This window comes from Eurosta solidaginis, chromosome 4 (assembly GCF_040869045.1).
Source record: "Eurosta solidaginis isolate ZX-2024a chromosome 4, ASM4086904v1, whole genome shotgun sequence".
In the NCBI taxonomy this organism is placed as follows: domain Eukaryota; kingdom Metazoa; phylum Arthropoda; class Insecta; order Diptera; family Tephritidae; genus Eurosta; species Eurosta solidaginis.
In genome coordinates, this window is record NC_090322.1 from 245,439,108 (window position 1) to 245,497,965 (window position 58,858).

The window sequence follows — 58,858 nt, forward strand, 5'->3', positions numbered from 1 at the left end:
TCTTATGTCACAAAAATTATCTCTAATGGAAAATTTCGAATTTACAGACTTAGATGAGACCATGGTTCAACTATATGGTTGGCTCATCTCTACAGCAACAACATATCTGGATAGTGTTATGAACAAAACTTCCATTACGTACGTATTCAGTTTCGTAGTTAAATGTATTCAATATGGCAACTACATACACCATTTGTTTTCCTTCTATTTCGGCCAATTTCGGTGGTAATTTCGGAAAATTTCTTGCTGCGGCCGCATGTATTTTTAATAAAAATTGTCCAGTTGCATGTAATAGGGACAAAAAATTCGGTAATTATAATTTCACTTTAATAAACGTAAAATGGAAAGTATAATAATGTATTTTAACGTTTTAATGTGATTTCTTCGCAGATGAAAAGTTTATCAAACCGGAATCTCGGCGGGAGGGTGGATATTACCTACATAAATATTGTGTATAATAAATACCAAAACCTTTTAATGATCTATTGAAAAGAAAAAAATATCCATGAAAAATAGTCAAGTCAGGTATGCTACTTTCACTGCCTTAATTTTATGAATATTTAAACAATAATCGTACACTATTTTTATAATTAAATTAATTTCTAAAGAGTATTGGCTGAGTATTTTGAGGTTTTATTCATAGTACAGCACAGCATATTTCTCGAATAAACACCATATATGTGAGTATATCGTGAGTACAACGCAGACCCCACCTTTAATTATTAATTTCCTGACAATTTTATCAGCTACTGAAATTGAATAGAATGTGCGTGTATTTTAGATAACTTTCATTTAGTAGAACGTTAAGCGTAAAAAACAAAAACTAAAAGCTAAAAGTATATCTAATCTTGATTATTTTCATAATGTATGTATATATTTTAGATGTCGAAAATGAATACTGCTCAATTAACGGCAGCACAGCGGAAACGTGGAGGCGGCAGAGCAACAGCGAAAACAGCAAATACAACCGAACAATCTTATAACCAAGTACCACCGTCTGTTAACTTACCAGAAGGTATAGTAAACAAAGCTAAAAACAGAATGGAAAATAAAAATATATTAGAAATTGACGGTGCTGCTATTGCCACATCCCCAACATCAGCTACTGCAGCAACTAAGCCAGCTGCACCATCGGCAGCGGCGGTAGTGAGTGCGGAATGCCGTCGAAGCTCGCGTAAAAAAATTATTAAATTTGACGTAAGAGACTTATTGAATAAACATCGAAAGCCACATAAAATTCAAATTGAAGCGCGTATAGATTCCAATGCGCCACAAACATTAAAACCCAACACTGCATCACCAGCATCTATGGGTGGTGGTGGGAACAATGCAGGAACTTCTAGCGGCACTGCAGTGATTTCCTATGATTTGAGTAGCAAACAAAAAGCATTTATGGAAAAATCAGCAATATTTCGTCGCATGTCAATATCTGAACAACAAAATAAAATAATAAGTACACCCCCACTACCGCCACCGTTGTCGACAATACCTAAAATCGGCGATATTTTGGCCAAACAACATACAATTACAAATCGAAAGAGTAATGTTAATATTTTGTCCGCTGCTGCAATAGATCCAGTAAAAATAGCGCAAGCACGTCGTCTGAGTCGCACACAGGAAATATTTAATGTTAGTCTTATGAAATCAAAACAAAATTCAAGCCTTATTGTCGCACAAATTGAAAATAATAACAACAGTAGTTCTGGTAGCAGTGGTTTATTACAATCATCGCAAACGATTGTAACAGCCAATTCGCCGACACAGCAAACAACAACAGCAAGTAAGTGGCATTTGATAAAATACTTAATGTTTTCAAAAATAAAATATAAATATAATTGATCGATTTTAATATTTCATGGTTATTAAGTTTACATTTAGGATACAAAATATTAGTTAGCTTTATATTTAATTTCCAAATTTCAGTAAAATTGGGGAGTATATTTTGAATATTTTAACAGGCATACTCAGGTCACTGCAGGCTAAAGAGCCACATCCATAAACTAGGTATATCGTCTAGTAGCCTTTGTCGATTTTGTGATCGCGAAGATGAGACTGCAGAACACATCCTGATGGAATGCGATGCAGTCGCGAGAGGAAAACTTAGGAACCTAGGATAACGAAAATTAGAAAGTAGTCACATACACTCTTTGTAGCGGAGAACCGTTCTGGATTTTCTCAGAGAACTCGGTTTGGACGAGGTAGTGTGAAGAGAATGAGGGCACAATAGACCAATAGATCGCAGTGCTTAATCTCACAACATATCTATCTATCCAGATATAGGAAATTAAGAGCCCAAACAAAAAACCCAAAAGTGTAATATATGGAGAGAATATCAGAAGGTGATGCAAAGATCGGTACATATACTCTGCTTCTAAATCGACATACAGTTTAGTAAAAAGTCTAAAAATTTGAAGTTAAAGATTCCCCGGGTTACCCAGCAATGTACCTACTTGTATCCAAAACCGATTAAATAATATATCTCCATCGCAGAAAGACGTTGGAATATTAATAAAATTTATTGGTGTAGTCATATTTTTTCTCGTTTTCTGAAAATTGTAATCTCTTGAGTTGAGTTTAGTTGAGTTGATTCTTTTCAGGAAAAAAATTTTACATACCCTCATCTTGCGCTCCTAGAAAAAAGTGGTTGTTGTTGTTATACTATAGCCGGTGAAAGTATGCAGAGCTGAATTTGCGTAATCTTCGTCTCTTGTAGCGCAGCTATGCGGATGTTTCGGAGTTTTTTTCTTATTATTGCATTGTCATCGGGTTCTGAACTATATTCCAAGTTTCAAGCTTGTTTTACTAATTACAAAATTTGTTCACAACGGCCGTGGGGCCGGCCGGTCTGTCAAGCTAAATAAAATAAAATAAATGTAAGGCGCGATAACCTCCGAAGAGATCTAAGGCCGAGCTTCTCTTCCAATTTGCGTCGTGCTCCTCTTGATTTTTCCCTACAAAATGGCCGGACGGGACCTACATGTTTTATGCCGACTCCGAACGGCATCTGCAAGGCAGATGAGTTTTCACTGAGAGCTTTTCATGGCAGAAATACAATCGGAGCGCTTGCCAGACACTGCCGAGGGGCGACCCCGCTTAGAAAAATTTTCTTCTAATTGAAAAATCTTATTTCTAAAATTTTGATGTTGCTTTGCCCGGGAGTTGAACCCAGGGCATACGGTGTGATAGGCGGAGCACGCTACCATCACACCACGGTGGTCGCCACGCTAAATAAAATCAAGCTAAATAAAACCGTTTAAAATATGCATGTAATTTGAAAGCATTCGAATGGCATTTCCTTTGAAATCGAACTACGGGATAAGCGAAGGTTTGGCGGTTGTATAACCCCCCAGCGGGTTAGGGGGTCAGAATATACCCGCGGTAGGTATGCCTGTCGTAAGAGACGACTAAAATACCAGATTCAAGGGGCTGTGTCGCGCAACCATTTCAGGTTGCCAGCGCAATATATAGCTTCTGCAAACCCAATTGTCAACCTCACCTATCCGTGGCGAATCCTGTTTCACTAAAGATGAGTATCTGGCGACCCCAAGCTCCTCATGGAACTTGGGGTGGGGAGGGAGGGATGGCCCGAAGATTTAATGTGGCCATATTAATCGTTCCCGAGATGGTCTGGCTAGCACCTTAATGGTGCTGTGTTACCGGAGCGTACCGGATCTGCATCCGGCAAACGACCATCACATCGATAACACTCCCCAAAGCCTTCGGTGGTATTTACTATTTTCAAGTTATTCAAATTTTTGGTGTATGACTTCAGGATCTGAGTGACCAAATAACAGCGAGTCCTGAGGCTCTGTTTGTGTAGTACTATTAGTATCAGCAATTTCGCTCTTTTTACGTTTGAATAACTTCTGCATTACCTTACCCATTAATGATTGTGGTGGTGCATCTTTTTGTTCTACGACTATACGTTTGGTAGCTACGCGCTTCTTCAACTATTTCTGTGATATTTTCAGTTAACCGTAACAGTTTAACCGCAGTGTTCTGAATTGTGACGAAGAATACACCGCCACTCTGGAGGTGAGAGACGGGTGAATGCGCTTTGGTGAAATAAGGCTAGGTCATGTGTGTTGTTGACAGGATGCCCCAGGAAAAATCTGTGGAATTTTGACAAAACAACTTATTTCAAATGTGACAACTTTTCAGTAGAGCTAAATATGTGATTTGAATAAAACTGAAAGATATTTAATGCAAAGTATACAGCGGATATAATAAAAGGAAATTTGCCCCACATTTTAAAATGTATTTCTTAATTTTTAATGCAGTACTTTTCTTTAAAATGCTTTTAAAATTATACATGTTGTTATGTCAAAATTTTTTTATGTAAAACTTAACTTATTTCAATTAAGTTGTTTTGTCAAAACTATTTTCTACATAAAATAGATAAAAATTTCCACCTATTTCAAAATAGGTTGTTTTGTAAGACTTAGCCAAGCAAACAAGTGTGAAATAAGGTGAAACGTAAAAAACACATAGTATATTTTTATGGAAATCCAATAACTTTTATGAATAGTTACATATGCATTTATTTAAAATATTAAATTTTATTATTATTATCAAAATCTCGTTATTCATTTTCTTCGATTTCATCAATATCTGAGTCTACTTCCACTTCGCAATCGCCTTCAACTTTTAAATTTTTGTAGTAACAGTGGAACTCTGTGTTTATAAAAGGTAACACATCCAACAAGTCTTTCTTCTTGCTGGAAGAAATAGCCAGGGATCCTGCGTAGCAATTATTTAACGAAAAATCCAAATTTTTTCGTCGTCTTTGATTAATATTTAACTCCTTGAATCTTTCATTACAGTCAACGGAATTCTTATAATGCAATCCGCCTTGTGTAGACTTTTTATACCGCAAACAGCGTATATTTTTCCATTCGAATTTCTCGCCTGTGGGAAAACATAATTTAAAAGTGAATAAATGAATTATATATTTATACATATCATCAAAAGATTAAAATGCTGCCTCCGGGTTTGAAAACTTCTCTTTATGACTATTTCCAAAAGAAATTTTTGCAGTGTGCTGCTTATTCCATTTTTTAAATCCATTTTTGACAACTTGTGAACCCGGGGAAAATATTTTCTACTATAACTTATGATAATATAATGAGATAGGGTCTTCTCGAAACGCCTGCAGACCTAAAATGATTTTTCACTCAGACTTTGATAAAATAATGTATGTGTGTACCTGAGCTATTTGTTGTTTTCCAATTAGAGTTATTTTTTAACAAGCCGGAAAAATCAAAGAAGTCGTTTTGTTTTAGTTCGTGAACGATATACTTTTTGTTCGCAGCTGCGATAAGGTTTGCTCAATCATGTGGATGTTGGATAAATCCTGAAGAATTTTTTTCTTTTTTTCGATTTGGGCATGTACTGTGTCACATTCCATATGGGTGTGATCAACTACAAGAAATTTGTGGTCAATAGTTTCAATAGTTGTGCTTTTTAAAACAATTTGGAACATTGCACAGATATTGGCATTGCGATTTTGCCCATGGCATAAGTCACTATATAAAATAATGTGTTTGACCATCGGAGGTACCGTTGAAAGGCATTTAAAAATACACGACCCAATATCATTTGATTCCCTCTTTGCGATTGTCTCATTCCAAATGAAACAATGGGCTTTCTTTGTAGATCCCTCATGCATTGTGAAAATATATGTCTATAACGGACGCTTGTAATAAAACACTGATGCATTTATACGTGGAGTCGGCAAACATTGTTGTAAATCCATTGAAAACATCATGACAGTTTTGTCGGCTACAGAAAGTTGTTTATCGGCTTTCTTACAGCTTTAGGCAAAGTCTGCTTGGTCGTGATGCTCTTTTTATAGTGACTTAAGACTAGATTTTTCTTCGGCGTCCAAAGAATTTTGTATTTGCAACATAAACTTCTCGCCAGTGTTGCACAAATCAAGCTGCGGCTTTTTGAGTTTGATATTCAAAGAACGAAAATTTTCACAATATTTCGATTTTGAAACTGGATCATCAAATTTTTCCGCATACAGATTGTATAACTTCGAAATATTGAGATCACTTTGGAAGTACAACATGTTGGTGTGTCTACGGCTATAATGACTTTGATATTTTGGTATGCTGCTTATGTGCTCCAAAACTTCATTATGATTTTCAATTGAGAGTTTGTGTGATGGAGCGTGTTTTCCGCGGCGATCTCCCTTAATAAGTCCACCACACTCCAGCTGAACTTTGTATTTGTTTACTCTTTTGATCACTTGTTCGGTTTCCCCAAATATTTTTAAGAAACACATTTTACATACCCGATGTCTTGCGGAACTGATCTCAAAGTGATACAAATAGTTATATTTGCGATCGCGAGGATTTGTTGATTTTCGAAAAGTTTCAGAATTTTTCGCCTCAACTTCAATTAAACTTGATACAAATTGTCGGCGTTTAGTGTAGTCCCCCAAACTCCAATAATTTTTAAAAAGGGTTTTCTGCTGGTCAAAGTTTAGTTTTAAGTGACAGTTCCTGCGGCATTTTTTTAACCTTTGAATTTGTTTAGCTGGCATTTTTTTATTTTTATTAGTATAGTACTCTTTACCCAAATTTTTGTTTTGCTTATTCAGTTTTTTGATTTCCTTCATTCTTGGGGGAGAATCATTTTCTTCGGGTAGATCCCAATTAGTACTATAACTTGCGACTACTGATCTGTCTTCGATATTCTCCGAAGTAGAACTCAAATTCGACAGAGTAGATGGTATATAATCCGAGTAAAGAAAATCTGTGTCATAAAAAATATCTTCATTACCACAAGATTCTGGACTTTCTGTATCACTTTCACTGTTTTTCGTATTTTTTTGTTGCACGTTATATGAATTTAGTATATCAATAACACCAGTATCAAAAGATGTCATTGCCTCATTAGGTGGTGGCTCTAACACTAATCCATCATCATGAAAATATGGCTTTGACACACTTTGTTTCTGATAAATTAACTAGATTTGTATTTTTAGACACTTTCCTAGCCATATCTGCAATCTGGCGTCCCCTTTGCATATTTAGTTTTAATGGTTTTATTGTAACCGAAATCACTTATTTTTGAAATTTTTTCAATACAGCATTTGGAAAAAGCACTTATTTATAGATAAAAAATATATTGAACACTCTTTTCACTTTTACAAAAGCACGTATTTCAAAATAAGATGTCTTGTTTTTTCAAAATTACACCGATACCAATTTCACAAAACAAACTATTTCAATATAAATTGCCAAAAAAATTAATTGTAATTTGACATAACAATTTATTTGGAAAAAGGGTGCTTTGTGAAATATGATTTTTATTTTCATGGCCGCCTTAAATCGAAATAAGTTGCTATAGAAAAACTACAATGATTACAATTATTTGAAGTTTTTCGAATTTTTCGACTTAACTGAGAAAAGTTGTTTTCACCGACGCAGTTTAGAAAAAAAATGAGTTAAGTTGATTTTTCGGATACTGTAACTTTCTAACTAAACATCATAGAAATAAACCAGTAAGACCAAAATATGCATACCAATTGACAAAATTACATGCAATTAATATCTAAAATATTTCCTATCTTGAGATAAGTTGTTTTGTCAAAACTCCACAGAAATGTTTTAGTGCGCGGTGTTGGGTAGCACATACAGCCAAAACATCTAGAAACGCGTCTTCGTCTGAGACGGGAGCTGCTTTAGGCAGATGGCGCAAACGTATATATTGGGGATGTTCCATTATCACGGGTGGACAATTGTATGTAATATATCATCTTTGTTTTATAATTGTGATAAAAGAAGCTGGGGATTTCTGGTTCAATAATATACATATGTAAGTTGAGAGACTGAACATTCAATTATTAATTTTATGGGAGAAGTGAAAATATCTTTGTATCGTTAAATTTAATACAAAAAAGCATTGAAAATTTTACGGAAGAATCTAAAAACTTTTTATTTGCACATTCACATTAAGCAGGTTTTAATTTGTAAAAGTTGAATAGTTCCGGTGTTATTGGTTCCAACCAGGGGGTCAATTCACGTTCTATGAAGTTGTGAATTGAAAGCATTTTTCACTACTTCATCTGATAGGCGATTCAGTTTGGAAAAAAACTGATATTTATTGTCAAATTTTTTTTTTCGTATATATTGGGGATGTTCCATTATCACGGGTGGACAATTGTATGTATTATATCATCTTTGTTGAATAATTGTGATAAAAGAAGCTGGGGATTTCTGGTTCAATAATATACATATGTAGGTTGAGAGACTGAACATTCAATTATTAATTTTATGGAAGAAGTGAAAATATCTTTGTATCGTTAAATTTAATACAAAAAGGCATTGAAAATTTTACGGAAGAATCTAAAAACTTTTTACTCATTAAAAACTTTTTATTTGCACATTCACATGAAGCAGGTTTTAATTTTTAAAAGTTGAATAGTTCCGGTGTTATTGGTTCCAACCAGGGGGTCAATTCACGGTTTATGGAGTTGTGAAGTGAAAGCATTTTTCACTACTTCATCTGATATGCGATTCAGTTTGAAAAAAAAGTGATATTTATTGTCAAATTCTTCAGGAATCATTTCTGGATAGTTTTCAGGATCGTCTGGGATCCCCTCAGGGCCATTTCTGAATCCTGGCATCTGGATGGTTTTCGGGATCCGTTCAGGGTCATTTCGGGACTATTTCGGCACCATTATGGGACTTTTCTGGCATAATTTTTTGATGATTTTCGGGATCCGGTCAGGGTCATTTCGGAACTTTTTCGGGACCATTTTGGGACCCTTCTGGGATCCCCTCGGAGTCATTTCGGGACCCTTCCGGGATCATTTCTGGATGGTTTTCGGTATCCGTTCAGGGTCATTTCGGGATCATTTTGGGAGTCTTCTGGCATAATTTTTTGATGATTTTCGGGATCCGGTCAGGGTCATTTCGGAACTTTTTCGGGACTATTTCGGGATAATTTTGGGATCCCATCGGGGTCATTTCGGGATCATTTTGGGACCCTTCCGGGATTGGTTCTGTCTATGGATCAGTATAGAATTGCGTCGTTGTCATTTCGGGACTTTTTTGGGACCATTTGGAGACCCTTCGGGGAGCATTTCTGGATGGTTTTCGGGATCCGTGCGCGATACCGTCAGGGTCATTTCGTGGATTTTTCTGGATAATTTCGATCATTTGGGGATCCTATCATGTTATCAGCTCATTTAGTTATTTTTTTACTCTATTACAAAAATGAAATATATTAGACAGACAATTTTTTTAAAACAAATAACTTGATAAGCAGGTTGCCGACGAGGCCACGGGTAAAGGCTAGTATAATATATATACAGTAGAGATATACGCCGCCGATAAACGCTGCCGCCGATTTTTGTCGTTTTTTGCACGCCGCCGCCGAATGTCAAAAATATCGGCGCGGCGGCGGCCGGCGCTTTACTATATTTTCTACTCGATTAAGACTGTTTAGGCAATTTATTGGTCATGTCGAAAATTGGTAGGATATTATCGAAAGTTGTATCAACGGATGCGCATCACTGCCAGTTATAAAAACTAATTGCAAAATTAAACTCTTTCTAACTTTTCAAAAGTTATTTAAAAAAACAGGCGTTTTCGATGTCTTCGCTTAACACGGACTTTGCATCACCCAATTCACCAGGTTATTAAAACAAAACACTAAAAGAAAATTTTGATAATAAATTTTTATGCTCACTTTGCATATTAATAAAATGACCAAAGGCGAATATGTTTTCAAATTGTCCTCAAGTTGTGAAAAAAGCAAATTACCCAAAAAAGGTGCCGATTCTTTAAAAAAATTGTATATTGCGATTGGCTGAAAGAATAAGCGAAATCAGTGATACAAAATCCTTTAGAAGGTTCTAGTGGCATAAACACTCCTTTGAAATGATTCTTACATCATACTTAAGTTGAGGATATATGTACGTATGAGAACGGTTTGAAATAAAATTAATGAAAAAAAACTTTTTTAAAAATAAGCTTTTATTATTGGTTAATAAAATTAACTAAAAAGTAAAAAATAAATTGACTGTAAATAAATATAACACTTTATAAGTTCATTGTAACCTTTAACGATATTTAGGCGGCGCCGCTTTATTACGACCGCTAAAGAGCGGCCGGTATACTCACCGTTTTCAAGGGTACCGTTTTGTTGGAAACTATGAATACTACGGCAGGCGACCCTGTAAATTTCAATTTTTCATTTTCGCTTGTTTTTTTAGTTTCTTTATTCATTTTTTAAATGCGTATGTGCGAAAAACACATACTCAGAAAAATTAAACTTCAAAAATGATGTTTATTTTTTAAATAATTTCAAATATTTGACAATATGTTCACCGCCATGATGAAATAATAAAGGTGATGTCAACAACATAACCTCACTTTTTCGGCAGGTTTATATGCCAGTATTTACTTGTACTACAAAAGTATTAAATTTTTATTGCAAAATTTTTCACACAAATTTCCTCAAAAAATTAAGCTTTCTGCAAAATTTTGTCTATAATCTTTTGGGGAATACAATGTTACGTTTATGTTTATGCCTAAACAGATTTTCGTAGCGGCTTACATAATTATTATATATCTAAACATATAGTAAAATCTACTCCGATTGTAGTAGAATTCAAAGGCAGTTATTTATGATAGACAACCCCCTAAATTATGCATGCCGAACTTGTCAGAATAAGGGAAAACGTCAACGGGATGAGAACACGTGAATATTCATTTCATCATGGTTCACCGCTTTGAGTATCAATGATGACATGATACGAAACATTCATTCTCTCTCAATTCGTTTCCAGGAATGGGTCTTAAAGTTCATTCAATTGTAAACATTGGTTCATTCGATTGTAAACAAACTTCATTCGTTTCCAAGAATGGGTCTTGAAGATCAGAGTTGCGTAAACCGCGCAAAAAAAATTCCAGAAAATCGGTGCGTTTTCATTATTTTTCATTTCAAGTGTATTCAACTACATAAGCGGATCAAAAATTTGTAAAAAAGGTACAAGAAATAACAAAATTAAATGAGCTGTTATATTAACGCACGAAAAGAGATAAGTACATTTTATCTTAGCTATCAAAAAATTAAATTTCACGTGTTGTCACGGAAAAATTTTTAACGGGTAAAATAAGCTTTTTTTTTGTATTTGTGATCCTGAAAAAATTCGAGTTTTTTGATATCCCATTTGACAATCTTGAGTAAGTTTTCGGTGAAAATCATAAATTAAACCTTTACCATGTAAAATACCCCAAAGTTATTCCGAAATGCCCAAATTTGATTTTGAGGATGATGGCATCTATGGTCAATGTTATAAAAAATGCACATTTTCACGCGCTCTCAGAGAGCGAGAAGTTTCATATCATGTCATCATTGTTGAGTATAGCGGTGGGAAAAAACTTTGATGAACGAGTTTGTGCCGTCATGACGGCCGTTATATTTATTGCCCCGCCGTTATTTTACATTACGGTGAACTTCACCGTCTTCTTACTTTCCACATAATTACTTTTACATTGAAACATTTTTGACAACGTACTCTACCGTTACATAACGGCGCTATATAGCGGCACCGCTTTCGAGGATACGAAGCCTTTACGCTTTTATTCCCTTGTGAACACAATTTTTTACCGATAACTCTGTTATCGATTAATCTATCGAATTCTCGCAAAGTAATATTGCATTGTCATCGGAGTTATACATGTGCGCAAAATTTCAGCTCAATCGGACACCGGGAAGTGTATCAAATTTAACTTGCAAGATTTCATTACAGACAACAGCCAAGTGAAAGTAAATAAAAGCTTATAAAATCACTTGGGCTTACATTCAAACATCTGTTGTTTATTTGCGAAACTATAAAATAGCGTCTGAAATGTTAATTTTGATTTACACACTTCATCCTTCAACACCAAAGCCTCCCGGTTTGGCATTTCCTAAAGTTGGCGACCCTATCCAAAACTATATAGACATATTTACCAGGTGAGGCTTTGTCCTTCGCAAGAACAATCAAAGTGGTGAAGCAAAAGCTTTCCCAAGACAGTCGAACTAATGACCGTGTGTGCTACTACCCTAACGTAGTGGACAGTCGAACTAGTCATCCATAATGAGCTTTTATATCATAAGGCCGGAAAACAGCAGTTAACATCTAAAATATCGTTTTGATTTAACGAAGACTATTGAAATCAATGCTGTGAACACAAACGTCTGCAAATTTTGGTCTACATTTTAAAATTTTATCCAGGGTTCATATAAAATTTTAATTATGTAGATGCGCCGAGGATTATACAATTTTCACCCATGAGTTAAGCAATGATATCCAATTAGACTGCTTATGATTTCGATGGTGGCATCCTTGGCCGAATAGTCACTCCCCAACGTTTCAAGGTGTTTCTCTGGTGTAGCTCGGCAGCATAGCGCGACAAAAACATCCGTTAGAAAGTCTTCGGAGCTACACCTAGAGCTTCTAGGGCAATGACGTCGACAGGTATGAGTTCGAAGTCGCAGTCCTATAGCTTCTGTGCTGGCATATGGTGTGAGGGTGAGGAGGCGTGGTATCGACTGGTTGTCGGGATTGCTACTGTTCGCACATCGGGAATTGTAGCTCTTAAAAACAGCCGAAAAAACTGGAGGCTACCTGTTCCACGAGAGTCATGAGTATTAAAAGACCATTAATAGCAACCGTATGTCGCCTTTGTGCGTGACCGCCAAGGAGCCACAAATGATTTAAAGAAATTTTGTTCGCGACGATTACCGAGACCGGGGTTAGGTTCGAAGCCTCTCTGGAGTAAGTGGACGAGGGAAAAATCCCTCCGCAAGGAGCTACTCCTGAAGATGCTTGAACGATCTGCGAGATTTTGAGGCAAAACCCCGGATCTTTCCAAAATGGCCAAAACGTTGATACATACATACAAAACCTTTCCTAAATATTAGTTTTTTAAATAATTCAAGGTTCGATTCGAGCTCAAGGCCAGAACAATAATTTTTTTCTAATGATAATTATTGCTATTTTTAAATTTTTCTAAATTTGAAAAATTGTATTTTGTTTTTGGAATAGTAAGTAGAAAATTTTTCAGACAACCTGCCATAGCTGCGCAGATAGATCCATTTCGAAGGGTGCTAAGCCTTCATCATCAGTACGCTTTAGGCACGCTGTGCTAACCATTTAGCTATACAGCGGCGGTTTGTTTGACTGGCAAATTTGCTACTTCTATTCCTTTTACCCAATATATTTATTCAGTGTTGCGCCATCTGGTGCAAATCACTGATAATGCTGGATTTTTGTTTATTGTCAATTCCTTTGTTTGACAATATAGTTGGTAAAAGGAATAGAAGTAGCAAATTTGCCAGTCAAACAAACCGCCGCTGTATAGCTAAATGGTTAGCGCAGCGTGCCTAAAGCGTACTGATGATGAAGGCTTAGCACCCTTCAAAATAGATCTATCTACGCAGCTATGGCAGGTTGTCTGAAAAATTTTCTACTTACTATTCCAAAAACAAAATACAATTTTTCAAATTTAGAAAAATTAAAAAATAACAATTATCATTAGAAAAAAATTATTGTTCTGGCCTTGAGCTCGAATCGAACCTTGAATCATTTATCAATAGGCCGATAAAAACAAAAACAATTTTTTTAAGTAGAAAAGTCAAGCTTTTTAAAGTAAGAACACCGGCGTACGCTGGCGCGCCGCCCACGCTACCGCCGCACAGTGTTTCGTGTAGAACAAGCTAGCTGGACAAAAACAAAGTTCTTATTCCAAGAAAAGTGTGATGAGAAATGAAAGAAAACAAACAAGATAACGGGATTTTTGCTTTTTTTTGATATTTTTGCTCATATATATTGAGTAATTGAAGTAAGAAGGCAGGAGTGGTCGTAAAATGCATTGATTAATTTGCAAAATTCTGGTTGAATATTAAGCTTCATATTTCTTTTAAGTGAACACTTTTATATAATTTTTTTTATGGATTCTAAGCTCCAAGGTAAGTAAAATTTTTTAATAGTAATTCTTTCGCAATTAGAGTATTTTCAATATATTTAGCATTCCGTTATTAAGAAGAAAAGGTATTTTTTCTCTATATTTTTAACTTTAGGGACAAAAAAGTTACATACATCCGCGGACATCCGGGCTAAATTTTACATATGTTATAGTCGCAAGTATTCTCTAATAGTCGAAAGAAAAAACCGTTGCGAATTCTTTGCACATCTATTTTAAATTTTTTTTTTGTAGATTTAGTTATCTCTACATATAAAATAGTTTGTATGTACATACATACCAGCTTCGACGAGATATTTGAAACTTTAAAGCTGATCTACAAACGGCAAAACCAATTCCCAGGTACAGTGAACAAACACGTAGCCATAAAATACACAAAAATAAATGCGCAAGGTCAACAAGAGCAAAAGCAAAAAGGCGAAGATCACTGACTTCAACCTGCCACAATCTACCACACCAGTCACCTAGGCATAAAAACAGCTACATACAAAGCAATCCTAATGCAGGTATAACCACACAGGAACGCTACACAAAACAACCCCATTTGGTAGCATCTACGCCAATACCTGAATGTAAAATAAATACTGCACAACTGATAACAAATCAGAACGATGAACGACACTTAAGATGCAGCACAACAATCATCAACTATTCACCCTGTCGGAAAATCAACAACACAAAGCAGTTTAGTTATAACCGTACCAAGAACGGAGTTTTTTTGACATTTGGGTTCAACATTCGAAGGAAACCAGATATAAAGAATTATTGAGTTTTGTTGTACTTAAGTACGATTTAAGCGAAGCAGCCGAGTATTCGATAAAAAGTTTAAGCTTGCAAATATCGGCATATTAGTTGAAGCTGGATCAAAAGTGGAACACTTCTGGAAGACATAAGGAGCGATTTTTGAATAAAAACTCGGAGTGGCTTTCGGGTCCATACTTCACATTTACAATAACGGTGGATTCAAAGTTGCCATCAGACCAACCAACAACTTCTTCAGGTAACCCCGGCCCTGGAAGACGAAAGAAGGACTTTGTTAGCTGCAGTGAAAAAACCAAACGGCGTCGAGTGGATGACCTCTTGCAATCTAGAAGTCCTGGTGAGTTACTTTATGCGGCTGAAGTATCAACGCGTATGTCCGGCAACAGAAATGTTGCTAAAATTATAAAAAAATCACAGGAAACCACTCAAATATCTGGCAGAAAGATGACATGTGAGCCAGATGCAAGATGCTTGAGCAATGTAGAAGCTTTAGCATACTACGTAGATAGCAAGTCGACGACTCATGGGTACAAAACGACTCGGAAGTGGAGCCTCAAGGCAGTCCATAAGGTTTATCCATCATTTTATAGTCTAAGAAAAGCTAAGGCAGAATGCTATCCAAATGAAATTGATGTGGGTGAAACACGTGCGGAATTAAAGTCCAGTCTTTATTAGATAAAACTGTTGAGCGTTTAGTTTTAGCAAATCAAGAAGTTTTTGTTAGTTTATTACCTACAAACTTGACGTATACTTTAATCAGCAAGTGGGGGTTGCAATGGAAGCTCTGGCCATAGCACATATAAGCAAAAGTTTACATGCAGTTCTGACACTGATAAGTTTTTGTTTATATTTTCTTTCGTTCCTCTTCAATTACAGTATGAAAAAGGTAACATTGTTTGGCAGAATCCTCGACCTTCTTCTACCATGTATTTTCGTCCAATTAAATTTCTTTTTTCTAAAGAAACAAAAGATTTTATTGTTTTTGAAACGAACAAAGTTTTAGAGGAGATAAATGCGTTGTTGCCAACAAAGTACATGCTCGAAGAATACGAAGTTTCCGTAAATCACAATATGCTTCTAACAATGATTGGGGGAAAAGTTTGCAATGCTTTGACTGAAACTTCTTCCGCACAAAAGTGTTATATTTGTGGTGCCACTCCAAAAGATATGAATAATGGGTTACGGGACTTTAGGCCTAACCGAGATAATCTTGGTTTTGGTTTGTCTACTCTCCATGCATGGATAAGATGTTTTGAATGCTTGCTTCACATAAGTTATCGCCTCGAAGTAAAAAAATGCCAGCTTGGGAATGAGGCAGATAAAGAGAGTGTAAAGCTACGTTCCAACGAAATCCAGAATAAATTTAAAAGTGTACTTGGATTGATAGTAGATAAACCAAAACCAGGTTTCGGCAATACCAATGACGGCAACACTGCTCGTAGGTTTTTCGAAAATTCTGAGGCTAGTGCTGAGATTACGGGATTGGATGTAACGCTCATCAAAAGTTTCGATACTCTCCTTCGCTCATTAGCATCTGGGTATAATATAAATATCCAAAGATTTGAAAAATTTGCGGTCGATACTAAAAAACTATACATAGATCTCTATCCATGGTTTAATATGCCTGTTACAGTTCATAAAATCTTAGTGCATAGTACTGATATTATAAAATCAACAATTTTAACTGTTGGTCAACTTTCTGAGGAAGCACAGGAAGCCCGTAACAAAGATTTTAGACGATTCAGGGATGATAACACACAAAAGCAGTCGCGTGAAGCCACAGATCTTATGAATATGTTGCTTATAACATCGGATCCTTTAGTTAACAGTTTTAGGGAGATACCTAAGAAAAAATTTAAAAGTCTGAATTCAGAAGTCTTAAATTTACTGTCCCCCGATAATTTAGAGGAGTCAATAAATACCCCAGTTGTTTCAAGCTTTCACAGTAGTGTTGCTGATGCTCATGACTATTCCTTAAGTGACTCATCGAATGAAAGTGATGATAGCGAATAATAACATAATTATAAAAGATAACCTACCCTATAACTTTTTGTTGGATTAGGTTTTATTTAATTTAAATCTATTGTCTTTTCTACTTTGTATGATACTTTACTTTTAAGTTTTTGTAATAAGTAATATTCACATAATTAATTTAATTATTTACATTGTTATTATTATTATTGTAATTCACTTTTACATTCCTGACTGGTACTATAAAATAATTTTGTAAAAATTGTAGTGCCAGGATAAATACTCAAATAAATACAAAATATGTATGTACATATGTACAGTCACTCACATAAATAAGTAGACACCCCTTTTTTGGACAATTCTTACAATTTTCGCTTTCGCAAATTTATTTTAACTAATTTCCCATAAGAAAATTTGTCACGATCTATAACAAAAACTAAATTATATTTAAAAAATGTTTGAAAAATTCGACAATTTTCATAAAAAATTTTAATTTTTTTTCCGAATTTTTAGAATTTTTTAGAGTATTACGAATTGTTGTCCATTCAATTTAAGTACAATGAAGTAATATTCTTAAGTCCTTTAAATTTTTTTGGATCTATGTCACTTATCTACTGTATATGAAATAAGCAGATGTATGCATATGACGTAAAATTTTGGAAAAAAAATAAAAAAAAGAACATATGGCTGAAAAAAATGACGTAGTTGTAATAAATGACTGCATATGAAACGGAAAATCTCATAAAATAATTTTGTCCAGCTAGCTTGTTCTACACGAAACACTGTGCGCCGGTATATAATAGAGCCTACGCAGCCGCCGCCGATAAAGTGATCGGGGGATTCAAGGGGTTGTGTAGCGCAATATATAGCTTCTCCAACCCAATTGTCAACCTCACCTTTGAGCGGCGAATCCCGTTTCAATAACAGACGAGGCTCTGGCGACCCCAAGCTCCTCATGGAACTTGGGGGTGGGGAGGGAGGGATGGCCTGAAGGTTCAATGTGGCCATATAAATCGTTCCCGAGATGGTCGGGCTAGCACCTTAATGGTGCTGTGTTACCGGAGCTTATCGGATCTGTATCCGACAAAGGACCATCACATCGATAACACTCCCCAAAGCCTGGGGAGTAACCTAATCGCTACAACAACAACATAAAGTGATCGGCGTAAACCTCTAATGGGCTCATTGTTCTTTTTTTTTTATTTAAAATAACTATGAAAGTAATTTAGTTGTATTCGTTAATTTGAAATCCATCAAAATTAGAAAAATTTGTAACATTTTTTTTATTATTTTTTATTATTTTATTTATTACGGCCATAAAAGCCTAATTCATTGTATAGTATAATTTATAAATTCATAATTGTTTCTTAAAACTATTTCATTAAAAAGAAATGAGTAAATTCATATTTAAATTTTTACAATATAGAAATAGTTTTTCTTTAAATTAACAACGTTTTCACAGTCTTTTATCTCTGCTGGTAGTTCATTATACATTTTATAGCCTACGTATTCTAAGGTCTTTTTTGCGAACTCGGTTCTTACTTTGGGCAGTCTTAAATTTCTGCTACTCCTAGTTCCATAGTTATGGATCTCATGATTGTACTGCATCCTATCACTCAGATAATTTGGTAACATTCCCTGTGTTATGTAATGTAAAAACTTCAAAGAGTAATAAGAGATTAATTGTTTAATACTAAGCCAATTTAACATAGGAAGCATAATACTTTTTGATGTTCTATAAGAGCATTTTAGTATCAAACGCATTTGTTTTGCTATATTTGGAGCTTATTATTTTAAGGTATCATTTGTTACTAATAGTATTGTTGGGCATAAAATGTGGTTCTACAATTGATCTATATACTAAAATTTTGTGATGTTGGCTAATATGCTTACATGTTCGATACATAAATCCTATTTTCTGTGTAATTTTCTTCTCTAAATGATTCATATGCTCTGTGAAACTTAGTTTCTCATCAATTATTACACCTAGGTACTTCATTTGATCTACTCTTTCAATTGCATTGGTTTTTATTTTCAGACTAGATTGGATTAAGTTATTATGGTTCTTGTGAAATATCATATACTTAGTTTTATCAATATTAAGTTTTAGCTTTCTGCTGCACAGCCACTTATATAAATTATTTAAGTCTTGTTATATTTTCATGACTTGTTGTATTTTTCACTAATGCTAACTAATGCATCATCCAGAAAAAGACTTATTTTACAATTTCTCAAACAAGTTTTTATATCATTGATGTAAATTATAAACAATATCGGAGCAAGTACTGAGCCTTGTGGCAGCCCAATGTTAACATCAACAACCGATGAAACTGCGTCTCCAATTACCGTCCTCTGCTTTCTGTTACTCATGTAACTACGAAACCATTCCAAAGCTTTTCCCTTAATCCCAATTTTATCCATTAACTTCAGCAATTAATTTTGATCGATTGTTTCAAACGCCCTCTTTAAGTCTAAGAAGCAAGATACTACTACCTTTTTATCAGCAACAGCCTCTTTCCACTTTGCAATTACCATGTTCAATGCTGTTTCGCAGGAGTGGCCTTTCCTGAAGCCTGATTACTCTGGTATGATTATATTATGATCGTCTAGGTATGTTACTAGTTGCTTTTTCACCACTTTTTCCATAATTTTTTCATCAATAGGTAGGGTATTAATCGGACGCAGCTCGTCAGGTTTCATTGTATTTTTTACTTTTGCCACTGGTATTATTGTGGATATCTTCCAGCAGCTGGGAACACTGCCACTATCAAACGATTCGTTTATAATGTCCTTATATAAGTGTGCAATGTACACCAAAGAGTCCTTGATAACACCCTCTGACAATAGATTTTTACCGCCATATTTGTTTTTAAAAGATTTTGTAATGTTCATTATATCTTCTAACTACATACTGGTGAGCTCAAATGTTGCTACCGAGTTGGTTGTTTCACTTTCATCAACAAGTTCAATTGTTTCAATACTATCATTGATTTGGATTATGCTCCGAACAAAATAACAATTCAAGACATTAGCTATATCGCCTATATACCCTAAATACTATTTTTTTAATATGCTCTTTATTGTCTACAAGTTCCACAGCATCTTTCAAACATTTCCACATGGATTTCATATTTCCTTTATTAATAATCACTTCATCTACCATGTCTTTCTTCTTTTTAAGTATTAAAGTTTTTTTTATATATTTTTTAACGGTATTATAATCATCCCAATGATCTGTGCTAATCGCAATTTTATATAATTCAAATTTTCTTTTATGTAGTACTGTTAGTTCACGGTCGTACCACTTATTTCGCAATTGTATATTGATTCTCTTCTCGTATGTCAACGTTTGCATGGCTTCAGAAAAGATATCATTCAAAGCCTGAACCCTATTTTCTATTACTATATTAGATATAGAACTTATATCACATATCCGCAGAAGATTTATCAGGTTCTCCGCGCTGTAGTTCTCCTAACAGACGGCATTAGCATATTTTTTCATTCTGCAATATTTTGAAGTAGGTATTTGAAAGCAGATTGTCTCATGATCTTTTATTTTATATTCGCTGGCACATTCAATTTTGATCTGGTCATTATTGGCAAATAGTAGGTCAATTTTTGTAGCTGAGTGCTTCGTTATTCTCGTATTAAAATGAATTCTTTGTATCATGGCCGTTTGGGCAAACACACTTGTAAGCTGGTTGAGTACGTGGATGGTATATTCATGTTTATATTAAAGTCCCCAATAATTAGATTATTATCCGAATCTTTAAGGGGATCTGTGACGATATCATTTAAATATTTAACAAAATCTGCATCGCTGCTACCAGGTGAGTGATAGATTACTCCAAATTGCCACATCAGAGCGCATTTTTTAATTTTTATAATAATGCACCATATGTTCATGTCGAAAGACTTATTGCATACAACGTTGAATTATACTTGTTCATGTATATAAAATAACAAACCACCCGTGTGCCTACTGTGTGAATCACAACGGATAAATATTTAACTCGGAGTCCATTATATTATCTGTTGTACAAGTTTTGGAGCACACTACTAAGGCTGGTTGTTGTAACTTCGATAAGACGTTCTAGTTCTACTTTATTTGATACAATAATATTAATATTAAGATATATGCACTGCAGGATACAGCCTTCCTTAGTACGTGTAGTACACGCTTTAGTTTTCCGTGATATAGTCACATTATATTTGGTTTGTTGCTAGTATCCCATATGTTTTTTCCTAACATTCAGCTTCTGCTGATATACAGGGCACAATCTGTCCATAGTATCGTGGTTTATATCTAGTCCCATATTCAGATCTTTGTTTGCTCTAATGCAGTTGACACATTTATTAATTGCTGTCTCATTGCATTCTTTGGAAATATGTGCGCCATGTCATTTAGTGCACACTTCCGTTTCTTTACAGTCTTTAGCTCTATGATTGAAGCCTGTGCACTTAAAACAACACAAAACCTGCACTGCATCGTAGACTTTGCATCGTTCCCATCCTACATTAAGCCTTTCTCAGCTAATATCTTCGCAAACTCTTTGACATCCAATTCTAGAACTGCATTGTAGTAAATATTTCCATTTTTATTTACTTGGTATAACTTTGTAATTTTTATGTCGGTTTGGCTTAAGCAATTATTTTGTCTTTTAATTCTTTGAGCCAGCTCCTCAATCTCATATTTGTAACTTATTCCGGTTGTAAGAACCGATGGGTTAATTTTTTAGGGATCCTCACCTCATAATTATTTTCAATTGCATTTCTTATTTTTTCTCTCTACATTATTTGCACTTTCTACGATTACCACTCCATCTTGTCCACCCACTATGTTCATAATTTGTAACTCATTGGGAACAACTTTTGAGTTAAGATCTTTTTTAGTTTTTTTTCAACTTCCTGTTTGGTACTAGGCTTACTTATTAGAGAAACTACATTTCTTAGCTCTGGCAATTCTTCTTTTTTTGATCTGGCACTTTTTGCTGCGTTTGCATATGAAAGTCTGGCATCCCCATTTGTATTTTTCTTTATTTCTGCCCACATTTTCTCATTTTCTTTAGTTATTGCTTCAACCATTTCATTGTTATCTTCTTTGTTGTTTTCAATTACCTTACGTACCTGCTCGCTATTTTGCTTTAGAACATCAGCTATATCACGGAGTTTATTTACTTCTTTAATAATTTTCTCACATGTCTCTTGAGCTTTTTTCATTGCCTTAATTCTTTCAGCAAATGCTGTTTCTACCGCCTTCAGTACTTGCTTAATTTCGTCTTCATTTTTCTTCAGAGAAATATCGAACTCGTTTCAATATTCAGCTAGCTTTTGGCCATTTTCTTTCACAACCATTTGCATATCTTTAAGGATGTCATCAACTTACTTATGTACTGCAAACAATCATCGCACATACACCTAAGCATCGGAACCTCACTCAATTTATCTATGCTGTATTGGTCCAAGCCAGCGCATTTGCTAGTTAAATGGAAATATTTCCCACACACGCCTTGACAATGGATTTTCGCCACTTCTGTCCGAATGGTGCCTTTGCACCTGTCACATCTTGCTTCCATCCTTCCTCACCAACTACATCAATTGCTTCCTTGTACCTGTGCTTATTTTCAATTAATGCACTAGTTGTTAAGGAAGATACGTTCTAGATAACAATTTATTTAATAATTTAACAAAATTTTCGCAAGACCATCCAAAATTTACGTCTTTCTCTTTTCAGAGTTGCCAACTTTTTCTCTCTGGTAGCTTGTTTTTGGTGAAATTGTCATTGTCCCCGCAAAAGTCAAGTGGCTAACGTCACACTAATGGAACTACCTCCATTTTTGTATCATGGAATTACGTTTATTACAAGGTGACTGACGTTGGCAGCTTCTCTTTCTAATCCGCCATGTTGAACTCCCACTCTGGAACTCAATTTGCATCTTTGCTAAACTACTTTTTCATTCAGAAGATAAATTCTATTAAGATCGCGGGTTCGAATCGAGCAAAAACAAAAATTGATAAATTCTATTAAAAACCATACAAATCAATTTTTCTGGAGAAGTATGCAACGACATCACTTTTTTTCTCCAATTCTATTTTGTGTTGACTTTTCTATCATTCAAACTTGTGACAATTCTCAAAAAAATAATTGTTTATTCAACAAAATTATTGAAATTTTCCAAATTTTCGGTGTTAAGTGATGGTAAGATCACAGATATTGAAGAAGCCATCAAAAAGGCCAAGCCATTTAAATCAATAGGCCAAACGTTATAGCCATGCCAATACTAAAACACCTTTGCGATGAGAGAGTAGGAGGCCCAACAGTGGAAAATGGCAAGAGTAATGCTATACGACAGCATGACTGTCTTAATACACGTCTAATGGGAATGGTGTCAAAATACGTGTTTTGGTTCCAGGATCGCTAATCCCAAGTCGAAAAACAAAAATTTTTAGTAATTGAAAACATATTAACGAAAAACCGAAAAATTACCCCGGGTATCTCCGAAACCGGGGGTGTTATCCATATTTTTTTTGTGCTGTGCACCTTTCTGCGTTCTGCGATCCACCAACGGGTTTGGATCAAAACTAAATACGTGCAAATCCATTTGTACATAAAATATTTTCCTGTGTACAATATTACAACAGCCCCATGAAAATTTTAAATTTCTTTTGCAAATATATCCTCACAGAAGCTAAATGCTATGTCCAAAATGCTATGATAATTCCACTACTAAAGCCTGGGAAGCCAGCTAATAAAGATATATCATATCGACCGATATCACTCCTTTCGCCAGTTGCAAAGACAGGGGAACCCTTCCTTCTCCCTCATTTCATTGCGAATCTTCGCTTATCCTCCCATCAGCATGGCTTCCGTAAAATACGGCTAAATTCCATAAACACTCATATAAATAACGGACTGAACTAGAAATAACCCCATCAACCACGGCACGTCACTCCAAGACATAGAATGTTCACTCCTTTCCCTTTGTCTTAAAAGATGGACCTCAGCAAGCGGCGGTTCAATTAAGGAACGAAACCTTACGGTGTTGTCTTATCCCCGCTTCTGTTTAATTTCTTCATATCAAAACTCCCTTCCCTACCAGAAGGAGTTACTATCATTTCCTACGCCGACGACTGCACGATATTGGCAACAGGATGTAACAGTCCAATAGACGAATTAGATTTTAGAATAAACAGCTATCTCCCCAGTTAAGTTTCTTCACCTCGCGCGGCCTGGTACTATCACCGCCCAAACCCACGGCCACTCTGCTTACGACTTTGAAGGAATAGATGGCTCAAATATTGGACTTAGACGTCGATGGTGTTACGCTACCGACTGTCAGTCACCCAAAGCTCTTAGGGGCAATGTTCAATAATACTCTCACCTTCAAGGCGAACCGAAATTGTATCTAAAGTACACTACCGCAATAAAATCCTCAAGTCGCTTCCTGGCGGCACTCGGGAAAGAGAGAAAGAAACGTTGTTAACCAGTAAAAAGCAATTATGTGCTACGCGTTTGGTAGCCTGGTCCTAAAAACACACACTGGAAAAGGCTGCAGACCTGTCAAAATGCTGTACTCATAACTGCCACAGCATAACGAAATGCGGATAGTTTTTGCTTAGTTGTCACAAACCTGGACACCCTAGCAAACAACTGCTTGATCTAGCCCCGCCTGAAAGAGGCTTAAGGGAACATCTCCATAGTACTATGATGAGATCCGGCACCTGCCAACACAGTCGTTTGATCCAGACGAGCATAAGCAGGCAAAATCCACACAGAATTGGTAAACGCTTTTACCAAGATGCGCCCGGTGAACCACGTTATCAATATACACTAAGGTTATGATTTTTTTTAGATTTAAAACGCTGTAGTGGCAAACGATAAACTTTTTTATAAAAATCACGAAAATAACAATAATTTTAATAAATACTAGAAAAACGTTACGCACACATCGAAATTTGTATCAGTATGAGGAAAATTTGCATATAATTTATTCTGTACTGCATATGGTTTACAATATTCAACTTTTCGGTACTTTAAATTTGTAAATTACTGTTTATGAATTTGCAATTGAGATATTTATCTGTTTTGCAAGTGCTGTGAATCTCTTCCATCAGTTTTACAGCTCGTTCAGCCACCATATTTGAACGAGGAACATCGATCACAGAAGGTTCCGCTTTCCAATGAGTAGTAAAAGACTTCAAAGCCTTAGCACATTTCAGTTTAGCGACAGCAGCATGTAACTCGTCGTATATTTCCTCTGAATAATGCTGATTTGAAAACCATGCCTTTGCCCATGCATTTGCTATAAAGTCACAGATAAATTTGAGCTGATCTCTCCACTTGGGAATGAGAAAATAAGCAATCAATGCAAATATTGCTCGTGAATTCCACCTAGCACTATGAAGGGACGGTAGCTTTCGCCATTTGAGTAAAGGCAATTTTTTTCCTTCTGGTAGTAATTATACCCCTCACAGAGGTCGAAAAGAAACTTGAAATCATCTCTCCATTCCGGGTTATTAACTGATAATGTAACTTTTACACCCACATAGTTATTTTGAATGTTATCATATTCTGCCAACACGTCTTCAACGAATTGATAATTGATGCTTGGTGACACCGATATTGTTGGAAACAAAAAATCCATTAGGTGACGCAGAACAAGGTCGAGAATGTGATGTTGACAGCCTATGAACTGCGGTGCCTCTAGCCCGATTTTTCGGAACTCTGTTTGGAGTTTGAAAACTACCCCATTCTTGCTTCCGGTATTTACTGCAGTTGTGTCAGATATAATCATTTTGATATTTCTCCATGCATTACACTCATCCAACAAGGAACGCAAAGATGTCCTTAGCTGATCCGCTGTTGCAAGGCAAAACTCCAAACTGTATAGTTCTTTTAGAATTTTCGAGACAAACCGCCTGATATTCCTTATTTTGTATTCTTCTTCCATCAAAGTGCAAACAAAATTCCTGTTCAGAGAGAAGCTCTTTAATCCGGACTTTTACATTTTCTGCATCCTTGATCACTCGACGCCAAATACCCGATTGCGACGGTTTTGGAACTTTTATTTCGTCTTCAGCTAATTTTTGAAGAACTGTTGCCACTTTTCTTGTTAACACATGCAATTCTGATACTACCTTCGTTGCAGATTTTGTTGGTTCATACTTCCGCTTCATGGGGACGTACTCTTCCACATCGTTCCAATCGGTACTGTTAATATCTTCTTCAGAACTATCATGTACGGTTGTAAAATACAGTACTTGGTTTGTTGACTTATCGGATTTCCTAGTTCGTTTAGATGGATGAATTGTTTTCTTTGAAGCCTCTTTCTCAGTTGTGTAACCTACTCGGCCGAATGATTCGATTTGCTTTTGATAAAGCTCTTTGTCTTCCCTCCACAGCCAATTTCCGGTCACTTTCGTAATATTAAAAAGAGTTTTCAAGTTTTTCTCAAATTGTTCGCTCTTTCGCTTTCTATGAGCTTCAAACGATTTTATTAACTTGCCAACCTTAGTATAAACCTGTGGCCTTGAGAGAGAAGGGAAATTAAGCTTCTGCAAGAGCTTCAACAATTCTTTTGCTATTTTTCTTACTCCATTTTCTCGACCCTTTTCTTCATCGAACAAGCCTAAAAATCTACCTACGATATGACTTTTTAAAGGCATTTTACACATAACCCCATCCAAATCTTTTTTGACTTCAGGTATCATGGGACGGCGCATTGTAGTTAATTTTAATTATTTTTTTTCATATTTCTGCTCCTGAATCCACTAATGAGTTTGGCTGTTTATTTTTGAACATGTTTTAAATCTAAAAATATAAAAAATATGATGATAAATGTATTTTAAGAATTTTGTAAAAAATGAATTTTTAAGAAATTTTCATAAAAAGGCACTACTTTAGGTGCAGAAATCTATTATTTCAGAACGTTTTTACTAAGAACTTTTTTTCTATGTTATTACAGTAAAACATATTTGTGCCTTTAAGCTGATTCGCATCGTTTTTAGTATAAAAATTGTAGACAAGGAGCTCTTTCGGTAGATTGTTATACTAGGTACTGGGTATTGCCATGCAGCCGCCTTGTAAAATAAAAAAATTGTTTGCGCGTAACGTTTTTTCACAATCTAACAAAAATTTTACCAATAATGTAATAAGTAGACAAAAGTTCATCGCATGCCACCACAGCACTTTGGAAATTCAGAAAAAGGTGCCAAAAATCATAACCCTAATATACACTATCCTACCCTTTCAGAAGAAGAGAGCAGCAGAGAGTTGTGCCGCTTCAGGCACCAACAGCACGAAGGCTCTAAAAAATGAATTATGAAAGGTTCATCAGCTTATTAAAATCGGGACGAGACTTTTGCCCCCCAAATACAGACCAAGCGTGGCGGCGAAGTATCTTACCACAAATCTGACATAAAATCTGCGTTTTTCAATTGAATGGCGATGTGTGAAAAAATTTACCAACCATGTTGTGGCACCATTCGCGATAATGGTCGGGATATTTTAGTTGTATGACCTAAAATCGTATACCTTAAAATGATATCCTCGGTCAGCACCAAAAAGAGTGGCATTATCCCAGGCTTTCTTTCATTTTAATGTCGTTTTATGAGACCCGTCAGAAACCCAGTACGGGGAATTCTAAGTTGAAAGTATTAAGCGGAAAGAAAGATTAGACGCACGGTCGTCTGTTGGCCTGTAGAATATACCCGACCACGGGAGCGCTACTTAGGAGCGATTACCGGATTGTAATTAAATACATGCGCTATATAAAGTAGCACACGCATTATTATGCTCGTCAAATGCTATTCACCCGCAGGACGATGTCCCGGTCAATCTAATGACAAATTGAAGCAGCTAGTTTCATATCTTCACAATAAGCGAAAGCTTGGTTAGATGTGTAGTATGATTCCCGATGCTATTTTTGACTTTGGACCCCTGCCCACAGTTGGCCTATAAGCATATTGAATGGAGGATAAACATATTAATAACCCTTTTCAACACAGAATTTCGCATAATTATAAATTAGTGGGACCTGCATGCTGTATGCCAACTCCCAAATACCCTCAATACTACCCTTTATCAAACCATTGCGTCGTTAAGGAATTTGTTTCTAAAGTACTTTGAACTGGCTGCAAAATAATTTCCTTATGGTTAACAAGCACATTACCTACATATATACAGCGGCGGTCACTTTAACCTTTATCCACTTCTTATTTTTATAAACAAATTACAAAATATGAGTTTCGCTACTATTTTGAATTAAGAGCTTTGCTAAAAAAAAGTGCTAGATTTAATACTATTTCAGAAAACGGCCTCTTCTGTTCTTCCCCTTTCTCTTATCATTCGCTTTGTATGTGAGTCTTCAAAATAAGCTGTCACTACATAGAACACCTGGCTTTATTACATTATGGTTTTTGCCATCCTCGTATCAGTGTTTTTAAATTTCAGATGCTTATTAATAATTTTATGAATGATGGGTTTCACTTTAGAAATTGTAATCTCGCTGTCACTGCTAAGCACATTTTTCGCAATTTCGAAAGGGGTGACTAAATCTATTAGAACATCAACTGCATCCCAGTCACTGTCCGAAATTGCAATATTTTGAGCGGTCTTGTTGTTGCAAATTGAACGATCAACAATTACTGCAACAATAGAAGATTTAAGCTCTTTAACTCTTTCCAACATAAAAAGAACTGAATTCCATCTAGTTTAACAACTTTGGATTAGTTTTTTAACTGTCTTTTCAGTTTGTATTAAATGTTTCCCGAGAGCATATGTACGTTTACTGGAATGATAGAAACTTATCACCAGTTTTAAAACCTTTTAGATAACTCCACAACATTCCAGTAGTTTCATTCTAAATTAACACTCAATTGAAGTGCATGTGCACTGCATGGATGACTAGTTATGTCAGGGCTCAAGCCCCTAACAGCATTTGCGTCCATACCATTCTCTTGATGATGGAAAAATCGGTAGTGGCTCCATAGACTTGATGTCGATTCTTTGTTTTGTAGCGTTTTTTCACAATATAAACAAATGAAACTGTTTTATTTTCACTTGTTGGTAAAATTTTAGCTTTTTATTTTTTGACGTTAATTTAATAGATTATTTTAATAATCTACAAACATATTTTGTGAATAATTTTTCGATGTTTGCTTCCGGACTTTACATTTATGAATCCGGATATCCGGATAGCCGGATTTTTTTGCTTAGCTATCCGGTTATTCGAATATCTGGTTTATCCGGATAGGTGAAATTCTGGATGCAGTTCACAGCCCTAATATACATACATGAATTTATATAATGGACAATAATAAAGTATGCATTATGACAAAAACAAAAGTTTCAAACAATTTATAGTATTTACATAAACAAACTTACATAAAACTTGTGATTGGTTTTTTTATGAATATATATTAATTATATATTTTTTCTTTTTAATCTTTGTTTATTTTTTTTTTAAACCTCATTTTTATTATTATTATTTTTTTTAAATAATACATTTTGACAAAAACAACAAAACAAAAGTAAAAAAATTAAAAATGCAAACAATGTGGAATGTCTCCATAAATGTACTTATGTTATAAATTTATTTGAAATCAAATAGAATTGAATAAAAATAGATTATAAAAATATATACCAATTATAAATTTTTTAAATTTGACACATTTTCAAAATACTTGTACTTATATTTTTATTTTTTCCTTTAAGCTTTCTTATTGTTTATATATGTTTTTATTCTTATTTATTTTAAATATCTGGCTATTTTATAAAAATTTGTTTATATATATATTTTAACTTAGCTAGAATCAGGAAGATAGCTGTTTATTTTATTACCTGTGGTGGCGAAGGTAGCTGCGATATGTAGAAGTTAACCAAAAGCGGGGATAGCACACCACCCTGTGGTACCCCTTGTTTAATTCTGCTGGGTTTAGATGTAACGTTCCTGAATTGCACAGATGCTTGCCGACCAGACAGATAATTTGCAGTCCACCTTTGGAGATTTGGAAGAAGGGACGACCCTTCTAAGTCTTGCAGTAACGTGCCGTGGTGACGGTATCAAAAGCTTTTGATAGGTCTAGCGCAACGAGTGGGACTGGACGTCTCTGGGTAAGCATTGTAGTACCCGGTGTGGTTGGATTTGCGGCCTGGCGACATGATGCGATGAAACCCGTCGGGGGGTTGCCGTCGCTTAGACCAGAACATCTAGGAAAGTGGAACCGTCCAAGACGGGAACTGCATTGGGTAGATGTCACAAGCGGCCGTATGAGTAGAGCTGCGCCGTGGGGCGCGAGCAGAAGTGTGTAATTGTGACTTGCTGAGCTGCGGAGCTGCTAGAGGGTAGTGGGGCCCTGAGGCGCAGACGAAGGGATGCCCTTGGGCGTTAACAGCAAGATGCCAAAAAAGGTTTGTAAAAGTTACGGGGACCACGGGTTTGGGGTATAGCCCTGAACATTCCGTGCGGTGTAACTATCCCTGGCAAGATTGCGACCGTCCTAAAAATATTCTATTCCTGCACACGCAGCAAAACCATTTCTCTGGACTGGGATCAGGTACTAACCCCGAATTGAGTTCGATACCATGCCGGAGCAGAAGAGATTGGCGCATTCCCGCTGTAAGCATCTGCTAGCAAGATGACAATTTGTGAGAGGGACGCAACAATATAAATTGGGTTCCACTGAAATGACAGCCCTTGGTCTGGAAAAATCCCGAGTCACTCCGGTACATAGAACCGGCTACCTTGGGATGCGCAGAATTATCTCTCGATGTAACAGCTGTGAGCCTCTCCAAATGAACCACCATTCTATTTCGTGGTTTCCCAATTGTTTGTATTCGGTAGCCAACATCACTGATCCGCTGCACAACTTTTTACGGGCCTTCCAAGCTATACTGAATTTTTGATGATACGCCTTTTCGCCGGTGGGGGTTTTTGTCGTACCTGTCTTTCATCTTACTACTAAAGGCCCTGGTTCGTTGCACTTACTCTGTTGTTTGACCAATGGACTTCTTCGACGAGCTTGACGGGTTGGCTTTGCATCATCAGTATCGATTTGACGTTTCACAACAGTAGTGCGTCCAGGATTGAAACCACCCTTGCATTATTTTTGAGAAGTCCTTCTCCTTCCTTCTTTCGGATGCGTCCAATTGGGTTTGTCAATGGCAGTGTTCTTCCCGCAGGTATATTAGGTTTTGTTTTGTTTGTACCATTCGTTCCACCAAACTTTGCCCCGTGTACTGCCATCGACTTTTGTCTTTGGCGAATGTCCTCTACCAGCACTCGCTCACTGCTGAACCCCTTTTCAAAGCCGAAGTTAAGTGGCACATCCTTGTTCTTATATCGCAAAATCCTTTGCACGCCGATCTTGATGCCATAATCAACTAACCCAGTCCCAATATGACTTCAGCAACAATCTCTGCCACAACGAATTTGTGTAGAACCGTGACCGTCCCAATTAAGACTTCATATACTACATCTCCCTGGACTTGGTTATACTCGCCAGCGACCGTACGCTATGTTGTTTTGTGTAATGTCCTTACTCCCGTATTGACCAAATCAAATAGGGTTATGGAATAAGATGCGCCCGTATCTCAGTGAACGCTCCTTCCTATCTACATATCCTCCGACGTTAAGACTGCTCCAGTTTCTTCCGATTTGTGATACAGATATAATGGGACATTCAGTAGCTGGACCAAGCGGAATTTGTGCCAACATTTCGGATATACGTGCCTGCTGTGACTTCAGTTGGAATGCCATGTATGTCTTCTGTTCTTCTGGCTGGATCTTCAACATGGACATGTTCTTGTTGTCCTCTGCTACTGTGGAATTTATTCAACAAATTTCTCTTCTGACATCAACTGCAGCGAATTTTAGTAAACTCTTGATTATTTTGCACTCTTGATAACTGCACTTCTGTTCTTGTTCGAAACGCTGAACTGTCGAATAAATAACTCATACATACATTCAGTATAGCAAATGTTCATTATATACAACTCTACTGTAGTAGTACTTCACAATTTATATTCACTTTACTTATAGCGTGTTAAAATCAAACTGATTGATTATTCCTCAGCTTGCGCTGCTTATATATTGCCTTGTTTACCTATTTCTTCAAGGATGTAGGCTTTTCATGAACAGCCTTCTCGAATAGTTCTATCGCATAGTTGGTTATTTAGCTATATACATGTATATGTGTGAGTTATTTCATCTTCGCTCTTAACTGATGATTACATGTGTGACTACATGTATGTACATATGTGAAATATTCTCTTTGCAGTTGTGGGACTGCTTGCTTTGCTCTTGTTGTGCATTTATTTACTAGTAGTATAGTGATGTATCGAAATGCTAATATTGGCTACAATATAATATTGTAACGAATTTAGGGAAATTCCGCTTATTTACAACCTCCTACTAACGTTCGTATCGCTAAACTGTTGAATAAATAACTCCAATATTCAATAAGGCAAATTGGTCTTTATTAGAGTACTTTGAAAATACTTCACAATAACACTTATACTTCGCAACTGATAGCGTGCTTAAATCAAAATGTTTGCTGCTTAATCAGCTCATTTTATACTCTCTGCTGTCTCGTTCGCATACTTCTAGAATTTACTACTTAGTTACGATCTATAAACTTACCAGCTATAAACTACAGATGCACCTTATAGCCTCTCGCATAGCCATATGCGCGTGTATATGTGAGTAATGATGATTGCATACTTTTGTGAGTATCTCAGATATATGCATGTGTTTGTGCGTATCTCTCCGCTGCCTTTATGTGCATATGTGCAGACGTAATGATTGATTTGTTTATGATCATACAAGTGACTGCTTAGTATCGGCTTAGAGATGATTGTATCCCTTAGTGTTGCTAATATTCGTCACAATATCATATATGTAAATCTTTAGAGTACACTGTAGAAATAGTTCGATTGGACCAATTTTTTTAGCAATTCCAACGATTACGATCCGATGCAAATTACGCTCAGGTTTGCTATAATCCGAAAGCCATGTTTTTACGTGGCAATTCGTACGATCACCGATGTTCTTCATTTATGTTTTGCAAAAACTAAGAAAACTTCTGTGATAACAGATCTAAGTACGGAGAACAGGACGCTAGAAATAATTACTTTTTGACCAAAGTCGACCAAGTCGATGTTATCGTATTGATTCCAAAAAAAAAATAAACTTTATTTATTCAACTTAAAGCCAAACAAATAATTAATAATTATTCAGAGTATGAAAAATTTATATTATAAGCTCTCTAAATTGTTCTTGATATTATAAGCTCTAATATAAAAATGTTGCCTATCTCATAAATATTCAAACCATTTAAAATTTTTAAAAGCTGCAACAACCAAGCGCAAAAGCGTTTCGAACACATCATTTTCAACACCAACATTAGTGGCTGATACGAAGGACAACACCGTCATCGAAATGGCGGCACAAAAACGTCGTGGTCGTTCGCTTAAAAGTAAAGTTACAACGACACCAGTCACCACTGCAACCAAGTCAAATCAGAAGTCCAAAACAGAAATTAAAAACGATGATGACAAAAAAGGTCACAACGCCACAGAAGATACAACTATTAAGGCAACATCAACAAATACTGCCCGAAATTGGAAAGAATACAAAGCTAATTTAGCTAAATCTAACGAATCATTAGAAAGTAATGCGCAAAAACGTTTATTAACCAAAAATACCACCCCAAAGCAGAATGATGATGTTATTTTGGAAGTATCATCCACCTCATCCGCTTCGGAACTTGAATTTACAGCAAAACAAACTACAAATGACATAAATGATGCGCAGCAAAGAAATTACGGATCTGTATGTATTTGGCAAAAAAGTTCAACTGCTGAAGATGAAAAGGCTGCTACGGAGCCAGAATTTACTGTTGGCGCCGTTGAAGAGGTAACTACGGAAAATAGCGAAATGCTAAAGGAGTCTAAAGGACAAACAGAAATAGAAGATAACATAAGCAAACCACAAAACATTTTTCTTTCAACAACAACAGCAACAACAACAGAGAGTACAATCAACACTGCAGTTGTGGTGGATCTAAATATCGCGGAACATAAAGAAATTGTTAGCAATTCAGCAGCATCAACACCGCCAAGAGCATCCTCGTTTAGCCGCAAATCGAGCGGCTCAGAATCAGAAAGTGGCTCAGACCGTAGTAATAAAAGTTATAAGAAAGGTGATAAATTACGTATTTCCTTAAAACGCTTCCCAATACTGGAACATCATGCGAACATTTCAACAATATCAATGTCATCACCATCTGGGAGCAGAGGCAGCAGTGATATTGTTGCAGATGGTGATAGTGATAGTAGCAGTCCTACCAGCAGCAACAACAATGACGATAATAACGTTAGCAACAATGAAAAAGAAACAAATAAAGTTTTACGTACCAGACGTTCACATCGTTTACCGTTAAGAAATACTACAGAGCAATCAACAACAGGGAACAAAAGCCAAACAAAAACCAAACAAAATTTAAAACCTACAACAATTACAACACAAGAAGCCCAAGAGAAAGAAGTAAATGATAATGCACTGCCAGTTGATTTGAATGCTACGAAGACTGCCGTTAAAACAGACAATAACAGCGAGTTATCTAAGACAACAAAAGAAGAAGAAAAAGCTGGAGCTGAAGAAAAAATAGTAAATCCTGAAAAAAATTTACACGAATCAAGTGAAATGTTGATAGCTAGAACGCAAGTTGAGAAGATTGCAGAAACATATAAAAAACAGATTAAAGACTCTACAAAAAAAGAGTTCACTGCAAAAGGGGAAAACGAGAAAACACTAAAACCCACTAAAGATTCTATACTCGAAATTTCTAAAGCACACGCAACTAAAGTTGATAACAAAGATGAGGCGAACACAATCATGCAATTATTGGATGAACAAACTGCTACAGGATCGCAGGTATCCCACAAAAGAGAACGTCGCATTACATTGCCATTGAAGAAACAAGTAAGCAAATTCAAAATGTATGAAGAAGCAGTACAGGATGTAGCTGCTAATGTGGAAACAAGCACTTTGTTGGATATATTGAATACAGTTAAACAAAATTATTTAACAACAAGTACAGCAACAAAAAAGGTGGAAGAACTTGAGGCAATTGATGAAGTAAGTGAGCCTTTACATAAGGAAGCTGAAACAAATATACGAATGAGCACATCAGCTACCAACCAAACCACTGAAATTAATGCGGCAAAACAGGCCACTAAAAAACCATTGGCCAGCTGTGACACGTTGTCAACAGCATCAGGAGAGCTTGAGCATACCAACACAAAAATGGACGATGTACAAGGGATAATGCCAGATGTTGCATTAGAAATTGAAATAGATTATGAAGATGACAATAAATTAGATAAAATTTCGACTGAAACACAAATTGTGGCAGCAGAACATAGAATTTCAGAAATAATAGCAAATGTTGAGTCTCAAAACTTGCAAGCCTCTCAGCCAGTGATACAAGAAGATAAAGACCAAGAAAAAATACAATCATCATCATCAGCAGCATCTAATACAATAGAAACGACATCCACCGCAAGTACAACTGCTCAAGCGAATATAACACACGACTTTTCAGTTGCGTCACCGACGAAAGCAGAAAGTCCTACAAATTTGGATGAACAATCTATTTGTAGCGATCTGTCATCCGATAAAACTTACGATGAGAGTAGTTCAGAAGGCATGATAAACACAAAGTCTACACGCAAAGGTGGTAATAAGAAGACGCCATCGCCTACACCGTCAACAGACAGTCTCAGAGCTACAAAGAAGCCAATGCGACGTTATGAAAGACGTTCACAACGTGGTACAGCATCAGCACATAAAACCTTAGAAGAAACATTTGCTGAAATCGCGGCTGAAAGTTCCAAGGCAGTTTTGGAATTGAAAGCAAAGCGTGTGGAAGAGCCAAACGAAGGCGATGAAACCGCGAAAGATAGTGTGCTTTCAAATGTTAGGTTAGCAGAGAATACTTGTAAAAAATCAGATGAGATTACTGCTGTGAGTACTTTGGTGGTAGAAGCAAGTGAGCTTAAGAAAATGGAAGAAGTAACTACACAGACTACGATAGATGAAGATAACAAAATAAAAGCTGCAAGTGTCACAAACACGACAGTCGTTGAAGAAAACAAAACCGGGAAAGAAACTGGGACAGCTGAAATGGTTTCAACAACAGACACAAGCACGGATGAAATACTCAACGCTAAAATGGATTTGAACTTAACGAAGGGTTTACATGAAGATGTAGAAAGTAATTCTAATCATTCATCACCATCACGTCGCACACGTAGAACTAAAAACAAGAAGTCACCCGCTTCGAGTCCAACTACTGTAACAGTTAGTCAAAATGCGAAAACTCAGGATGTCGCGAAGGTGATTGAAATAGAAAATGAGAATGTCGCCGCAATAAATGTTATGCCATCTGAAGTTGATGCTACCGAATTTGACTTGCAGGTTTCACAGGAAGTTGCTGGTGTCGAAGAAGTTAAAGCTAGAATTACACGTATAAGGTCAGAACATACAACAAACCCAGTACAGATTGTAGAGCGTACTGAGAAAATATCGGCAGAAATACCGACAATGAGTGCAACTGAACCTAAGTCCACCTTATCCCAGGTTATCATCACAGATGATGGTAAATCCAGTATGGATGCTGCTGCGGGTTCAAGCCAACAACAAATCAAGACCCCTAAGGAAACAGAAAGTGATGTACAATTAAATGAAGTAATATCAGTAGAGGTTCAGCAGCAGCAAGTTAGTGTGGAAAATAAAATAACTGTACAGAGTCCAACTGTTTCTGAATGCGCCATCGCTGCCGTCGCGAATGAAAAAACTCAAAATCAAAGTTTGAGTCCATCGCCAGGAAAGTCTCGAAAACCTAAAAAAAGCACGAGTCCAAAACTTAAAAAAACCACTAAAACTGAGTCAGAAGAAAAGGGGAAAAAAGATATTCAGCAAGCTAAGCTGGAAATGGGGACAAAGGAAAATGAAACGGATAAAGCGTCTGACCAAGTTGATGATGGTAGAAACAAAACACTTAGTTCAACGGTTAAGCAATCGGAGGTAGGGACACAAAAATGTGAAATGGGTGTGAAACCAGAAGCTTTTAAGTCACAAACATATAGTACGGATGAGAATATAGCTTCGGAAAGGCATGAAACTCTACAAACCCCAACAGATAATGTATTGGAAAATATCGAAATAAATGTTGAGGCAGGAGCTGCAATTAAAAAAATTGAGACGCTACCCGTTACTGAAAGAAAAGTTGAAAAAACAGCATCAAAAAATGTGCATGAAAAATCGCAAGAGCAACAGCAACCAATCGATAATCCGGCGAAAAAGGTAAAAAAACGTAAAAGTACAAAAGCAACCAACGATGATACACCAGCCACAGCAGAAACTATACCTCAATTACAGTCTGTAACCACAAAACCTGTAGAAGAGGGCGATCAAACTGTTGAAACGAAAGCCAAAAATGCCGAAAAAGAGGACACGCCAGGTAAGGTGCGTAAATCCCGTAAAGGCAAGCACTCTCCTGATTTAAATCAAGATAATGTTGTCAGCGTTACCGGCGCTGAAATTGAAATACCCGCTGAGTCAACGCAGCCAGTGCAGTATACAACCGAAGCGGAAGTTGAAGCAAATGATGTGCTGGCAAAAGCACCGCCTAAAAAACGTCTACTCAAACTGCAATTACTATATGAAGAGAAAGCTACTAGTGCCGCCAACGCCACCAACATTGTAGAACTACCAACTACATCGTCCAAGTCCAGCAGCGCTACGGTATTTGACGGAAATAAAACGAAAGAGAAAAAGACAAAAAAAGATCCGAAAACCACCGCTGATGAACAAGCAACGAAACGCTCAAGCTTTGATAATCAAACTGAACCCTTATTCGATGAGGAAAGCCGTTCAGCTAACTCTACACCCGTTTCCAAACGTTTCAAGCAACAAAAGACACACGAAAAGACACCAGAAGAAAAAACAAAAGCAGGTTCTAAAAGAAAATCCAAATGGGATCAACAGCCCGCTGCCAACAGCGCCGAGAAAGATAATAAATCTATCTCTCCAACAATGAAATCTTCTTCTGTGAAAAACGTAGAGAAGAAAAAGTTATTTCTACAAGAAGAACCAACCCAAGACCACCAAGACCAGGCTAAGAGAATGGAAGAAAAGAGCGCCAAAAAGAAGCGGCAAAAGAAATTGAAAGAAGCATTTGAAGCGGCGTTAAATGATGCTTTAGGTAAACAGCAAATTCAAATTGAAACGAGTAAAGAAAGTTATAGCGTTGAAGAAACAACAAAAGTACAGGATCAAGAGGAAAGAGTAGTGAGAGAAATTGAAAATGTAGGAGTGGCAACAACTACTGAGACTAAGATTGCTGAGGATAAGGAAATTACGACTGAGGAAAGCCAAATTAAGAAACTAACTGAAACATCGACTATGATTGAACCAGAAGAAGAAGATCCAGATCCATTAAAAGATATAGAGAAATTCATTGAAGATGGTGTAAATTTATTAAAACGTGGTTATAAAATGGAAGATGATAGTGTCGATGAAGTAATATGTACAAAAACATTACTTCAAAAAGATGATTACAAAAAAGAGGAAGAGGAAACCCAAAAGAATATTAAAAAATTAAATGTAGAAGAAAGTGAAACAGAGATAAACGCTGCTCTAATACTTAGAGAGGGTATGATAACACCAAATGAAAGCATAAATAGCGGCGATGGTGGTGATTTACACTCGGCTGAAAAATCATTTGATGACTCTACCTCGAGCACCAATGAGCACACGCCGCCGCGTAATTTGTATTATGAAACGCCTGCAGATACACCAGTGGCAACACCAACATCAACACCACCACCTAAAAGTCCCACAAATGATTCATCGATTGAAGAGATTTCCGGTGTACGACGTTCTCATCGCATCAAATTAATAACAAAAACTCCAAAAGCGCTTGTCGGACGTGGTTTGGTACGTGAGAAAGAACGTTTTTCGATTAAGGATGATGTTGAAATGAAAACTCATTACAGTCTCGATGACCATCTTACAGATTTGGCACAAGTCGAAGCTAAAAATGCCAAATTCCTGAAGGAAATGGAAGAACGTTTGAGTAATTTTCAAGTTATTAAAGAAAATGAATATAAATGTGAACGTGTGATTAGTAGAGAGGCGCGTAAAATGTTATGCGATTGCTTTCTCACCACAGAGGAGGAGGAGCGTGGTGAATTGGGTTGTGGTGAAGATTGTTTAAATCGTTTGCTCATGATTGAATGTGGTCCTGATTGTAATGTTAAATATCGTTGTACAAATAAACGTTTTCAAAAAACACTCTGTTCACCATGTCGTGTCTTTCGCACTGAAAAGAAAGGTTTCGGCATAATGGCTGACATAGAAATATTACCAGGTGAATTTATTATGGAATATGTGGGTGAAGTGATTAATGGTGATGAGTTTGAGCAACGTCGTACAGCATATTCATTGGATAAGAATCGTCATTATTATTTTATGGCATTACGTAGTGATGCTGTAATTGATGCTACCATCAAAGGTAATATATCACGTTTTATAAATCATTCATGCGATCCAAATGCGGAAACACAAAAGTGGACGGTTAATGGTGAGTTGCGCATTGGTTTCTTTAGTCGTAAATCGATTATGCCCGGCGAAGAGATTACTTTTGATTATCAATATCAACGTTATGGTAGAGAGGCACAACGTTGTTATTGTGAAGCGCCCAATTGTCTTGGTTGGATTGGCGAAGAACCCAATTCCGATGAGGGTGAACAGGTGGACGAGGACAGCGATGCGCTTGCGGATGTGAGTGAAGAGGATGAAAGTGATGATAGCATTGCGGATGCTGAAGAAGCCCAAAAGAATTTGGAAATTGAAGCAAGCGCCAGCAAAACAAGCGCAGAATATGGCAAAATTAAGTTGGATGAGAAAGCGGATAGCAGCACTCTGAAAGATAAAAAGAAAAAAGATGATGCTGATGATGATACAAAGGCAAAGTTGAAAAAGCTTGCTGCTGCAGCAAAATCTGCTGACAAAGCTAGTCGTAAGAAGAGTAAAATCAAAGAAAAGAAAGCAAAGCGCCTGCGCAGAAGCGGCACAGAATCAAAGAACGCACGCTTCTTGGAAGATCCTGATATTGAAGACGAAGTTAAATTCTTAAGTCGTGGTGGACTACGCAATCAATCGGATACTTTGCGCTTTTCACGTTTAGTTGTGCGTGCTAAACTGCCGCAAACACGTTTGAATCTCTTAAAGATTTTGCGTAATGCGGAGCTACCGTGTCGACGACTATTCTTGGATTATCATGGTTTGCGTCTCCTACATGGTTGGATGATAGAAGATGGTGGTGATATGACAATACGTTTGGCACTCTTAGAAGCTCTTGAAAGTTTACCCATTGCAAATAAGACTGTACTCACCGATAGTAAAGTTTATCAGAGCGTCAGAAATTGGGGTGGTAGTGCATTAACAATAATCGCAGGCACAATCACTGGCGGTAGTGCTTCGTCGCCTAGCGATGAATCTTCGAAGGAAAGCACGAGCAGCAATTCAATGCAACAAGATACTGGTGGAGGAGTGGGTGGTGGCTTTGCGCAGCAGGAAGTACCTTCAGAGCTGCAAAAGCTAGCATTGAAATTAACTACAACATGGAATAGTTTACCCGAAATCTTTCGCATACCCAAACGTGAACGTATCGAACAAATGAAAGAGCATGAACGTGAAGCGGATCGTCAGTATGCGGCAGCTTCTGTCGATAGTAATCGTTCGTCTTATATGAGCGATCGTTATCAGCGTGATCGTTTTGGGCGTGGTCCAACCAATTCGCGCTATTCCAAACCCAGTTTTAGCAAAGAGAATCGTAGTAGTAATATAGCAGTTTTGGGTTCAATAGCTACTAATGATCCGCGCAGACGTGCGCCACAAGAAAATAATACAAATAGTGAGAATATGAAACATTTGTCGAAAGAACAGCGACGTGAAATGTTTGCAGCTAAGGTACGTACAAAAATTTTAAATTCTATAAGCATGAAAAATTATTATTTTTTCTTTCCCAATAGGTGGCACGTGATGAGGCCGAAAAACGTTTGGCTGAGGAGCGTCGAGAGTTTGAAACGAAATGCCGCTTTTTTGGTTTGGATCCTAAAAAGACACATCCGCAGGATGTACCTTTCTGTGTAGATCCATCAACTGGTCAATGGTTTTCTGTGGCCCGACAACCAATACCAACGCCACCATGTTATGCTCACATACAAGTACAGCCCAAACCGAAATCTTTAGATCCAGCTGATTATAAGTTACCTGCTGTGGTTGCAACTTTGCCGCCGCAATGGAAATTTGCTATAACAACATTAGGACAAATTTATTATTATCATCAGAAACAACGAGTGCCTCAATGGCATCCGCCGACGCCGGAACAATTACGTGCTGCTGCAGAGGAGGCCGATAGTACGGACAGTGAGTCGTGTGAGGAGGCTAAGGTTATAAATGAGAGTAGCGAGGATGACGAAATTCTAATAGGTATGTACAAGTACATACATATATATGTATATGAAATAGTAGTGCAATATAATAGCAGAAGGTTGCACTATCGAATCGATTTTTAGAGCAGAGGCATTATTGTTTGTGACTTAATTAAGCCAGAAAGGGTGTGAAAAACATATAGCCATTAGTCTGGATAGATATACTGGCTAAATGTTTTTGGAGAAGGGGGTCCACGGCCACTGGAAACAATAACTTCTTAATTATTCTTGTATCCTTTTCAATAATATTGACTATAGGAAGCTAATGACGTTGAATTTAGTATCGATATAACACTCAACCAATAATATGTGGTATCTGAGTCATATAGATCGAGATCTAGGCTATTGAGGAAAATTTAGTACTGACACTCTCACCATCCCACGGAATTCTTTTGGGACACTTACTTTGGAAGTATCTATTTTTTTCTAATTTTAGTTTCGGAGCTGTGTCGTAATAAATTCGGGCTTACACCTTGATAATCTTGGGATTTCTTTCCGTATTATTTTGAACTTATTTCTTTTTGGGATCATTATCGTTTTAGAACCATTTCGGCACTATTTTACCATTCCAGGCTGATTCCAAAACTTTAGGAATTGTGTTCAGGATCATTCAAAATTGGTTTCCGGATTATTTCGAACTTATTTTTGGGATTGTTTTCATTATCGATTCGAGACTATTTTGAAACTATCACCGGATCATTTGGGGTCTGTTTCCGGAATTTAACATGACAGGCTGATTCTGGAATTGTTTTTAGATAATTTCGACATTGTTTCCGGAAAATTTTAGGGATTGTTTCCCAGATCGATTCGCGGCGATTTTTAAGCTGTCTTTTTGAGATGAATTAGGGACTATTTCGGAACTATTATTTCGAGATTTTTCTATGCACCATATGTTGTGGTTGTGTTAACAGTGCGTCGCCCAATTCAATGGGTGAGACCGCTCAAAAATTGTCATCAAAGTCCTCTAACGGGAGTCCAAGGAAATTATCAGTTTCAACAGGGGTGGACCATAGGGAAGTTGGTGTTAGAGACGACGTAGGTTCCACGTTACAATTGAAAAGAGATTGGTGTCATGTGGGGACACATCGTATGCAAAACATACATTACGTATGTCGGGATTGATACTGGAGATGTAAGAGTTTAACCTGTTACAGTATCCAGAACGAAGCCAGGGTGACTCCTGTCACACGATTTCGAGACTATTAAGGGATCGTTTGAGGGATCAATACGGCAATGTTTTTTGGAAACTTTCAGTCCTGTATATGGTTAGTTTTGAGATTGTTTGCAGAATAAATTTGGTATTGTACGCGAACTATTTCTAGATTGGTTACGTATTGTAACGGAGTTTAGGAATTCTTTATTATTATTTATATAGTACATCGGGAAAATCTCGGGATTATTTTAACGTGCATACCGCGATTATTGCAAAATCATTTCGAGACTAATTTAGATATGTCTCTAGATAAATCTTCGGGGAATTGGGTATTGTTTTGTTTTGTCTTGGTTTTTTTTTAGTAAACAGCAATTCTTCTCCCCACTTCAATTTACGATATTGCTATTTTGTTGCACTTCGTATAAACCAGAAACACAATTCTTCCATTAATTATTTTAAATTCTTCAAAGGCATGGATGAAGCAAAACTGATGGCCTTCATCGATAAAAGAATCGAACATCGTAGAAATAAACGTTACAATCGTTTGGTCGATACACGTCCCATTAGCGTAAGTACCCACGAAAGAATTACGATAGAACAAAAACCAAATTTTTTCAAACATATTAATCCTAACAGCCACGTAAAGAAGAAGATCGTATTTACAATCAAATGGAAATGCGTAAATATAAAGAAAATAAAGAAAAAATACGCAAACGTAAGGAAGATATAAGACGCAAGCGTGCTGAGGCACACAAAACTGCTGTCGGTAGCGTGATTAATCCGAATAGTGGAAATGTTGAAAATCTTAATACCGATGCAATTATTACAAAAATTAAAACTGAGATTGATTCTGATGAACCCGATGATGCAATACCAATACAAGACTATTTGTTATCATCCGATGAAGAAGAAATAATGAAGGCTGAATGCAATAATAGTCCACTTTTGGATAAAATAGTACAAGGTGATAAGATTGTAGATGAACTAGATGCACTTACAACGAAACGTGCGTTAAAGCGACCATTACCACCGCATCGTGACCTCAGTTCACTTACCGTACAAAGTGGTAGCGGGGGTAGTAATAGTAGCAGCAGTGCTGCTGCTGGTTCAGTTAGTGGTGGTGTTGGTAGTGGTGGTGGTAGTGAGCATAAACGACGCAAGTCAGATAAGAAGGATAGAAGGTTTGTACTTAAAATATGTAGTAGATCATTGGCTGATGATCCTATCATTTCCTTTATAAAATGTTTTCGAACTTGCAATCGATATAGTATTTAGGCATCATTATAATACATTTTTTTTATTTCTTATCTACTTTATTAGCAAAAAGAGCAAAGATTCCGATTCCAAGTATCGTCGTAACAAAGAAAAATTTCGTTGTGAAATTGCTGGGATTATTGTGCAACATTTGAAACCATATCGTAAAGACTCTTGTGCTTTGGGCCGTATACAGAGCGATGAAGATTTTAATCATTTAGCAAGAAAGGTTTGTATTTTTTCAAAATCTAACAAAATTGTGTTAAACGTTTTTCTTAAATTCAAATAATTTTACATTCTACAGCTAACACACTTTGTAATGGTTAAAGAGTTGAAATATTGTGAAGCTGTTGGTCAAACGCTTGTCGTAACTGAATCTGTTAAGAACAAATCACGCGAGTTCATTAAGAAGTATATGGCAAAATATGGCGGTTCGTATGTCAAGCCGGTTAACGATCCGGAATTTAAGGATATACCGTTTACTATTTAAATATTTGCATAGTTCTTTTAAGTTTTCATCATCATAAACTATTAAGCGTTTCATAAATATTTATTAATTTAATTAATTGCAACAAATGGTGGAGAATTTTTCAAAAATCAACTGTTGGAACGGAGAGCGCTTGAACAGTAAGCCAAAACTATTTAAAGCTTAAGGGTGTTTCTGATCGATCGCTAAATAAAAAATTCAAACAGAAATATATATTCTTCAAATATGTGAACTTTGAAAAAGTTTCGATTCATTTCCACACAAGTTCTTTACGAAAATTCACACTGCATCCACAAATATGTTTGAACAATGCATAAATTCAATTTCTATAATATGCATATATTTTCAATATTTTAACTAACCTAATGGGTACTTCCGAAATATTAAAAATTTTTTAAATAATTTTAATACATAGTATTTTTCCTATAATTTTAAGTATGTGTTCCCATTTTACAGTTTTAACTGAGATGCATTTTTTTAAAGAATACAGGCTTACTAGATTTTATGTTCTGCTTACTTAGTTGCATTCAATGGGCTGAACATAGAAAAGATGCACATAATTATGTAAAAGTTGCTGTAGAAAACCACAAATGCAATTGTGTAAAAGAGTTAATAAAATTGAATTACTGAATAAAGATGTAAAATATTTGTTTCTTTGTTGAGTGTAAAACTTAGATTAGCCGGTTTTTATTATTTTTTTTTATTTCTAAATTTATATTTTGTATGGATACTATTATAAAAAGGGGAGTGTAGCCGACGGCAATAATGAACAACAGTGGAAAGAAAATAATCAGAAAAGTTATTAGCGATTAGGAAAGGTGGAAATTTCTTTCTATTTGAATTTTCGCGTATGCTTCGTTCAAGGAGTCCGCAACGGGACTTATTTGAAAGATTCTGTCAGCGTCAGGGTGGCTCCTTTGAAGACATTTGCTATTGTCGTTGAAATGAAGATTTTGCCATATCTTTTAAAATTTGTTACAAGGTATAACCTGTGGAATTAGAGTTGTGCCTAGGATGGAACTCCAATGGTTGGTTACCCTGGGTAGCTGGACAAGTGACATACGATATACGCCACCAATAAACTGTCGGATTTCTATCTCAGATACTCTAAAATTATTGTTTAGATCTTTCTGTGCCAAATAGAGGGTTGTCTCATACGAAATTTTTTTATAAGTTCTGGTCGAAATAAATAAAGAAAGAACTGAATGGGAGTCTCAAGCTCCAAGATATCAGATGTCAATGAATCGTTTCCAGTAAACGACAGCTGCTCTGAGCTCAGCTCTAAACTAATTTTCTTCCAAAGTAACGGTAGCTTTTCAGTTTTTTGTCGCTTTGATGGAGGAGCTGAAGTACTTGTGATCTCTGACCGAAATGGGGCGACCTCTACGAATTCTTCATGAATGAAGTTCCGGTCGTCATCGTTCACGTACTCTACTAATTCATCCACATCAAATTCGCCTTCAAAAGTGTCTTCATTGAGCTCTCCGAAATCCGAGATCAAATCTGGGGCGAAATCAGGGTCAGCCAAACTATCATCATCAAAGTCGAGGCCATCTTCACTTGCGTAATCATCATGTAGGGCGCAGGCGATCTCGTTGTCAATGAGAGATCGTAGTCGACGAGACATCCTAAAAAAAAAAGTAACGCAGTCACGGTTTTCATGCAAGATATTTCCTCTTTTCACATAATCTAGCCTACAAGGCACAAACACTAAACACCACCCACTGACAAAATACTGAGGATATATCTAGAACAAATAGTATCACAATAAACTCTGAACTCTAACCTTATATATTTTTACAAAAAATATCCACAATATCCTCAAAAACTATTTTTTTTGATATTATTTATATTTAGCACTTGCACAGTGTACGAAATTTTCCACTTCACTGACAATATCACTTACTTTGAAAAGGCTAACGGTACTTTATGAGCAAACACATGTTTCGTGGAAAGAATGAAACTGTAGTCTACGTTTCTACAATGCTTGACAAAACGAAAAAATAATTGCTGCGTGAATTTACGAAGGTTAAATGGTATGTTGCCTGTGGTCTACAGTACGTTACAGAGGGTTAAAGAAACAGGATTCGCCACGGGTAGTTAAGGTTGACAATTGGGTTGGAGACAGTGTTGGCAGAATTTTTTAAGAAAAAAGGCTATATTGACAAAAATAAAAAGCTAAAAAAGGCTAAATAAAAATTTGGTTCAGGGTGTGACTGCCAATATGCGTCCAAAAATACCGAGAGTGGTGTCAAAAGACGCGTATAGACCTCGACCACAATAATCCGAAGGCGGAAAATAAAAATTTTAACTCGTTCAAAAGAAAGAAAAACCGAAAAATTACCCCGGGGCCCTCCGAAATGGGGGGTGGGATCCATAGTATTTTTGCGCAGAACACCTTTCTGCGTTGGCGGCTTTCGCTTATAAAAAATACCCTGGCCGGTTCACAAATGGGGTGGAATCAAAATTAAATGCGTGCAAAATTCCTTTGTACACAATTTTTTTCAGTGCAGAACAACATTACAATAACAATCACATGAAAATTGCCAACTTCAACTGCAAATATCTCCGGACAGAGATACAATTTTCCTTTTCCGGATTATTTCTTATTATTTTTCGGATTGTTGTCAAAGTCAATTTTCGTCTTTTGACACCTCTCTCGACATTTTTGGACGCGTCGACCCCTGTTCTAGACTATTACCAAACATTTTTAAGGCTAAGAAAAAAAGCTAAAAGTTTAGGACAACTTTCTATGCGTTTTAATCATTTTTTACATAAAAGAAATAACAATAAAAATTTTAAATTAATTTTAACCCCAATTTCAAAGGGTTTATATTATACTCTTTTGCCAATTTCCATGGCTCAATTATATGGTTGGCTCATCTCATCAGCTGATTTTATTTATTTCATTGCATGGTCGATGGGATTGTCAAAAGGAGATGGCAAACTCAAAATGAAACTAACACATTGGCAACATTTTCTTACACATACAAAAACTGCTAAGTTTTGTGTTTCCATTCCATACCATTGGCACCAACCCCAATACACAGATTTTGACAATTTGAACAGACATATTTTGTTATTGTACAGATGAACCAACCATATACTTGAACCATGGCCAATTTCATAAAAAATAGTTAGCAGATGCTATCTGTGTTTTAAGTTAAAAGGGATACATGATAAACAAAACCCCACTATAGTCTAGAAGTTTTCGTAATTTGTTTGAGGTAAATGGGTTTTTATTTGCAAAATAAGAACGCCGATAAAACTATTTTCCATAAGAAAATCTACTTTTTGTACTTTTAAAGAACCCATGAAAGATGTAAACTCTACATTCCACACTGTCTGATAACCTTTTTTGTTTAAGTTTTTGGTATGTGTTTTACACCGGCTCCCAACGATATCTGGCAAATGAATTTTTGGAGGGAATATTTTCATGACTTTCTGGGCTGGCCGAACCACTGCCGATGAGTGACCCCCGGTTAAATAAAATTTTGAAATATGTTATTATGAATATGAATAAAGAAATTTGAAGTCAAATGCTGGCTTATTATAAATCCAAGGTTATACTATGGTACACCAATGCTTATTCAACCTCGTTATTATAACAGATTATGTAAGCCTGATTTTGGTTGGGCTATATAAAAGCTTTATATAAAACGTCCTAATATAGGAATTAGTTTCTTTTAATAACGTCTTGTGTAAGTAAGCCTTACTTTTGTTGGTCCATAAGCCTTGTAATAAAGTTGTTATATTCTACCTTATGGCTTATAATAATTTATTAGAATACACGTAACGCAGTAACGATTCTTTATTAATAAAATAATAATAATCAGTTCACGACAAAGGCGTAATACATATTTAATGAAATAGGAAAATCAAACTGAAAAATATGATAAATATTTTTTTCTTTAAACAACTAAAATTACAAAGATTGTCATGATTTACATACATTTGAATATTCAATGATTGCTATGATTAAATGTATTTCAATACACCTTCTCAATCTTGTAATCCTAGTTTAGAGCATAATGTGTTAAATCTATTTGCATCCAATGCCTTAGTACATATATCAGCCAGCTGGGTTTCTGTATTGATTGATGTTAATTTTTTCATGCCCTTTGAAACGTTGTCTCTGATAAAATGGTGTTTGATATCAATGTGCTTTGTTCTTTTTAATTCATAAGTATTAGCCATATCAATACAACCATTGTTATCCTCAAATATTTCAATTGGTTCCTCGCTAATTTGTTTAAGGTCCTTAAGTATTCCACGTAACCAAACTGCTTGTGTTACTGTTGCACTTAAAGCTACATAATCTGACTCACTAGATGATAATGCAACAGTAGTTTGCTTTTTGCTGGACCATGCAACAGTTCATCCATAAACTTGAAAAATTAATCCGCTCACTGATTTTCGATCCGTTGCATCACTTGCCCAATCTGCATCAGCAAATCCAACAAGAGCATTGTTTGATGTTTCTTTAAACACCAACTTCTTTTGCTTAGAACCTTTCAGATATCTTAATTTCATTTTTAAACATTGCCAATGATCATTACCAGGATTTTGTTGATATTGTAACGAATTTACTTGCAAATCCTCTTATTTGCAATCCTCTGCTAAGTTCGAATCACTAAACTGTTGAATAAATAACTCCAATATTGAATGATGGACAAATGGCCTTTATTAAGTACTTCACAATAACACTTATACTTTGCTACTCGCTGGCTTAATAACCAAACTGATTAATAACTCAAATGAAACTCTACTATTGGCCGCCAGATCGCGGGCTTAATCAAACTGATTGATAGCTCAACTCAAACTGAATTACTTCTTACTCGCTTGCCCCGCTTTTATAGTTTACGCTGCATACTTCTAGGCTCTTCGATTTCCAGAACTTACTAGTTGTTTCGGCTACAAAATCGCCAGCCACAACTACGTGCACAAATTATTGCTCTCTCTTGTAACAACTCAGATAAGATATATGCATGTGTTTGTGCATTGCCGCTCCGCTGCTCGTATACGTACATATGTGTAGACGCAATTATTTATTCGTTTATGTAGATACATAAAGATTGAATTATTGATGTGAATGTTTGTAGTTTACAGTCTCTCGCGCGCACATAGGCATATAAGTAAATGCGTCTGTGTGTGACATCTCTCTGGCTGCCTTATATATGTGTATACTTGATTTAATTATTAACGTAAATACTGCTTGGCATGGCCTTAGCATCGCCTTAGTCATGGGATAATTTAGTGATGCCAATATCCGTGACACTGCCCTCCACCTAAGTCTGATCGTCCCGATCAGACAAATCTCTCGATCTAAACGTTGCTAGCCTTTCCAAATGGACCACCTTCATTTTGGTTCGTGGTTTACCGATGGTTTGTATGCGGTACACTACATCGTTGATCCGTTTTACAACTTTGTATGGGCCTTCCCAATTACACTGCAATTTCGGGGACAAACCTTTTTTACGTTGTGGGTTGTATAACAGCACCAAATCTCCTTCCTGAAAACCTTCTGAATTAATTGCTTTATCATATCTAGCTTTCATCTTGTCACTCATAATCTTTGTTCGTTGCCTTATCAGATCATGTATTTCTCTTAGCTCTTCTTCCAAATCACTAGTGGATTTCCTGACATTTCTCTCCGCATTGGCATCTATCCCAAACTTCAAATCAGCTGGCAGTCTAAGGTCATTGCCAAAAATTACTTTTGCAGGGGTTTGGCCCGTTGTCTCATGCACTGCTGATCGGTAAGCCATCAAGAATAATGGTATGCGGGTATCCCATTCTTTATGGTACTTGTCCACTACTTTCCTTAAGTGCTCCTCCAATGTTCTATTGAATCGTTCTACCATACCATCGGATTGAGGATGCAATGCAGTTGTCCGTGTTTTTCGAATGCCCAATGACTTACACATTTCCTGGAACACAGCTGATTCGAAATTCCTGCCTTGGTCAGAATGTAACTCCATTGGTACACCATACCTTGCAACCCAATTGTTTATAAACACTTCTGCTACCGTTTCCGCTTCTTGATTTGGGATTGGGTATACCTCTGGCCATTTGCTGAAATAATCCACAACTACCAGTACATATTTGTTTCCGCCGTTGCTAGTAGGAAATGGACTGGCGACATCCATAGCGATCCTTTCAAATGGCGCACCTGAGTTATATTGCTTCATCTGGCCATGACTTCGTGTTCTGGGCCCTTTCGCTCTGCTGCAAACCTCGCAGTTCGCAATCCACTCAGTGACCGACTGACGGCAACCAACCCAATAGAATCTCTGTTTAATCTTCTCGAGCGTCTTCGTGATTCCAAGATGACCTCGGCTTGGACCATTATGCAGCTCGCTGAGCACATCAGGAATCCTCTTTCTGGGAACAACTATCAGTTTATTCTTGTATTTACCATCCTCACTCTCCCATACTCGATGAAGGCAACCGGATATCAATTCTAAACTGTTCCACTGTGCCCAATATGACTTCGCAATGGGACTCTCTGCTGACATTTCTTCTCTGTTTGGTCTTTCATTTCGTTCGAGCCCTTGCATAACACGAGACAGATCTGCATCTTCTAGCTGGCACTTTCTTAGCTGTTCCTTGTTCCATTCATCTGTACATGTTATAGTCATTAGCCGGACATCTATAATGTCTTCTTTAGCCTCGGCTTTTGAACAGTGCTTGCATTCCAAACTACATGGTCTTCGTGACATTGCATCGGCATTTCCATGGGTACTACCTTTTCGATGCTCAATGGAAAAGTCATAGCTTTGTAGTCGCTCGATCCACCGTGCCAATTGTCCTTCCGGATTACGGAACTGCAGTAGCCATTTTAAAGCTGCGTGATCTGTCCTGACACGGAATCGCTGGCCGTAGAGGTATTTGTGAAAATTTTTAACGCACTCTACCAATGCCAACAGCTCTCTCCGCGTAACGCAGTAGTTCCTCTCTGGTTTTCCAATCGAACGGCTGTAATATGCAACTACCTTCTCCTGTCCATCGACCAGTTGTGATAAAACGCCTCCTATATCATATCCACTCGCATCTGTATCTAGAATAAATGTTGCTCCTGGAATCGGATATGCTAACATTGGGGCAGTGCACAAACGCTCCTTCAATGTTTGGAAAGCCACTTCTTGCTCCTTCTTCCATTCAAAAGCTTTATTTTTTCTTGTAAGCTCATGGAGGCTATGGGCTACGCTGGAAAAATTTTGTACAAATCGGCGGTAATATGTGCACAGCCCAAGGAAACTTCTTAATTCATGTAGGTTCTGTGGTCTTGGCCAATCCTTTACAGCCTCTATCTTTTCGTTCGCAGTGCAGATGCCCTCTGTCGTTACCTTGTGACCCAAATAATTTACTTCCTTTTTAAACAGCGCACACTTTTTGGGACTTCAGACCAGCGCCAGCTATTCTTTGGAAAACTTCCTCCAAGTTCTTAAGATGTTCATCGAAATTCTTGCCCAATACGATGATGTCGTCCAGGTACACCAAGCATGTTTTCCAATGTAGTCCTTTCAATATCTGATCCATGAGTCTCTCGAAAGTAGCTGGTGCATTACATAGTCCAAAGGGCATTACTGTAAATTGCCAAAGACCATCTCCGACGCTGAAGGCTGTTTTCTCTTTGTCTTCCTCCTTTACCTCCACTTGCCAGTAGCCGCTTTTCAAGTCCAGTGTGGAAAACCATTTCGTACCAGAGAGCGAGTCCAGAGTGTCGTCAATTCCTGGCAATGGGTAGCTATCCTTTTTCGTAACGTCATTCAACTTCCGGTAGTCCACGCAGAACCTCATTTTTCCATTCTTCTTCTTTACAAGTACTACCGGTGAGCTCCAGGGACTAGCTGATGGTTCGATGACGCCGCTGTCGCTCATTTCTTGTATAATTTGACTCACAACTTGCCGCTTCGCCAGTGGAACACTACGTGGAGCTTGACGGATCGGCCTCGCATCTCCAGTGTCAATTTGATGTTTCACAACGTTGGTGCGGCCTGGTTTAGAACCATCCTGGTCAAATATGTTCGCGTACTTTAGGAGCAGTTGTTTTGCCTTACTCTGATATGCTTCCTCTAGCCCCTGCGTCCATGCCGTGATGTCATTTGAAAGATTAGTATTACTAGCTGAAACGTGTTCCTGGAGCTGTTCACAGTTAATAACTACTTCAGCCTCTTGGCATCTTCCCAAAATAGCTCCTTGAGTGGTGAATTGAACTCATTGAGTACTCTTACTGGAACACGTCCATCTTGTTTTGTCATAGCCAGGGTTTTTCCTACAAGTATGTTCAGTGCTGATTTGTTTGCTGCTTCGACAACCCACAATTTGTTTGTCCCACAATCTCCATCAACCTTTGCCCAGATGACTGCTTCGGATTTTGGTGGTATTCGCTGACTCTCTTCCACCAACACTCGTTTACTGCTGTAGCCTCTCTCGTAGCCGAAATTAAGTGGTACATCCATGTTCTTATATCGCATCGTCTTGCTTTGCATGTCGATCTTGATGCCCTGGTCGATTAAGAAGTCCACTCCAATTATGATTTCATCAACAATCTCTGCCACTATAAAATTGTGTACTACCGTGACGTTCCCAATTGCGACTTCACATGATACTTCTCCTAGAACCGTGCTGTCTTCTCCAGTGGCTGTACGCAATCTTGCTCCATGCAATGGTGTTATCTTCTTGTTGACTAAATCCGCTCGAATGATGGAGTGAGATGCACCCGTATCTACAGTCAGTAAACGTTCCTTTCCATCCACATGTCCTCCGACAGTAAGATTGTTTGACTTTCTTCCAATTTGTGAGATAGAGATTATGGGGCATTCAATTGAGGGAGCCAGCTGTCGCCCCTTGCGGCTGACTCGCTTTAGTTTAACAATTGAGTGGACTTGGAGATTTGCTCATCTCCTTCAGCTCTGCGTTTACGGCCACCCACATTGTTGGAGCTATTGGGACCGGTGCTGCAATGTCGTGCAATATGACCTGGGTTGCCGCACTTGAAACACTTAATAACTCCGATATTTTTCTGTTGTGATCCCTTCAGTGCTTCCAAAATTGTGTCTACCCATTCTGGCCTTTCTACTTCTACACGATGAGCCTTATATGCTGGTTTACTTAATAGGGAGGCAGTTTCCTGAGTCAATGCATGTGATACCGTTTCAGCAAATGTGAGCTTTGGGTTTGCGTATGTAGCTCGCTTCGTTTCCACGTCCCGTATGCCATTTATAAAACTCTGGATTTTTACCCTCTCGGTGTATTCCACGGGTGCGTCCGCATTCGCGAGATGAGCCAACCTTTCAACATCCGAGGCAAACTCCTGCAAAGTTTCATTCGCTCTTTGGTGACGGTTTTGCAACTCAATTTGGAATATCTGTTTCCTATGCTCGCTTCCATAACGTCTCTCGACAGCGGCCATCAATGCTTCATAGTTGTTCCGCTCTCCTTCGGGAATCGTCTGTAGGATTTCGGCTGCTGGCCCTTTCAATGCCACGAACAGAGCTGCAACTTTATCTTCAGCATTCCAGCTGTTCGCTGCCGACGTCTTCTCAAATTGGAGCTTAAATACCTGGAATGGAACAGAACCATCAAACGTTGGGGATTTTACCTTCAGAGTAGACATTGAAGTGATTGGACGGTTCAATTGTAACTCCTGAATCCGATCCTTCAAAGCATCTATTTCGGCCTCCATTTTATCTTGTCGCCCACTGAACCCTTCCTGAAACTGCGTTAGTTTCTCTTCCATACGCGATTCTAGTTGTGCAGAGATCTGCGATGATACCTGTGCTGAAATTTGTGTCGACATTTCTGATATACGTGTATCTTGTGCCTCAATTTTAGATGTTATTTCTGACGACATTTCTGAGATACGTGTCTCCTGTGATTCAATCTTCGCTGTTATACGTGTCTCTTGGGATTCCATCTGTGATGACATATACGTTTTCTGTTCTTCCAGTTGTGATGACATGTTGGTGAATATTTGTGATGACATTTCTGTTATACGTGCCTCTTGTGCTTCCAGTTGAGATGCCAGTTGAGATGACACTGTCGATGTTTGAGCAGATATTGCAGCTAAAATCATGTTCAAGTCTGTACTGGTAACCGTCTGCGATGTTTCGTTTTTCTCTTCAATTTTTGTTGTCTCCTCGCCATCAAGATGAAAGACATACTCTTCCACATCAATTCCTTCTGCTTCCATTGCCTCTCGTAGCCGTGCCTGAAGTTCGAGTTTAACGCCGCTTGTATTCAATCCACGGCTCTCCAACTCCTTCTTCAGTTGCGGGATCTTCAATTCACTTAACTTTGCCATGTCCAAGTTTATTCGAAGTCTTCGGAATTTATTCAACAATTCCTCTTCTGACACCAATTGTAACGAATTTACTTGCAAATCCTCTTATTTGCAATCCTCTGCTAAGTTCGAATCACTAAACTGTTGAATAAATAACTCCAATATTGAATGATGGAAAAATGGCCTTTATTAAGTACTTCACAATAACACTTATACTTTGCTACTCGCTGGCTTAATAACCAAACTGATTAATAACTCAAATGAAACTCTACTATTGGCCGCCAGATCGCGGGCTTAATCAAACTGATTGATAGCTCAACTCAAACTGAATTACTTCTTACTCGCTTGCCCCGCTTTTATAGTTTACGCTGCATACTTCTAGGCTCTTCGATTTCCAGAACTTACTAGTTGTTTCGGCTACAAAATCGCCAGCCACAACTACGTGCACAAATTATTGCTCTCTCTTGTGACAACTCAGATAAGATATATGCATGTGTTTGTGCATTGCCGCTCCGCTGCTCGTATACGTACATATGTGTAGACGCAATTATTTATTCGTTTATGTAGATACATAAAGATTGAATTATTGATGTGAATGTTTGTAGTTTACAGTCTCTCGCGCGTACATAGGCATATAAGTAAATGCATCTGTGTGTGACATCTCTCTGGCTGCCTTATATATGTGTATACTTGATTTAATTATTAACGTAAATACTGCTTGGCATGGCCTTAGCATCGCCTTAGTGATGGGATAATTTAGTGATGCCAATATCCGTGACAATATCTTCCCATGTAACCAATCGAATAACAATATGAGGTCTTACAGAGAGCATTATGGACATTAAACTTCCCAACAATTCTCTGTAAGGCTTATTAAGTATAATTGGTTCCTTATTTTGTAACAGTTGCAGTCCTTTCTCCATGGGACTGCGTACGTAATTACACTCTTCCATACCGAATTTACTTGGCACTTTATCAATACTTGATTCCTGCGATAATGTTATATAATCTCCAAAAAGTTCCAATCTGTATACCAAGCAAATACTTCAATATACCACAGTCGGACATTTCAAATTTTTTACTTAATAAAGTTGTTTTCAACCAATTAATGGACGAAATGTGTTTTCCAGCAATTAGTAAGTCGTCGACATACATAATAACAATTAAAAAATCTCCATTATTAAATTTCGTATACAAACAGTAGTCATGATTTGATCTACTAAATCCAATTTCCAGCAGATATTGATTAAACTTTTGATTCCAACATCTCTGTGATTGTTTTAAGCCATACAGCGATTTTCGTAGCTTGCAAGCTTTACCTTCTTCTATTTCAACACCTTCGGGTACGGCCATGTACAAATCTTCCTGCAGTTCACCGTGTAAAAATGCCGTTTTTACATCAAGCTGATGGAATAATAGACGCTCGTGAACTCCAACAGCAAGAACAACTCTAATTGTGGTTAATTTTGCTACTGGAGCATACGTTTCATTATAATCTACGCCCTCTTTCTGTAAAAACCCTTTTGCAACAAGGCGAGCTTTGTAGCGTGTTGGAAGTCCATTTTCATCTTCCTTAATCCGAAAAATCCATTTGGATTTTAGCAACTTTGTACCTTTTTGGGTAGATACAATATCCCAAACGTTGTTTTTATTCATAGATTTAAGTTCGTCTTCAATTGCATTCAGCCAATTATGTGCATCACTTCTCCCAGCAATTTTTGAATACGTTTCAGGATATTCTGAGTGGTTATAAGCGGCAGAAGTGGCTCTATATCCAGTAAAGAAATTAAGTAACTTACTTGGAGGTCGGCGCTCCCGTTCACTGCGCCGAATAACAACTTCAGAACTAATATTTTCTGTAGAAAGACCCGCTGTATCTTCAGTATCGTTTAAAACATCATCAGCTTCGTTTACCGCATCTTCAAAGATATCTTTAGCTTCATCATTTTCTTCAATAGCTTTTTCTTCATCGGAAAATTCGTTTTGAATGCTACTATTACACACCTCTTCTGGCACGAGTACATCATTTTCATTTTCCCCTTCTTGCTCGTAGCTTCGTCTTATTCGTATTTCCTTATAATCTGTATTATTGGATACTTTCTCTTTGTATGGAAAAACTCTTTCATCAAACTTCACATCTCGCGATATAAACAATTTTTGTTCTTTTATATTCCAAAGTTTATAACCTTTTGGAGCGTAACCCACCATCACTGACTTGCTGCTCTTCGGATCAAGCTTCTTTATATTCTGACTAGGTATCCATGCATACGCTTTGCAACCAAATACTCTAAGTTTGCTTACATCCATACCAGATTTCAGCAGGAGTTATAGAACTACCCAACGACTTTGTTGGAATTCGATTTACTACATAAACAGCAGCATATACAGCTTCGCACCACATTCGATTAACATACATCTCACTTTTTCCACCAACGTCCTGTTAAAGCGTTCTGAAACACCATTTTGATGCGGTGAATAAGTCACTGTTGGTTCAATTTGAATTTCTTTCTGCCTGTATCAATTTCCTTGTGCCTTTGATAAGTATTCCCGTCCTTGATCACACGTGAACTTTGATATTGAAGTACCAAACTTCGCAGTCACAACAGCTTCATACTCTTTCATAACTTCAAATACATCCGACTTATGTTTTATATTGTAAACCATTGCAAAATGCGTGTAATCATCAATGAAAGATACGAAATATTTTGATCAATTCCAAGCAACAGGATCAATTGGTCCGCAGATATCGGAGTGAATCCGCTCAAGTGGCCTACTGGCTCGGTCACGATGCCCATTGAATGGTTCTCGACAATGCATTGCCTCGACACACACATCACAAAATTATATTTTCTCACTCTTTATTTGTAACCCTGTTACAAGCTCTTTATTGATCAATTCATCGAATGGCTGTTGACCAATATGCCCCAAACGCTTATGCCACAGTTTCACGTTCTCTTGATTACATATCAATGCTGATGGTCGCATAACATCAATTTCATACAAACCATCACGTAGGTATGCTGTTGCCAACAGCTCTCCATTCTTGATGATATTAGCTTTATTTTTACAAGCTATCACAACAGAGCTAATAGAGAAACTTGAGACCGTAGAGCTAACAAAGAACAGCAATTTGGTATCTTTTGACATAAAAGATTTATACCCATCAATACCACTATCGGAGACTTTGGACATAGATCAACAATAGTTCATAATACAAAAAAAAGTGAAAAGTATGCAAATCACAAATACGCTAAGAACCACTTTACGTCAAAACTATTTTCAATTCACCAGTAAAATATATAGACAAAGAAACGGTCTTGGAATGGGAAGCTCCACATCAGCAATTCTTATGGAAGTGTTCATGCAAAATCTGGAAGAAAAGTACATGCAGGAGCTGAAGTCCAAATTAGGCGTGTCATTTTATGCTACATACGTGGATGACAGACGGAAATATAAAATTTACAATGGAAACCGAAAAAACGGAGGAATCAACTATCTAGACCTCTCGATAAATATTGATAAAGAAGCCAAAAGATTTAACTATGACATATATAGAGGCAACCTCAAATCACCCTCAACAGCATAAAAATGCAGCATTAAGGCACTTGGTACATATACTTGAAAGAACACCTCTTACAGAAGAGGCATATAAGAGAGAACTTGAGGTCATATATAATATCGCTGCAAATAACGGATATAAAAAAGCACTAGTAGATAAGCTCAGAAGGACAAATGGAGAACCATAAGGAAATTATGAAAAGGAAAATAGCTGGACGACTATGACATATACTGGAAAAGCAACATATAAATTGGCAGACTTCTTTAAAAAATACAACATTAACACAGCATTCAAAACATCGAACAATCTAGGGCGGAAACTAAGAACTAACACTAACTCAGAGGATCCGTTTAGCAGCGTATACAAGCTTACCTGCGGATGCCAACATAGTTACATAGGACAAACAGGACGGCAAATAATAACCAGGTTCAGAGAATATATTAGAGTTTACAATAAAAAAATACGGAATCCAAACATACCCGAGTCTAACTTCGCGAATCACATGGTCGAGAATGAAGGTTCCCCAGCAAACATCAATAGGTTAGGGTTCTTCACATACAAGCAAAAGGCCGACATATCAACGTACTCGAAAACATGGAAATCTACAAACAGAAAACATTCGACGGTAGAATAATAAACGAATAGATAAACACAATTTTTGACACAATATTCGAGCCTTTAAAACTTGGTTACAAGAAACAAAGTAATCACACAGGTACAAAAGACAAACACACAACAACAAATAAACACAAAATAAACAAATTATATGAATTAAACTGATCGGCAATAAATAATTAAACACAAAACAACAAACCCACAAAGAAGGTC

The 58,858-nt window shown here is 37.0% G+C and overlaps 1 protein-coding gene across 2 annotated transcripts; it reads left to right on the forward strand.

The window, feature by feature from the left end:
• The first annotated feature begins 207 nt into the window (after positions 1-207).
• Positions 208-44,827, forward strand: Set2 (SET domain containing 2). Of its 2 annotated transcripts, XM_067785403.1 has the most exons (10): positions 208-309; positions 391-525; positions 609-680; positions 883-1,780; positions 33,075-40,765; positions 40,828-41,287; positions 42,913-43,010; positions 43,079-43,623; positions 43,763-43,925; positions 44,001-44,827. In XM_067785403.1, the coding sequence occupies exons 4-10, from the start codon at positions 883-885 to the stop codon at positions 44,184-44,186; spliced, it is 10,041 nt and encodes a 3,346-aa protein (XP_067641504.1). In that variant the 5' UTR covers positions 208-309; positions 391-525; positions 609-680; the 3' UTR covers positions 44,187-44,827. The 2 variants fall into 2 exon arrangements, with proteins under 2 accessions (XP_067641504.1, XP_067641503.1); XM_067785402.1 differs by lacking the exon at positions 609-680.
• Positions 44,828-58,858: the final 14,031 nt, after the last annotated feature.

What these genes read in the sequence shown, in the direction of transcription:
- Set2 (XM_067785403.1), top strand. Translation starts at nt 883, where the DNA reads ATGTCGAAAATGAATACTGCTCAATTAACGGCAGCACAGCGGAAACGT. An exon ending in TCAGATAAGAAGGATAGAAG is followed by an intron (nt 43,624 to 43,762) that starts GTTTGTACTTAA and finishes CTACTTTATTAG; the next exon opens with CAAAAAGAGCAAAGATTCCG. An exon ending in TTAATCATTTAGCAAGAAAG is followed by an intron (nt 43,926 to 44,000) that starts GTTTGTATTTTT and finishes TACATTCTACAG; the next exon opens with CTAACACACTTTGTAATGGT.